The 72,089-nt window shown below is 35.8% G+C and overlaps 2 protein-coding genes and 1 non-coding gene across 7 annotated transcripts; 2 read left to right on the top strand and 1 right to left on the bottom strand.

The window, feature by feature from the left end:
* Positions 1-29,724: 29,724 nt before the first annotated feature.
* LOC142521305 (small nucleolar RNA R71) lies at positions 29,725-29,835 on the top strand. Its single transcript, XR_012814125.1, has one exon. It is a non-coding gene; the product is annotated as a small nucleolar RNA R71 (small nucleolar RNA).
* A 6,073-nt stretch (positions 29,836-35,908) lies between these two features.
* LOC142542933 (tubby-like F-box protein 8) lies at positions 35,909-40,605 on the top strand. Of its 5 annotated transcripts, none has more exons than XM_075649863.1 (6): positions 35,909-36,233; positions 36,566-36,616; positions 37,389-37,748; positions 38,345-38,432; positions 39,034-39,166; positions 39,665-40,605. In XM_075649863.1, exons 3-6 carry the CDS (start codon positions 37,401-37,403, stop codon positions 40,380-40,382), a joined length of 1,287 nt encoding a protein of 428 aa, XP_075505978.1. In that variant the 5' UTR covers positions 35,909-36,233; positions 36,566-36,616; positions 37,389-37,400; the 3' UTR covers positions 40,383-40,605. The 5 variants fall into 5 exon arrangements, with proteins under 5 accessions (XP_075505978.1, XP_075506003.1, XP_075505969.1 ...); XM_075649854.1 differs by having other exon boundaries at positions 35,910-36,233; positions 37,320-37,748; XM_075649888.1 differs by lacking the exon at positions 36,566-36,616.
* A 317-nt stretch (positions 40,606-40,922) lies between these two features.
* LOC142542926 (bZIP transcription factor 12-like) lies at positions 40,923-44,518 on the bottom strand. Its single transcript, XM_075649843.1, has 4 exons — positions 43,625-44,518; positions 43,448-43,519; positions 42,680-42,709; positions 40,923-41,349 (listed from the first exon to the last, which is right to left on the bottom strand). The coding sequence occupies exons 1-4, from the start codon at positions 44,270-44,272 to the stop codon at positions 41,269-41,271; spliced, it is 831 nt and encodes a 276-aa protein (XP_075505958.1). The 5' UTR covers positions 44,273-44,518; the 3' UTR covers positions 40,923-41,268.
* Positions 44,519-72,089: the final 27,571 nt, after the last annotated feature.

The raw sequence follows: 72,089 nt of genomic DNA, 5'->3' as shown, positions 1-72,089 counted from the left end.
AGATCGCTGGCGCATTGGTCAACCCGAATGGCATGACCATAAACTCATAGTGCCCATATCTCGTGCGAAACGCTGTCTTGTGAACGTCAGACTCTTTGACTTTCAACTGGTGGTATCCAGATCGCAGATCAATCTTAGAAAATATCGATGCTCCTTGCAACTGATCAAATAAATCTTCAATTCTTGGCAGTGGATACTTATTTTTGATACTGACCCGATTAAGCTCCCGTTAATCAATACAAAGACGCATGCTACCATCTTTCTTTTTCACAAACAAAACCGGTGCGCCCCACGGAGAGTAACTAGGGCGAATTAAGCCCTTGTCTAGCAATTCTTGAATTTGATCTTTTAGTTCTTTCATTTCAGCAGGTGCTAGACGATAAGGTGCTTTAGATATAGGAACAGTGCCCGGCATAAGGTCAATAGAGAACTCAACCTCACGATCGGGTGGGATGCCAGAAACGTCTTCGGGAAAGACGCTAGGAAAATCCCTCACAATATCAACATCTTCTAACTTCTGGCTGATGGATTCATGTGTAGTAGTGACACATGCTAAGTACGCCTGACATCCATGCTTAATAAGCTTCCTCGCACATAGACAAGAGATAATGTGCGGCATTTGCTGGTTTCTTGCCGCCTCGAAAACAAAAGATTTACCACTGGGTGGCCTAATAGATACTGATCGCTGACGGAAATCAATCGAAGCTCCATTTGCTGATAGCCAATCCATCCCAAGTATTATATCAAATTCGGGCATAGGAAGCACAATAAGATCTGCCCGAACAACATCTCTGAATAAACGAAGCTCCAGATTCTTAACAATCTTAGACGTGAGCATCTGATCACCGGATGGAATCGAAACTTTGAAACCCAAACCCATATCTTGAGGAATAATATTCAGTCTTTTGATGAAGGTTTCTGATATGAAAGAGTGTGTAGCTCCTGAATCTAGCAAAGCATAGGTAGCTACGCCTAGAATGATGATCCTCCCCGTGATGAGTGTAGTGTCTGCCTCTTCCTCAGCTTCCTCGGCATTCATAACATAAGCTCGGGCCGTAGTAGCTGCTTTCCTCTTTGGGCAATCAATAGCTTTGTGACCGGCCTCCTTGCAGTAGAAACATTTATATGATCCCAACTCGCATTTGCCAAGATGTAGACGGTTGCACTCCTTGCAAGGTTGCCTCTCAGCAGGCTTTGGTGCTCCCGGATTCTGTGGCTTTGGTGGCGCTGGCTTCTTGACTTGACCTTGGGGCTTTTGAGGCCCTTGAGGTCTAGGAGGACCCGTATTTGGCTTCTTGTTGGGTTGATTGTTATTCTGATAGTGCTGCCTCTTGCGCTGAATTTCAAAGTCAATGTCCTTTAAGGACTGCTCAGCCTGATATGCATAAGTAACTGCCATAGCATAATTCTCCGGACACATCATCATAACTTTATCCCGAATGGTAGGTCGTAGGCCATCCTTGAAATGCCTAGGTTTTTCTTCCGCGTCTCCAGCGATAAGGGGTACAAAGTGGCAACCCCTATCGAACTTCTTCACAAAATCAGCAACAGGTATGTCTCCCTGACGGAGAGTCATAAATTCCCTCTTTATCCGGCTTCTGACGTCAGCAGTAAAGTATTTCTCATAGAATTTCGTCTTGAACTGTGCCCAAGTGAGTGTAGCAAGGTCAACACCATGCTCGGCTCCTTCCCACCATAAAGAAGCGTCGTCCCTAAGCAGATAAGTAGTGCACCTCACACGGTCGGCGTCTCCCATGTTCAGATAGCGAAAATGTACCTCGAGTGATCGGATCCAACTCTCTGCAGCAAATGGATCGGTGGTGCCAGAAAATTCCTTCGGCCCTAGCCTCCGGAACTGCTCATAAATATCCTGCGGTGGCCTAGGTGGCTGCTGCTGCATCTGCTGTAACTGCAGCTGTAACTGCTGCTGCTGTAACTGCTGCTCGAAGAGGCGAGCCATGCCCTCTAATGCACGAGTAGCAGGATCCCCAGGTGGAGGAGGTGGTGGTGGTGGTGCATTTCTTTGACTATTCCCTCGGCGATTAACAATGTTCTGTGCCTGATTCTCGATAACGGGTACGCCTCTAGGAGGCATTTTATCTGAATGTTTTCCAAATTCTAACGTAACCAACATGCATTTAAATCTAAGTTATCTAATCATGTAACAAATCCTGACTTAATTAGCATTTTAAGCATGCAAGGCAATACTAAAAAAAAAAACTATTAAACAGGTATCATAAACATAATATCCATAACGTCATGCAGGTTAAATCATATAGAATCACATAAAGCAAGTAAATCTTACAACTTGAGGCTTGACGACTGATCTTCCCGGCGCTAATGGTGGCACAACCCTTTACAGGACCTTTTCTCTGATACCAACTGAAACGTCCTACTCTTTTTATTACTTTAAAAGTACTAGAAATTTTTTTTTTCCTTTCTCTAAAATTTTCGGCTTTCACTAAAATATTTTTATAAAATATTTTAACCCTTAAAATAAAATACCCACCATCTAGCATTTTAAAAATCAAGTGCAATGGTCATAAAATAAAATCGTCGCATGATTACCAAACCTAAAAAGCAATAAATTTGAAAAGTAAAGCCCATACTAAACCTCTCAAAATCTCTCAAAAGCATAAGTAAATAGTCTTAAAATCTTTAAATAAAATCATAAAGCATAATGCGGAAAATGTAGCGCTGGTCCTCGGGTTGTGTGCGCCTTCAGTCCAGTCAAATCACTCATCAAGTCCTCCCTCAATACCACCTGCATCCATCACACCTAGTGAGTCTAAAGACTCAACACACCATAATCTTTATAACGAGTAATACATAATACAGTCAACATATAACGGTGAAAAATATTTGTACTTAAAATATCGTTTTCATGAAGATGCATAAACTTGAACATAAACATTTTCATAAATATTTTCATGATGCATTTCATAAACCTTAACCTTTTTCCTTTTTCCTCAATATGACATGACATAAAACATTTTTCATGATCATAAACATTTTTTTTTCCTTTTCCTTTTCCTTTTCCTTTTTCCTTTTCCTTTTGTTGAATTCAGATCGTTAATTGTGACTTTTCTGATCATGCTCATGAGGGCCGATGGATCCATCTACATAAAACCACAGTACTGGGCGGCGGCGGACACCAGCAACACTCTCACCGGTCAACTAGGCCCTGGCCTATCATGATTCGAATAGAAATACGATCGTCTGGGCTCCCTTTGGGCCTTTTCCCATAAATGGGCTCCCTCTGGGGCCTTTTCCCCTCACGATATTCCCATTCTTCCATTACCACAAAACCGTTACCACATATTCGCAATGATGGAAACACGATCGTCGGGCTCCCACTGGGACCATAACCCTCACGACGTCGCCAACATTAACGAATTAGTCACAATTATTTCACATCCTTCAACATTTTTCATTCACATCACTTTAGAAAAAAAATCATGAATATCATTACGTTTTTCATTTTTGAAACCAAGCATGCAACATGTATTTTAAATGTCTTCTTAAATCATAAAAATCCCTTAGACATTTAACAATCATCATTTAATCATGAACAATTCATAAACATTTAAAAATAATCATATTTTCGTAAAAATAGCATTTAGGGCACTGCCATGACCTTTACTAATTTTCCGGTGTAAAAAGACCGTTTTACCCCTGGACTCGACATTTTACCTTTTCGACTTTTTTTCTTGATTTCATGACTCTAACATGTCCCAAATAATTATTTAAGCTTACGTGAGTTTTTCCATAATTTTATTTGGCATAAAACTTAGACTTTTTCAATTATCTTTTCTTAATTATTTTGACGGTGTTTTAATCCCGAAAAATCCCAAACTTTAATATAAAATTCCTAAATTCTAAATTTAGTCCTTTTATATTATTTTAGCCCTTGTGGACCACGACTCAACCCCCGTGAGCCGTTTTCCAATTTCTTCTTCTTTTAAATACCCTATTTGACACCTAAACTTCGACCCCGAGCCATCTTTTGATTTTCACGAGTTACTCCCGAGCCATGTCGAACCAAAACTTGCCCAACATGCCAAAGTACCCTACTGGACTCTAATTTAGTCAAAATATCCGCCCAAAATCGAAAACGAAGCAGCCTCAGGTGACACCTAATCTGGCCGAGAGTTTTAAATTGTGTGGACTCTTGTTTGTTGTGTTAGGGACCCTAGCCAATGACCCTAGCCCCGAACCCGTGTGTTGTGCACCTCCTTAGGACCCTAGTGAACCACCCTTGCCCAGCCCGTGCCCCATGCACCGAGTCCCTGGACCCCTGAAGCTGTGCGAAACATGCAGCAGCTTTGTGCCACTTTCTCGGGTAGAGTCCTTCCTACGATGGACTCTTCGCCGCCTCTCCTCTCGAGTCCTAGTATGGCTAGGACTCTTCCCTGGTCTCCCCCACGCCCCTGGCTAGCCCCTGGACAAGAGCCGCACCAAGCCCGGCCGTGAGGACCCCTAACCGAACCCATGTTCTTCCCATGACAGCAACTTACGTTTTATTTGGTGCTCTTCAAATTCCAGCGTGTATGGTGCGCTTACAGGACCCTAACTCACGTGTAAACCCTTGTAAATCATGGCCTAGATCATGGCAGTCCTTAAACAACAGTCAATCACGTTTTAAGAATCAAAAACCTTGCTTAACATATCATGCTATGATCCAAAACGAAAATTTAGAAAAGTGGCACTTGTTTTTCTTTCATGTTATTCATGCATTCAATAAATTTAAGCATTAATATGACATGATGGATGAGTAAAGGGAGATTAGGGTGTGCCTTTGCGTAATTTACGCTCGAATATACGTTGATGACGAAGAACGGGATGCGGCGATGGCTTGATCTTGCTAGGACTTTCGAAAATACCTCAAGAAATTCTCTCTAATATGCTTGTGTGTGCAGCCGTGTGTTTTGAGAGAGGGGGTGGGGAATTTTCAGAATAAAAAACTATGTGGTGGCCGATTGCTTTGTGTGCAAAGTAGACTAGGTTTTGCAACTTTTTACCCTTTAAATACTAATTAAATCCCTAAGTAGGCTTTAGGCCTATTAAGCCATAAAATTTAGCCCATTAGTTAAATTAGGATTTAAATAAAATAATACCAAAGTTTTTCTTTAATTAAATATGTGAATTTATTAGCCGGGTTGCCAAAAAACTCGTATTTTAGTTGAAAAACCAACACCGATAAAATTTACGCCCCGGCGTATAAAATCACCTCAAAACCTTAATTTCACAAAATACTAAAAAGCATCGACCATCTTTTAAATAATTAAAAATAATTATTTAATAAAAATATTTTACGTTTATTCAGCCCTCGGTCCCCGTTCCTCGATCGTCACTTGAATATTCCTAAAAATACATTTTTTTATGCATGATGACAAATAAATCTCATTTAGCATATAAACAAGTACGTCACATAATTAATTAGCAACTAAAATCAATTAATTACTCAATTTTTCATAATTTCCTAGATTCGCATGCAGTTGGATTACGTCGTCTTAATTTTGGACCTTACACCGTCGCTAGTTTTCCGCAAAAAAAAATCTATGTTTATGATTTAAGTTTACATTAAATATTTTGTTATTTTTATGCTTTTGAGGGATTTTGAGAGATTAGGACGTTTATGCTTTATTTTGAAAAATGTTAAATTTAGGTTTGGTTGACGATTTATGATTTCACGTTTTGAATGCTATCTTTTGGATTTTCAAATAATTAGTTAGTGAGTTTATTTTAAATAATGTCTATATATATATATATATATATATATATATATTTATATTTCGGGCGAGAGTTGTATGAAGAAAAAAATTCTAGTACATTTTAAAAAAAAATGAGTAGGGAACGTTTCATATAAACACTGTATGTTATGCTTATAACATATCGAAGATCAACAAAAACATGAAAATAAACTTTATCAGATCTGGAAAGGAAATCAACCAAAACTATCATACTTCAAGATATTTGGCTGTAAGTTTTTTATTCACAATAATAATAAAAATAATGTAACTGATTTTGATGTAAACTCATATGCTAGAATATTCTTATGATACTCATATGTTAGTAAATCTTATCTTGTATTCAATACAAGAACTTTATCTATTGAAGAATCGGTTCACATAATATTTGATAAATCATATGTTTTTCCTAATGCACACAATGGACATTTGAATTATATTTCCAATAAAAAGGAAAACACTTTAACTTCAATCTGAAAATGATGATGAGATTCAGATCAAAAGCATAGATAACATGAATTCTGAAACAAATATCCCCACGAGTCAAGCTGATGAAGACATTGAGCTAATACCCAAAGATCAAGGTGAACCAAAAACAGATCTAGTTAAAATTTTAAACTGATCTTGTTGAAGAACATGCTGATTTGGTCCAAGAATAAGATTTTCCTACTGAAAATTCAAATCATCTTGGACCATGCTATTAGTGAAATAGTAATTATCCACCTGAGCTGGTCATGGTAACCATTCTACCCCTTTAAGAACTAGGGAACAAATGATTGATGAATTTTTGCATACAAGATTTATTTCTCAAAATGAACATAAGAAAATTGACGAAGCTCTAATTGATTCTAATTGTATATATGCCATGAAATATGAATTAAGTCAATTTGATAGAAATAAAGTTCGTAATTTAGTTCCAAGACCATTAAATCAATTTGTTATAGGTACCAAATCGGTTTTTAGAAATAAACTTGATGAAAATGACAATGATTCTTAATAAAGCAAGATTAGTGGCACAAAGTTTTAAAGAAGAAGGAATAAATTTTGTTGAATCATTTGCACATGTAGCTAGATTAGAAGTTATTAGAATATTTCTTTCTTATGCTACATTTAAAGACTCTAAAGTCTATCAGATGAATACTAAAAGTTCATTCTTAAATGGAATATTACTAGGAAGATGTGTATGTTGAACAACCTCCTGGATTTTTGAATTATGTATTTCCTGATTCTGTGTTTAAATTAGATAAAACTTTGTATGTTTTGAATAAAGTTCCCAGAGCTTGGTATGACACATTATGCAAATTCTAAAGTTCCCAGAGCTTGGTATGACACCTTATGCAAATTCTAATTGATCATGATTTCACCATTGTTACAGTGATATAACATTGTTTAAATTCATTAAAGGAGATCATACTCTTTTAGTTATGTTGATTATATTATATTTGGGTAAACTAACTCCAAACTCTGTGAAAAATTCTCTAAGATGATGCAGAACAAGTTCTAAATGAGTATGATGGGTAAGTTAAAATTCTTCCTCAGATTCCCAGTTAACAGCTTGACAATGGAATTCTTAAAAATTCAACCTAAGTACACCAAAAACTTCTCAAGAAGTTTGGAATGGAGAATTTCTCAGCAGCATCAACACATATGAGCTCTTTTATCAATCAGGACAAGGATGAAAATGGACCATCAGTTGATGTATCACTTTTGAAAGGTTTAATTTGCTCGTTGTTGTACTAGCATACTTGATATCATGTTTGTTGTCTCTATGTGTGTGAGGCCCGGGGCTGAAGAGGGCGGGGGATGATTGCCGGTGCCATGAGGTTACACGGACAATGAGCGGTTCCTGGTAGGCTTTTAGGCGAAGGGAACGTGAATGAACCGATCTCACACCAGAAGGAGAGTGATTTCAAAAACTGTCAAGTATGGGACTGTACAATTGAAGAGGGCTTAAAAGATTTGATTGTTACTACTCATATCAAGAAGGTGAATCTTTCTTTCGGTAGCTCATCACATAAGAACTCCAAAGTTAGGCGTGCTTGACTTGGGAAAATTTTGAGATGGATGACCCGCTGAGAAGTTTCCCAAATTGCGTGTGAGTGAGGACTTAAGCACGCTGGAAAGACCCGTCTTAATACAGTGAGGACAGCCGTCGAATCGGAGGCATTACAATGTGTGTAGGTTCCACGCAAATCCTAGGCAATTCATTATATTTTTCCAAACTTATATTAAAATATTTTAAGGGAACTCAAAATGTTGGATGTTGTTATCCAAAATATTCCAGTTTCAATTTAATTGGTTATTGAGATGCAGAATATGCATGTTGCAAATTACATAGGAAAAGCAAAGTGGAACCAGTCAGTTTTTAGGTGACAGACTAATCTCATGGTTTAGGAAAAATCAAACCTCAATTGCTTCAACAACTAAAGCAGAATACCTAGCTGTCTGGAATTGTTTTGCTCAAATGTTGTGGATAAAAAAACAACTCAGAGATTATGGTATTGAAGCTCATGAGTGTCTAATCTTCTGTGACAACACAAGTGTTAGAAAAATTACATATATTCATGTGTTGCACTCAAGAACCAAGAATATTAATGTTAGACATCATTTAATAAGAGATCATGTCATGATGAAATACATCAGATGGTAATGTGTCTCGACAAATCAGCAAGTGACACCAAGCCATTGCCTGACACTAAGTTTTCTTACTTTAGAAATAATTTATGAGTTGTTACTTAAATTAAGAATGCATGTTCTTAGAGAGAATTTTCAAATTAAGTTGACAAGACAATAGTCGATGTGAGGACCCGGATTTTTCGAAGCAAAACACCTCAAAAGGCTCAGAAAGTAGCTCAAAAAAAAGCCGAAGCAATGCAAAACCTTGAGAATTGAGGGTACGTCACTTGGAAAAGAAACCCTCAACTCATAAGCTAAAACCATCAGCTCAAGGAAGCTCATTGATTGTCGGGAAGGAAATCCCTAGCTCATGAATTCAATATCCTAGCTCAAGGAAGCTCATCCTTTCTTGTCCTAAAAGAACCAAAATGGAGCTAGGAGAAGAGCTAAAGGATTAGACAAATTTAATGTGCAAGAAATGACATTTGAGTTAACCAAGAAGAGGAGCCAATGGTTTGGACAAACTTATTGTGCAAGAGATGACCATTGAGTTAACCAAGGAAGGAGCTAAATGAGCTAAAGGTTTGGACAAACTTATTATGCAAGAAATGACTATTGAGAAAACCAATGAAGGAGCTAAGAGGCTAGGACACATTTATGGTGCAGGAAATGACCTTTGGTGCTTGATATACCTTGACTACAATTACTCCCTTGCTTGGGAAACAAGGTGAACGACCAATTGGGTAGGGAAAGGTCACAAATTTCACTATAAACACACACAACATGTTAAAGAAAATGCACTCAAAAATTCAGCAAGAAAATCGGCTCCTTTCCCCTCCAAAACCACCTCTCGGCTGACGCTTGCAAGAAGAAAGAAGGAGGAGTTGTTCCGGCTTTTCAATGCTGTGATTTGCTGTCCACATTGTTGTGAAGATCCTCTCTAGGTTCGGTCATCACTTGGCCGCAATTCAACAAGTTTCGTTCGCCCAAGTTCTGCACATTTCGAACCGTAACTTCGAGAGCATGATAAGTGGGTTTTTGTTACGTATATTTTTGTATTTTAAAGTTTGCATATAAATAATATGACATGCTTGTATGTGTGTCCCCTTTTTCAAAAATTCAGTCCGTTCTGTTTTAAAATTTCGATCGATTATATGTTTTCTTCTATTCTTCGAAATTCTTTGATTCCGCTGTATCCGTCTGAAATTCTGATAAGTTCTGTCTGATAAAATATGAATTCTGAGTTGCACTGTTACAAATTGATTTGAAATGGGACGAGAATTGTAATTCTGTCTGGCCCCCATCGGTGAGTATAAAACCATGTTCTGTCTGGCCCCCATCGGTGGATATAAAACCGTGTTCTGGCCTCACCCCTTAGAGGACTAACGTATTGAGGACAATTTGAACATGGAAATGAGATGAGTAACAGTGTTGTGTCTGTCTTTGAATTGTTCTGAAATGATCTGATTTACTTCTGAATTATTCTGAATCATCTGGTAACTTCTGTCTTATATCCGATTCGTTTCTGTTATGATAAGTCAAGGGTAATAAGTTTTGAAAATCTGTTAAAAAGACGTTTTAAGGAAACTAAGTTCTATATGTATCATTGGAAATCGATCGACCCCCCACTTGCTGAGTGTTTCCCAAAACACTCACCCCTTACAAATTTCAGATAAAAACGAAGAGCAAATAAATGAGGAAGAGCAAGAAGCTTTCTGGGGTTGGTGAATCGATGATCGAGATCAAGACTCAAGATTTTACTTTCTTTTTTTTCCGCTTCTGAAACTCTGATGTAATTTTCATTTTATTGTCATTGTAAAAACAATATTTTTTTATGAAAAAGACTGGTTTGTTTTGATACGAGGCTTAATTGTTTTCAAGTAATTGTTAGACAATACCGAATGTCACCGACGTTTCGGACACGGGGCATGACATTTAAGTGGTATCAGAGCCGCCAGGTTCATAATCCCGCTGGATTTTGACAGACGAAATTTGAAGAAGTCAAATTTTGGCAAAAGCCTAGTACATTCTGAAACAAACTCTCATTCTTTCCAAAATTCTTTGAGAAATTCGAAATCTATTTCCTTCAATCGTTCTGCAAACTCCTAGTATCAAAAATTCCACGACAACATTGTTTGTGCCTTTCTATCCTTTATTCGATTCTGAAATTTTACCTCAACGGATGCCTTCGTGCTCGTGCTCAATCCGTCCTTTGCAAGCGTCAACATACCATTGAAAACCAAACACGAGAGATTGCAACCCTAAAGGATCAACTCGCTATAGAAAAAACAAGAGAACAAGAACTCGTAAAGATTAAGAACCTACTTCAAACTGATATACAACATCTCACCTATCGCCTTGATAGATCAAAGAGCCAGCTCGCCGTAACACTACGTAACCCATCTCACGTGATACGACCCCTAATCGAAAGTTGATAGTAAAGATTGAAACTGAGAAGGATCTTACTAACCGCTCTCTTTATCAACATGAAGACCTTTCTAGCAAGCAAGAACGTTACATCTCCAAGCTTCATGGTGATATGGATAGAATGCAAGAACAACATAACTATATGCACCTTGTCATGGAAAACATGGAAGAAGAAGAAGAAGCACCTATGGAAGTAGTGGAAAAAGAACAGTGATGATGAAGAGATGATAAGGTAGGCTGGACTGGTATTATGGTTAAATGATATGAAAGAAAGAAGTGTAACATTTCTTTGAGAATGTACAGAGATAAGTTGAATTATATTTTTGGGAACATACCTATCAGAGATAATTTGACTTATATTTTTGGGAATACAAATACTCTGATATAAGTTGACTTACATTTGGGAATTTACTTATCGAAGATAAGCTTCCGACTTAAGATGAAAGGTTTGATTCGGGGATAATAAATTATTTATGAAAATATGAGATAAAAATTATATAAGTTTTGATATTCAGATATAAAAGTTGATTTTTATGTCAATAATTAACGGTATGGACATTTAAATTTGGATATTAAGCGATAAATTTAAATATGTAAGATTTTGGAATATTTAATAAAGGTAAGAAACAATAACTTAAGTTAAGAAATTAAGGTCATTACCTTATGTAAACAAAGAGAGTTATGAGATATTGGTGGACATCGAGGGAAATGAAGCATGCACAATAGGTTCTGACTCTTCTTATAGTAAAAAAATAATGGAAAGATTTGTGGAGAAAGACATCCAACGAAACTTGTTTGTATTAAAGCATGTTAGGCTCATAGTTTTGATTAAAGACAGATTTAGTAAAAGAAGAATTGTTTGATGAATTAGTTTCTTCCGTACAAGGTTGAAAGAAATTTTAACTAGGTTATTGGGACTTAAGTCAATAGGCTGATAAGGAGTTATGTTCTAAGATTCTATATTGGTTTTAATTTTTGAGATATTAATCGTGATAATTTTAAGATAGAATAAAATAAGTATGTATACACATATATTCAGTGCCGATTTTATTTAGTGTACTATGGTAAATTTCAATGTCATTCTGATAATTGGTTGGTTGGACAAGAATCATGCAATGGTAGATGGTCGGGGTAAGAATGCCAAACTCCAATCCAAGAATAAATCATATTTTATGGCAAAGATAAGGAAAAGAAATCCTTCCTTTCTGCTTCTCAGATCTAGAAAGGCATGGAGTATGGCGAAGAAGTCTAACTAGCAATAATGAGAGAAGCAAAAGAATGAATTAAGCTCAAGATATAAAATATTTCTGTGGTAGCGAGCTTTGGAAAGGTTACTTTGAATTATCTTAGACTGTGAAGTAGAATTCGAAAGTAACTTGATAGCTCGTGCTACACTAAAATCTAAGGAACCCTAGCAAATGGCTTCAGTTGAACTCAAGAAGCTAAAAGATCAATTCCAAGATTTGTTAGTCAAAAACAAATCAGACTAAGTGCCTCTTCTTGGGGAGCTTCAGTCTTATTGACACAAAAGAATGGTGAAAACACAAGATAGTGTATCGATCTACAAAGAACTCAATAGGATCAAGAACAAATGTCATCTTTCAAGAATAGATGACCTTTTCTATCAGTTAAAAGGAGATAAGATCTTTTCGAAGCTCTATCTAAGGACAGACTATCACAATTGAAGGCCAAGGCAGAGAATATTCCTAAAACAGCCTTAAAAAGAAAAGGGTATGGACACTATGAGTTCACGATAATACCTTTTGGCCTGACCAATGCTCCAATAACATTCATAGAACTCATGAACAGAGTGTTTAAGAAAATTCCTTGAAAAGTTTGTGGTAGCATTTATTGATGACATTCTTGCATATTCAACAAGTGAGTAAGACCGCAAGGAAGATCTTCGTCTTGCTCTACCAATGCTCAGAGGAAAATAACTAAATACTAAATTTAAGAAATGTGAATTTTGATTAAAAAATGTCACATTCTTCGGTCATATAATCTCTGAAATGGGTATATCAGTGAATCACCAATAAGGTGGAGGCAATCATAGACTGGCCTTGATCGAATACTAGAATACAAATTTGAAGTTTTTGGGATTAGTTGGCTATTAAGAAAATGTGTTGAAGGATTTTCTTCCGCTCACCAAGCTCACTCAGAAGAACTCTAAATTCAATTAGAGTGAAGAATGTGAGAAGAGTTTTTAGATCTTGAAAAAGAAACTCGTTTCTACACTAGTATTAATACTTCCCGAAGAAGGCAAGAATTTCACAATTTACAATGATGCATCAAAAGAGGATTGTGATGTGTTCTCATTCAAGAGGGCAAGTAATTGTCTATGCATCGATGAAATTAAAACCATGTGAGCAAAATTATCCAACACATGATAGTGAATTAGCCACAATTATTTGAACCAAAGATCCAGAGAATCAATTTCTTTGGTGTCAAATGTGTGAAATTTATCGATCATCAAAGCCTCAAATAATGTTCACACAAAAGGAATTAAACATGAGGCAAATACGGTGGATCGAACTATTGAAGATATTTTAGGGCGTGTGCCATGGACCTTGGAGGAATTGAATAAACACCCCCTTGATTGAATTTGCCGATAACAATAATTATCATGGAAGTATTGAAATCAGAGAGAAAGCTATCATGGTACTTGTATTGTTGATAAAGAAGCTATTATCAAGGAAAAACGCAAGGCAGCTCATGATCGACAAAAGAGCTGAGCTGATTTAAAGTGAAAACCGTTGAATTTTGAAATCGGTGAAAAAGCTTACGATAAAGTTTCCCCTATGAAAAGAGTGGTTCGATTCAGCAAATTTATGAAGCTAACTCCAAGGTATGTCGGACCTTTCAAAATACTGGGAAAAGTGGGAAACCTAGATTATCGGCTGGCTTTACCACAAGGCATGTCAAGGATTGACAATGTCTTCCACGTCTCACAGCTAAGGAATTATGTCTCAGATCCAAGTCAGAATCTTAAAGTTGCATCGCTACTAAACGAAGGGAAGAAGTCCCTATTCGAATAGTGAACACCAAAGACCAAGTGCTGAGACGCTAAACAATTCCATATGTCAAGATACAATGGTCAAATCATATGGAATGAGAAGCAACTTGGGAATTTGAAGAAAGTATGTGCACTCGGCACCCTCATCACTTTAAAGATCTAGATAACTAAATTTTCGAGGACGAAACTTCCAATAAGGAAGGTGGGATATGAGAACCCAGATTTTTCGAAACAAAGCACCTCAAAAAGCTCGGAAAGTAGCTCAAAAAGAAGCCGAGGCAATGCAAAACCTTGGGAATTGATGGTACGTCACTTGGAAAGAAACCCTCAGATCTAAGCTAAACCCTCAGCTCAAGGAAGCTCATTGATTGTCGGGGAGGAAATCCCTAGCTCATGAATTCAATATCCTAGCTCAACGAAGCTCATCTTTTCTTGTCCTAAAAGAACCAAAACGGAGCTAGGAGCAGAGCTAAAGGATTGGACAAATTTAATGTGCAAGAAATGACCTTTGAGTTAACCAAGAAGAGGAGCTAAATGTTTGGACAAACTTATTGTGCAAGAGATGACCATTGAGTTAACCAAGGACGGAGCTAAATGAGCTAAACGTTTGGACAAACATATTATGCAAGAAATGACTATTGAGAAAACCAATGAAGGAGCTAAGAGGCTATGACACATTTATGGTGCAGGAAATGACCTTTGGTGCTTGATATACCTTGACTACAATTACTCCCTTGCTTGGGCAACAAGGTGAATGACCAATTGGGTAGGGAAAGGTCACAAATTTCACTATAAATACACACAAAATGTTAAAGAAAATGCACTCAAAAATTCAGCAAGAAAATCGGCTCCTTTCCCTCCAAAACCACCTCTCGGCTGTCGCTTGCAAGAAGAAAGAAGGAGGAGTTGTTTCGGCTTTTCAATGCTGTGATTTGCTGTCCACATTGTTGTGAAGATCCTTTCCAGGTTCGGTCATCACTTGGCCGCAATTTAACAAGTTTCGTTCGCCCAAGTTCTACACATTTCGAACCGTAACTTCGAGAGTACGGTAAGTGGGTTTTTGTTACGTATATTTTTGTATTTTAAATTTTGCATATAAATAATATGACATGCTTGTATGTGTGTCCCCTTTTTCAAAAATTCAGTCCGTTCTGTTTTAAAATTTCGATCGATTATATGTTTTCTTCTATTCTTCGAAATTCTTTGATTCCGCTATATCCGTCTGAAATTCTGATAAGTTCTGTCTGATAAAATCTGAATTCTGTGTTGCACTGTTACAAATTGATTTGAAATCGGACGAGAATTGTAATTCTGTCTGGCCCCCATCGGTGGGTATAAAACCATGTTCTGTCTGGCCCCCATCGGTGGGTATAAAACCGTGTTCTGGCCTCACCCCTTAGAGGACTAACATATTGGGGACAATTTGACCATGGAAATGAGATGAGTAACAGTGTTGTGTCTGTCTTTGAATTGTTCTGAAATGATCTGATTTACTTCTGAATTATTCTGAATCATCTGGTAACTTCTGTCTTATATCCTATTCGTTTCTGTTATGATAAGTTAAGGGTAATAAGTTTTGAAAATCTGTTAAAAAGACGTTTTAAGGAAACTAAGTTCTATATGTATCATTGGAAATCGATCGACCCCCCACTTGCTGAGTGTTTCCCAAAACACTCACCCCTTACAAATTTCAGATAAAAACGAAGAGCAAATAAATGAGGAAGAGCAAGAAGCTTTCTGGGGTTGGTGAATCGATGATCGAGATCAAGACTCAAGATTTTACTTTCCTTTTGTTTCCGCTTCTGAAACTCTGATGTAATTTTCATTTCATTGTCGTTGTAAAGATAATACTTTTTATGAAAAAGACTGGTTTGTTTTGATACGAGGCTTAATTGTTTTCAAATAATTTTTAAACAATGCCGAATGTCACCGACGCTTCGGACACGGGGCGTTACAGTCGAAGTCATAAGCTCAAACTGGCTGACAACTCAATTTTATGATCAGTTCGATCTTATCACATAGTTCTCATCCGTTGATATTTGCACAAAAGCAATCTGACAAGAACAACAGTTATCTATTTTATTATTTTATTTAATTTTATAAGACTCATTTATTTACCGCTTTAATTGTATGAGGTATGATAGTTTAAATTATTTTTCTAAATTTCAAAGTTATCCACAAATATGATGACACGTGGAATGATATATTTGTCTCCAAAAATGTAAACTTTGAGAACTTTAAGGGCCAAATTACAAAGTCCGAAATTTTGAGAATTAAATACGAACTTTTGAGTAACACTTGGGATTTTAAGTATTTATAGGAATGTAAGGCGGGTTATGGAAATTAATTTTGGGTTAAATAAACTTAAGGCTATTGAACCTTATGATACGGGGAAACCTATAAAATGAAATTGGGAACGCCGAGGACCTATGATTTTTCCGCACTTTTTAAACGGTATCATCTTTTCCAGAGCTTCTAAACTTACATCATTTTGTGCTTTCAGATTTTTTCTACTAACTCTAAAAAATGTCTTCCTTCGCCCACAATGCTCTTCTGGTTGACTTCGATTTGGTTTATCATCTGTTAGATGAAGGCATGGTAGTTTTGTTTAAGACTCTGGAAGCCACTAGACTCAAGGGGTTCTTCAGATGCGCAAGTTACATCTTCGAAGAATGACTGTCACAATTTTTTGCATCTGCATGGTAGCTGTGTTTAAGACTCTGGAAGCCACTAGACTCAAGGGGTTCCTCAGATGCGCAAGCTACATCTTCGAAGAAGGACTGTCACAATTTTTTGCATATGCAAAAAGTTGATAATGAAGCAATGACCTATACAACCGTTGATCAAACCATATCCATTACTCAACAAATATTCATTGACACATTCGGTCTTCCGACAGAGGAATCACGAAATTGAACAAGTTTCCCTCTGCAACCATTGAATAAATGAATATCAAATTCTCACTTTCCGGTGCCCCTCTAAAATTCTTTAGGAGGAAAATGGACATGAAGATTGAATATCGGTTGCTAAACGACATTGTGGCCAAACCGCTGACAGTGAAAGCATGCTCTTTTGATGTTTTAATTGTGGAACGTCTAGAAATGATGACAACAATTACTGTCGGCATCATGATCAACTAGTCCGTTGTCCTCTACAACATTTTGTTGTCTGTGATATCTCATCAAGATAAACAACACCAAGTCTTTTTCATTCCAGTCAATCGAATGTTGGAACAATATATACCTGAGATGGAAACATTTCCTACTCCACAGTCTCCCAAAGTGCTCAATCAAAAGTCCATTGACATTTACAGATCAAATATTATTATCAAAAAGGATGATCTATTTAAAGTAAAGATGGAATTTGTCGAAGATAAGAATAGAAATCTCCAAAGAAGGCATATGTTAAGTGCAAACTGGTGGTTGAATTATTTGAATCAGAATGGAGTGATTCTGATTACGAGAAGCTCCTGTCAGCAATAATTGTTGTAGGGACCACATGCTTTTCTGCCTTCTTTGAAGAGAAAAAAAATGTGGGTTGGCTATTTCGGAGGAAGTTTCGTGAAAAGATGAAATACGCGTCTTCACACGGTCAAGGAGCTCTATAAATAGAGCTCCCTCATTCATTCTGAAATCATCCCTTCTTCGAGTTTTCTCTTATCTTATAAGCATTTGAGTGTTTAGTTCTATAATATTTGTGTGGTGTTTTGTTCTCCTGTATTAAGAGAGTGTGCGTTCTCTTTGGAAACACAGTGAGTGAGTTGTACACCACAAAATATTATAGTGGAATTCTTTTCATCTTGCCCGTGGTTTTTACCTCAATAATTTTTAGGGGTTTTTCACGTAAATCTTGGTGCCCAGTTTATTCTTTATTTTCGGGTTTTATTATCTCAAATTCCGCACGTGGGACCAACAAGTGGTATCAGAGCCTTGGTATAAAATTTCTTAAAATTCTTAGTATACTCTGTGGTTGCAGCCTAGACTGATCTTCCACATCAGAAAAGATTTTTTGAGATTTTTTATTTAAGGCAGGATTATCTTGTCCAGTCTATTAAAATTGTTGTAGACATAATGGTGGGAATGTACGAGATAGCAAAGTTCAATGGAAGCAATTTTATGTTGTGGAAAATAAAGATACAAGCAGTTTTAAGGAAGGAGAATTGCTTGGCAGCTATTGGAGATAGACCGGTGGAAATTACGGATGATGAAAAGTGGAATGAGATGAATGATAATGTTGTTGCCAATTTACACTTGGCTATAGCAGACGAAGTTTTGTCAAGTATCTCTGAGATAAAAACAGCCAAAGTTATCTGGGATACTCTGACAAAGATGTACGAGGTCAAGTCGCTACACAACATGATTTTCCTAAAGAGAAGGCTTTATACTCTTCGGATGGCAGAATCCTCATCGATGACCGACCATATCAACACACTAAATACTCTATTTGCCCAACTCACTTCCATGGGGCATAAAATAGGGGAAAATGAACGTGCGGAGCTTCTACTTCAAAGTCTACCAGATTCATATGATCAACTTATCATCAACATAACCAACAATATTCTTATGGGCGTTCTAAGATTCGTTGATGTCTTAACTGCGGTTCTCAGAGAAGAAAGCCGGCGCAAGAATAAGAAAGATAGGTTGGTAACATCGAAGCAAGCAGAGGCTTTGCCGATGATAAGAGGAAGATTTATGGACCGTGACTCCAGTGGGAGCCAAAAACGAGGTAGATCAAAGTCCAGAAGTAAGAAGAAAAATATTTACTGCTTCAAATGTGGCGGTAAAGGGCACTTCAGGAAAGAGTGTACGAGTATCGAGAAGAGTTCTCAAGGAAACGTGGCTAGTACTTCAGGCAGTGGTGAAATATTATTCAGCGAAGCAGCAACTATTGCAGAAGGCATGCACAAATTTGTGACACATGGATTATGGATTCAGGAGCGACGTGGCACATGACATCTCGAAGAGAATGGTTTGATCATTATGAACCAGTCTCAGGAGGATCTGTATTCATGGGAAATGATCATGCCTTAGAAATCGCTGGGGTCGGTACTATCAAAATTAAAATGTTTGATGACACCATTCGCACTATACAGGAGGTACGACATGTGAAAGGACTGACGAAAAATATTTTGTCCTTGGGGCAATTGGATGACACCGGGTGCAAAACCCGTATCGAGAATGGGATCATGAAAATTGTGAAAGACGTGCTTGTGGTTATGAAGGCGGAAAAGGTTGCTGCAAATCTGTATGTACTATTGGGAGAAACACATAAAGAGGCAGAACTAGCTGTTGCATCAATTGTTTCAGGAGAAGAATTAACGGTGTTATGGCATAGAAAGCTCGGGCATATGTCAGAACGAGGCTTGAAAATTCTCTCAGAACGGAAGCTGCTGCCGGGACTTACAAAAGTGTCATTACTCTTTTGTAAGCATTGTGTTACAAGTAAACAACAGAGATTAAAGTTTGGCACTTCTACTGCCAGGAGCAAAAGTATATTGGAGCTGATTCATTCAGATGTTTGGCAAGCACCGGTTGTATCCCTAGGAGGAGCGAGATACTTTGTCTCGTTCATTGATGATTTTTCTAGGAGATGTTGGGTATATCCAATCAAGAGGAAATCAGACGCTTTCCAGATCTTCAAAGATTTCAAAGCGCGGGTTGAACTTGATTCAGAGAAGAAAATCAAGTGTCTGAGGACTGACAATGGAGAAGAATATATCTGTGATGAATTTGATGCATATTGTCAACATGAGGGCATCAAAAGACAGTTTACAACGACTTACACACCTCAACAGAATGGAATGGCGGAGCGGATGAACAGAACCTTGTTGGACAGAACAAGAGCTATGTTGAGAACTACAAGTCTAGAAAAGTCATTTTGGCCAGAAGCAGTCAAAATTGCTTGTTATATTATCAATCGTTCTCCTTCAGTGGCGATTGATCTGAAGACTCCGATGGAGATGTGGACCGAGAAGCCGACAGATTATTCTCATTTGCATACATTTGGAAGTCATGTGTATGTTCTGTACAATGAGCAAGAAATATCGAAGTTGGATTCGAAATCCAGAAAATGTATCTTCTTGGGTTATGCTGATGGAGTAAAGGCGTTTCGCTTGTGGGATCCTACTGTTCACAAGCTTGTCATCAGCAGGGATGTTATCTTCGAGGAAGATAAAGTAAAGGGAGACAAAGGCACATTGAATTCAGAAACTACTATATTTCAGGTGGAAAATAAGACGGACGAAGGTCAAGTTTCTTGTGAAGCAGTACCAGAGCACGAAGAACAAGAACATGTTGAGTCTAAGGTTTCCAATGTGAGTCAGTCAACTAGAGACAGAAGACCACTAGTTTGACTTTCAGATTATGTCACTGAAAGCAATATTGCATATTGTCTATTATCAGAGGATGGTGAGTGATACTACTTAAATAATAATTCACCCAAGTGTAGGTTGTCTGCAAGTAATATATTTCGTAAGTACGAGATCGATCCTCAGAGAGGTTATTTTGAGTTTAAATTTATTAATTTATAGATTACCAAATGCAAGAATGAAGTTTACAAATTATAAATTTTGTCAAGGCTTGAGGATTTATTCTTGGTTTATGTAATGTTGTTTAACTAAAAGTAAAACAAAAGAAACCACCATAAATAATGGTTCCAAGAAAATTAAACACACACATAATATAATATAGTTCCCACTATAGAAAATACCGAATTAACCGATATTTTATATATGGTACCTATGATTATAATTATAACTATATAAATAAATAATTGCATAAAGTAAATGTTAAATTAAATCATTATATTTCATTTAGAACAACCGGCAGAGCCACGCTATTGCCTAAATTAAAATATATTGATTTAATAAGTTAGTTGCGGTAAAGTAAAAGTTAGTTGCGATAAAGTAAATGTTAGTTGCGGAAAAGTAAAAGCTAGTTGCGAGAAAGTAAAAGTTAGATGCGAAAAATAAAAGTTAGTTGCGATAAAGTAATTGTTAGATTGTTAGATGTTAGTATTAAATCATAATATTTCATTTAGAACAACCGGCAGAGCCACGCTATCGTCTAAATGAAATATTATGTTATTATTATATAAATATATATATATATATATATATCTATATATATAATAATAAGTGATGAAATATTTATTGTATCAAAATTAAACAACAAATCAAGATAACCACTTTAATGGTATCAAGCATTTGATGTAAATTGATAACAACAAATAATTCATTTTTATACCTACAATAAAAATAAGTTAGCTAAATGAAAAGACATAAAGAAAGAATATACAAAATATAAACAATCTTACTTCACCAAGAATGCATCCTCTTCACCTTGACATAATAGATTTAGCTTGCCATAAGCTTACTTTTGATCAACACTAAAATATCACTCATAGTTGAGAACATGAAAGAAAATATATTGGAACTTAGAACTTTGATACACACTCACACTATATTTTACAATGAGATAGAATGATTCTCAAGCTAGCACAAGGCCTCTATTTATAGGCCAAATGAGAGAAAATGTCAAAATTTTTATTAATGACATGTAGTTGCAATAGTATTCTTTGTCTCCTCCAAGTTCAATTCCATGTCCCTTCTTTCAATGCTTTGGTCCACAACCTTAGTCACCGAATTTGACTCTGCTAAAAACGGCAAACATGTGGGGAATTGTCTGTAGATGAATTTGGCCACTTGGTTCACCTCATTTGGTTAAATATTGAAATAGTTATGATTTTTTTACTATATGCTGGTCATAGTAAAAGTAAATTTGTCCTCCTTTTGATATTTGCACAATTTGATCATCTTAATGAACTTTTTAGGCAATTATGTCTTCTGCAAAGTTGTAGATAATTTCTCAAGGATTCCAAACATGTTTGAGTCACCTCCATTTGAATTTTCTAGCTTGAGTTATCATTATTTTACCAACACGTAGAAAACCTGAAAATAAAACATATTTAGTAAGACAATTAAATATAAACAAACAATACTAAAATAACATAATTTTATAATTTTAATGAAACTTAAATTTTAAAATACAGGTTTTAACATATAATAAAATATTAATTTTAAGTTTAATCACACCCCCACACTATCTTATTACTAGTCCCTTAGTAATAAACTTTATCGGAAAATCACAACCTAGATTCTTTATTCATTTTATATATTCAAATACAAACATATTTATTAAAAACAAAATCATATACCGATTTATATATATATATATATATTTTCGTATAATATAATAATATATAATTAAATGTGTTTTTATTATTATTCTTATTTTCACATAATATATAAAGTAATAATATATAAATAATTTTTTTTTAAAATTTCTAAATTTTTTATAATAATATAGTCAAAAAGATAATTCACACCACCCACCATAACATGTATAATATCAAGAATATTATTGTAAAAGCCTCAACTCCATATATTCTTTCAGGTCAAAATGTTTAAGGAATAGCTAGTTTTCACTCATGGAGTTGGAATGAATATTAACTCTCATTGAAAAAGGCTAAGTATTAAAGCAGACAATTAATTAAACTAATATTGAAAACAAAATAGGAAAATTTACAAAGAATAAAATCCCCATTTTTTTTATTGTTTTTTTTAAATAACGTGACTGCAAAATTTTACAATAACATAAAATTTTTTATCCAAACATTCTACCATAAATATATATATATATATGTATATATATAAACATTTATATAACGGATACATCCGACTACCTTTGAAACTTATCTATCACAAACAAATCTTTTTGTTTGTTTGTTTTTTTTTTTTTTTTTTTTGAACACAATATTGATGTTTTTAGAACACATTGATAGTACATCAATCAAATCTAAAAAAAATTACAATGAATAAATTATTTTGCAGTCCATTATATATTTACTTCTTTTTTTTTCTTTTTTCAATAAATATTTTTTTTAGGGGAATTATATTCTTGTAATTAACCATTTTTTAATAATCAATAAAAGTTTATTAATTGTTTTCTCATTTCTCACCACTCACTCACAAAAGATGTGTGAGTATATATTATACTTTTACAAAAGAATTTTTTCAATTATACATGTTAACAACCATACAAACCATATCTTTTAACTATATTCTCATAAAAATTTTAGAAATTATTTTATTTGAAAACACATACAATTATATATATATATATATATATATATATGAACACATCTATTATATATTTTATATTAATTGATCAAAATATATATATAAATCGGTACATATGAAAAACTAATTTTTCTTTTAGTCTGTATTTTGAATATAATGAATATTAAAATCTAGTGTATTGTGATTTTCCAATAATTATTAACTAATGCGTCTCAGGTGCATTTTACTGACACCTTACTCGACATTGAACTAAAAATTATTATTATTATTACTATATATAAGTATATATTTTAATTTTTATATAAAAAAACTAAGAGGAGAAGAAGAAGAAATTATTTATACCTTAAAGAAAAACATTAAAACATACCGTTAAATCACAAGTTTAGCATCACATGAATTTTCTTTTCTTACTTTTGGATGTTGGCCAATTAAGTTGAGATAAGGATGGATCTGGTTCATGACTAAATCCTTGCCGTAAATCAATAAGTTCACCTTCACTTGTAGCAGAAACTAACATCATTCACGAAGCTAATGAAATAAATCCCTGTTCCACAACATCATCAAGAAACGATAACAGTTTATCATAATAATTGTTAACATTTAACAAACCAATTGGCTTATTGTGGATATTAATTGTGCCCAACAAACATTATGAAATATTTCTTCCAAAGTACCGAAACCTCCTGGAAAAGCAATGAAAGCATCTGAATGTTCAATCATTTGAGTAATTCGTTCATACATGTTGTCCACTTTCATTTCTTCTCCTATTGTTGGTCCTGTAAGATTGGCTAAGGTAATCGGAATAATGCCTAAAACTTCACTTCCACCTGCATGCGCAGCTTTTGCAACTTTTCCCATGAGGCCAACTTCACCACCACCATATACCAAATGAATCTTTTTTTTAGCAAGTGTTATTCTAAGATTTTCTGCTACTTCTTCATAAATTGAATCTTTTCCTGCACTAGATCCACAAAATACACAAATATTTTTGATTTTACTTACCGTGGACGTTGACATGTTGAGAAATATGTTTTTTGTAATTGTTAGATCACAACATATGAATTTATAAGCGTAACATGCCAAAAGTCAATATTTGAACAGGAAATTATTATTATTAAAAGAAAATAAAAATGACAAAATTAAAACAAATATATACATCGTAGTTGTGATTGTGGCTCACATCTTCCTCTGATTTTACGTTCAGTAACGGCTTCAACGCCTTCTATGAGTCAAGGATATGCTTCACATCCAATTTTCTTATAAATTGGCGAACATGGTCTTTTAACGTCAGATTCCCAAGACGAAATTGTGTATATATATTTACTTATCTAAATAGATATGCGTTACTACAGTAGGATCTTTGTAAGGCTGATTCCACCGTCCATATTGATATTCCTCCTGTTGAAATTGACACCATAGTTTAAGAAGTTCATTATGCACGTACCCACTAGAATGCGTATCAAGAACCTCTAGAAAATTATCCAAAGGTTCTTTACTCAGACCATTCTTAATGAATAAAATTTTATCTTCTCTATTCATTGATGTCATTCCAACATTTTTGCATTTTCCCTTACAAGTCCACCTTGCACATTTATGACATCCACCTATACGTTTAGCTCTTCGTTTTTTGGCATATGTTCTTTTACCAAATCCTGGCTTATGTCTTATTATTAATTCACTTGCTTCCCCAACCAATCGGACTTTTGCTTCAATTATCAAATGGACATCATTCGGTATGCCATATGACATCATCAACCTTAGCCGCTCACATCTAGCTTTATAAATTCTTTTCAACGCATTATCAGGTAAACAAGCAAAATATTTACGAAGATTCATAATACACGCATCCATATTATTATTATTATATATATTTCAATTATTTTGGGAAAACTGAAGAAACCGACTTAAACAGTCACGGAGTACCGTTATCCGCCACTTAACCGGGAAATGAACTAGAATCCGCAAAACAAAATGAAAATATCAAACAACTATTGTGGATCATATAAAGGCATAAACTCATTATTAAGAATTTCATTTTCTATAAAAGGCTTAAGTCTTTGCCCATTAACTTTAAACACGTCATTATTTTTAGGATTTTCAATATCAACAGCACCATGAGAATAAACAAATTTGACTATAAATGGTCCTGACCACCTCGATCTTAGTTTACCTGAAAATAAATGCAAACGAGAATTATAAAGCAAAACTTTTTGTCCAATTTCAAATGACTTTCTCATAATATTTTTATCATGAAAGGCTTTAGTTTTATCTTTATAAATCTTTGAATTTTCATATGCATCATTTCTTAATTCTTCAAGTTCATTTATTTGCAATTTTCTTAATTTAGATGCATCATCTAAATTAATATTAAATGCTTTAATTGCCCAATAAGCTTTATGTTCAAGTTCAACCGGTAAATGACAATGCTTACCAAAAACTAACCTATATGGTGACATCCCTAATGATGTTTTAAATGCAGTTCTATACGCCCATAATGCATCAGTTAATCTTAAAGATCAATCTTTTCGATTTGGATTAACTGTTTTTTCTAAAATTTGTTTTATTTCTCTATTTGCAAGTTCAACTTGATCATTACTTTGAGGATGATATGTGGTAGAAACTTTATGTGTAATGCCATATTTTCTTAACAAAGAAGAAAATGATTTATTTATAAAATGACTTCCCCCATCACTAATTATTGCTCTAGGTATTCCAAATCGGCTAAAAATATTTTCTTTTAAAAATTTTATAACAACTTTATGATCATTAGTTCTACATGCAATTGCTTCAACCCATTTTGAAACATAATCAACAGCGACTAAAATGTACGTATATCCAAAAGATAATGAAAATGGACCCATAAAATCTATCCCCCAACTATCAAATATTTCAATAATTATGATTGGATTTAAAGGCATCATGTTTCGTTTTGAAATTGATTCCATCTTCTGACAGTTTTCACAAGATTTGCAAAATAAATGCGTATCTTTGAATAAAGACGGCCAATAAAATCCACATTGTAAGATTTTTGTAGCTGTTTTATTGGATGAAAAATGACCTCCACATGCTTCAGAATGACAAAATTTAATAACATTACTTACTTCATTGTCGGGTATGCATCGTCGAAAAATTTGGTCAGGACAATACTTAAACAAGTAAGGATCATCCCAATAAAATTTTTTAACTTCTATCAAGAATTTATTCTTATCCTGTGAATTCTAATGAGAAGGCATTTTATTTGTCACAAGAAAATTTACAATGTTAGCAAACCAGGGCATAATAGTAGCATAAAACAACTGATCATCTGGAAAATTTTCATTTATTGGTATTTCATTATGAGATGATTCAGTCATTATTCTAGATAAATGATCGGCTACAACATTTTCTTTTCCTTTTTCATCTTTAATTATAATATCAAATTCTTGTAACAATAAAATCCACCGTATTAATCTTGGCTTAGCATCTTGTTTATTTGATAAATATTTTATGGCAGAATGATCGGTGTAAACAATAGTAGTAGAACCAATTAAATAAGATCGAAACTTATCTAATGCAAATACTACTGAAAGTAATTCTTTTTCAGTAGTTGAATAATTTATTTGGGCACTATTTAAGGTTCTACTAGCATAATAGATTGCATAAGGTTTTCCTTCTTTTCTTTGTCCTAACACAGCTCCTATAGCATAATCACTTGCATCACACATTAATTCAAATGATAAAGACCAATCTGGAGGTTGTAAAACAGGTGATGTAACTAAAAGATTAATAATTTTTTTAAAAGCATTTTCACATTTCTGAGTCCATTCAAATTGTGTATCTTTTGTTAAAAGATTTGAAATTGGTTTAGATATTATGCTGAAATTTTTTATAAACCTTCTATAAAATCCTGCATGACCCAAGAATGATCGAACCTCTTTGACCGTTTTTGGTGATGTTAAATTAGCAATAACATCAACTTTGGCTTTATCAACTTCAATTTCTTTTTCAGATATCACATGTCCTAAAACAATCCCAGATTTAACCATATAATGACATTTTTCCCAATTTAAAACAAGATTTTTTTCTTCACATCTTTTTAATACTTCTTCTAGATTTTTAAGACAATTTTCAAATGAGTTTCCAAAAACAGTTATATCATCCATAAAAACTTCTACATATTCTTCAATCATATCACTGAAAATACTTAACATGCATCTTTGAAAAGTAGCCGGAGCATTACATAAACCAAATGGCATTCTTTTAAATGCAAAAGTTCCGAAAAGACAAGTAAAAGTAGTTTTTTCTTGATCTTCTAATGATATAGGTATTTGATAATACCCCGAATACCTATCAAGAAAACAGTTATAAGAATTTCCTGCTACTTTTTCTAGAATTTGATCTAAAAATGGTAGTGGAAAATGATCTTTTCTAGTTGCACATTTAATTTTCTATAATCAATACACATACGCCAACTAGATGGAATCCTAGCTTGTAATAACTCTCCCTTTACATTTTTTATAACAGTGATGCCGGACTTTTTAGGTACTACTTGTGTTGGACTTACCCATTTACTATCTGAAATTGGATAGATAATTCCAGCGTCTAATAGTTTTAATACTTCATTCTTAACAACTTCCTTCATATGTGGATTTAACCTTCTTTGTGGTTGTTGATATGTTTTAGCATTTTCTTCCAAGTGAATTTTATGTGTACAAATTAAAGGATTCATACCTTTTATATCTTTCAAAGTCCATCCAATTGCATTTTTATATTTTTTAAGTAATTTAATCAAATCTTCTTCTTGATTTGGCAAAAGAGTGGAAGAAATTACAACAAGAGATGTTTTATTTTCACCAAGAAATACATATTTCAATTCTAATGGTAAAACTTTTAATTCAAGTTTTGTATTATCATCTTCTTTAAAATTATTTTTAGACTCAAAACTTTCTATTGAAAAAACTTCAGATTGTTGATTTAAGTTTTCTTCATGTATATTTTCTTCCACAATTGTTTCAATTTCATTATCATATTCATTTTCATTAATACTTGGTTGTGAAAAAACTTCAGATTGTTGATTTAAGTTTTCTTCCTGTATATTTTCTTCCACAATTGTTTCAATTTCATTATCATATTCATTTTCATTAATACTTGGTTGTTTACATAAATTGAACACATTAAGTTCTAGAGTCATATTTCCAAAAGACAATTTCATTATTCCATTTCGACAATTAATTAAAGCATTTGAAGTTGCTAGAAATGGTCGTCCCAATATTACTGAAATTTCATTATGTACTTCTATTGGTTGTGTATCCAAAACAATAAAATCTACAGGATATATGAATTTATCAACTTGAACCAACACATCTTCTACAATACATCTAGGTATTTTGATTGACCTATCCGCCAGTAAGAGAGTAACAAAAGTGGGTTTTAATTCTCCTAAATTAAGTTTTTCATAAACTGAATAAGGAAGTAAATTCACACTTGCTCCCAAATCCAACAAAGCTTTTTTAATTTTATTTTCTCCAATAATACATGAAATTGTTAGACAACCAGGATCTTTATATTTTAAACTAGAATTATTTTGAAGAATAGAACTTACTTGTTCAGCCAAGAATGCTTTTTTCTTCACATGCAATTTTCTCTTTACAGTACATAAGTCTTTTAAAAATTTTGCATAAGAAGGTACTTGTTTAATAGCATCTAATAAAGGAATATTTATCTTCACTTGTTTAAAAACTTCATAGATATCAGAATCACTTTTTTGTTTTTTATGATTTGTTAATGCATGAGGAAATGGTGGAGGTTTATTTGACTTTTTTACTATTTCAGATGATTTATCATTCACCATATTATTCTTAAAATTTAAGGTATCATCATTCTCAAAAGTATCAGGATTATCATCCTTACTCTTTGATTTTAAATGATCCTTGTTTTCATTACTATATGGATCATTAACTATTTTACCACTTCTAAGGGTGATAACAGATTTTATTTGATCAATTTTTTCATTTTTTAATTCTTGATTTTGATTTTTAGGATTATGTTGAGGTTGAGATGGAAATTTTCCTTTTTCATGAATATTAAGTGCAGATGCAAATTTTGCAAGAGTTTCTTTCAAATCACTCATAGATTGACTGTTTTGAATATTGATAGACTCTTGCTTTTGGATAAATGCATGAATTACATCTTCAAAGTTTTTTCTTGGAGGTGTAACATAAGGAATATAACCTTGATGATTTTGGTTATTTTGAAAATATTGTTGTGACGGTTGTGCATTATTATTATTCCTCCAACTAAAATTAGGATGATTTTTCCATCCAGGATTATATGATGGTGAAAAAGGATCTAGTATTGGTTTTTTATAATTGTTAACATAATTTGCTTGTTCATGGAGACATTCTTTAAATGAAGGTAATGTTGGACAATCTTTTGTAGCATGATCATGTGTATCACATATATGACAAACAATTTCTTGAATACTTTTTAATTGACCACTCTTTTTCATTTCTAATGACTCAATTTTTCTTGCTAAAGATGCAAGTTTAGCTTGAATATCTATATCATCTTTAAGATTATAGATAACACCCCCATTTGTTGAATTATTGTTTTTAGTTGTTGGTGGTTCTATTGTGCCTATATTATCCCAATTTTGAGCATTTTCTGCTAATGAATCTAAATATTCCATAGCTTCATTTGGGTTTTTATCTTCAAAATTTTCATTACACATGAATTCTATCATTTGCCTATCTTTAGGTATTAGACCTTCATAAAAGTGAGAAACTATTCTTCATGTTTCAAAACCATGATGTGGGCATGTATTAAGTAATTCTTTATATCTATCCCAACATTGATAAAACGTTTCTCCTTGTTTTTGAGAAAAAATTGTAATTTGTCTTTTAAAAGAGTTTGTTCTATGGGAAGGGAAAAACTTTTTGAGAAATTGTTGTTGCATTTCTTCCCATGATCTTATTGAACTTGATCTTAAATTTTGTAGCCATGTTTTAGCTTTATCTTTTAAAAAAAAAGGGAAAAGCTTTAATCGAACTATATCCATGCTACAATTTTGATCATTATAAGTGTTACAAACTTTCTCAAATTCTCTTAGATGCAAATATGGATTTTCATAATCTAAGCCATGAAAATTTGGTAAAAGTTGAATAATTTGAGGTTTGAAGTTGAAATTAGATGCATCAGGAGGAAAAACTAAACAAGATGGGGCACTAGTTCTAATATGGTTCATATAGTGCCTAAGTGTTCTTAATTGATCATGTTCTTGATTATTATTATTATTATTATTATTATTATCTTGATTATTTGAATTATCATCCATGTTTAAATTATTTTCAGATACTCGAATAAGTCTACCACTTTTTTTTCGACTCCAAATACTCATACAAAAAAAAAACAACACAATACTTATAAATAAAACATAATTAACAAATATAAACTTAATTTATACCTCCTCGGCAACGGCGCCAAAAACTTGCTACTACTTAAATAATAATTCACCCAAGTGTAGGTTGTCTGCAAGTAATATATTTCGTAAGTACGAGATCGATCCTCAGAGAGGTTATTTTGAGTTTAAGTTTATTAATTTATAGATTACCAAATACAAGAATGAAGTTTACAAATTATAAATTTTGTCAAGGCTTGAAGATTTATTCTTGGTTTATGTAATATTGTTTAACTAAAAGTAAAACAAAAGAAACCACCATAAATAATGGTTCCAAGAAAATTAAACACACACATAATATAATCTAGTTCCCACTATAGAAAATACCGAATTAACCGATATTTTATATATGGTACCTATGATTATAATTATAACTATATAAATAAATAATTGCATAAAGTAAATGTTAAATTAAATCATTATATTTCATTTAGAACAATCGGCAGAGCCACGCTATTGCCTAAATGAAATATATTGATTTAATAAGTTAGTTGCGGTAAAGTAAAAGTTAGTTGCGAGAAAGTAAAAGTTAGATGCGAAAAATAAAAGTTAGTTGCGATAAAGTAAATGTTAGATTGTTAGATAACCACTTTAATGGTATCAAGTATTTGATGTAAATTGATAACAACAAATAATTCATTTTTATACCTACAATAAAAATAAGTTAGCTAAATGAAAAGAAATAAAGAAAGAATATACAAAATATAAACAATCTTACTTCACCAAGAATGCATCCTCTTCACCTTGACATAATAGATTTAGCTTGCCATAAGCTTACTTTTGATCAACACTAAAATATCACTCATAGTTGAGAACATGAAAGAAAATATATTGGAACTTAGAACTTTGATACAGACTCACACTATATTTTACAATGAGATAGAATGATTCTCAAGCTAGCACAAGGCCTCTATTTATAGGCCAAATGAGAGAAAGGGTCAAAATTTTTATTAATGCCATGTTGTTGCAATAATATTCTTTGTCTCCTCCAAGTTCAATTCCATGTCCCTTCTTTCAATACTTTGTTCCACAACTTTAGTCACCGAATTTGACTCTGCTCAAAACGGCAAACATGTGGGGAATTGTCTGTAGATGAATTTGGCCACTTGGTTCACCTCATTTGGTTAAATATTGAAATAGTTATGATTTTTTTACTATATGCTGGTCATAGTAAAAGTAAATTTGTCCTCCTTTTTATATTTGCACAATTTGATCATCTTAATGAACTTTTTAGGCAATCATGTCTTCTGCAAAGTTGTAGATAATTTCTCAAGGATTCCAAACATATTTGAGTTACCTCCATTTGAATTTTCTAGCTTTAATTATCATTATTTTATCAACACGTAGAAAACCTGAAAATAAAACATATTTAGTAAGACAATTAAATATAAACAAACAATACTAAAATAACATAATTTTATAATTTTAATGAAACTTAAATTTTAAAATACAGGTTTTAACATATAATAAATTATTAATTTTAAGTTTGATCAGTGAGTCATCGAGTTTCCACGAGGCTACTCATAGCTCGGATGTATCCCTGTGGATGATAGCAATGCAAGAAGAGTTGGAGGCATTAGACAGGAATAAAACTTGGGATCTTGTTACACTACCACGAGGGAGGAAAGCCATTGAAAACAGATGGATATATAAGATCAAGCGTGATGGCAATAACCAAGTGGAGCGGTATCGTGCTAGGTTGGTGGGAAAAGGAAATGCTCAGAAAGAAGGCATTGACTTCAATGAAATATTTTCATCTGTGGTTCGGCTTACAACAGTCAGAGTAGTATTGGCATGGTGTGCAGTGTTTGACCTACATCTAGAACAGCTAGATGTAAAAACAGCATTTCTTCATGGAGATCTTGAAGAAGAAATCTATATGCTCAAGCCAGAAGGTTTTACGGAAAAAGGCAAAGAGAACTTGGTTTGCAGGTTGAACAAATCTATGTACGGTCTCAAACAGGTGCCGAGGTGTTGGTACAAGAGATTTGATTCATATATCATGAGCCTTAGATACAACAGACTGAGTGCAGACCCTTGTACGTATTTCAAGAGGTCTGGTGATGATTATATCATTTTGTTGTTGTATGTGGACGACATGTTGGTAGCAGGCCACAACAAAGATCAGGTCCAAAGATTGAAGGCACAGTTGGCTAGGGAATTTGATATGAAGGATTTGGGACCAGCAAACAAGATTCTAAGGATGCAAGTTCACCGAGACAGAAGTAACAGAAAGATTTGGCTTTATCAGAAAAATTATTTGAAGAAAGTCTTGCAACGCTTCAACATGCAAGACAGCAAGCCAATATCGACCCCTCTTCCTGTTAACTTCAAGTTATCCTCCAAGATGTGTCCTAGCAGTGAAGCAGAGAGGATGGAGATGTCTCGAGAACCATATGCATCAGCAGTGGGAAGTTTGATGTTCGCAATGATCTGTACAAGACCGAGTATTGCTCAAGCAGTGGGAGCAGTTAGTCGGTATATGGTGAATCCTGGACGAGAGCATTGGAGCACTGTTAAGAGGATCCTTAGATACATTAAGGGTACCTCAAATGCTGCATTATGTTATGGACAATCAGATTTTACACTCAGGAGCTATGTCGATTCAGATTATGCAGGTGATCATGATAAGAGGAAATCTACTACTGGTTATGTGTTTACACTTGCAGGGGAAGCAGTAAGCTGAGTTTCAAAACTGCAGACAGTTGTAGCGTTATCTACAACAGAGGCAGAATACATGGCAGCTACTCAAGGTTGTAAGGAGGCAATATGGATTAAAAGGTTATTGGAGGAGATCGGGCATCAACAAGAAAATATTTTTTTGTTTTGTGACAATCAGAGTGACTTGCACATCGCAAGTAATCCAGCCTTTTATTCCAGGACGAAACACATTGGAGTCCAATTTCACTTTGTGAGGGAAGTAGTAGAAGAAGGAAGTGCGGATATGCAGAAGATTCATACAAAAGATAACATAGCTGATTTTCTGACAAAGCCAGTGAACACTGATAAGTTTAAGTGGTGTAGATCCTCAAGTGGTCTAGCAGAAACGTAAGTAGCAGGAAATGGCAAGATTGAAAAGATGTGTGGAGATGTGTTTGATTCTCAATCAAATCTCCAAGTGGGAGAAATGTCGGTAATAATTGTTGTAGGGACCAAATGTTTTGCTGCCTTCTTTGAAGAGAAAAAAAACGTGGGTTGGCTATTTCGGAGGAAGTTTTGTGAAAAGATGGAAGACACATTGTATACGCGTCTTCACACGGTCAAGGGGCTCTATAAATAGAGCTCCCTCCTTCATTCTGAAATCATCACTTCTTCGAGTTTTCTCTCATCTTATTAAGCATTTGAGTGTTTAGTTCTATAATATTTGTGAGGTGTTTTGTTCTCCTGTATTAAGAGAGTGTTTGTTCTCTTTGGAAATACAGTGAGTGAGTTGTACACCACAAAATATTATAGTTGAATTCTTTTCATCTTGCCCGTGGTTTTTACCCTAATAATTTTTAGGGATTTTCCACATAAATATCGGTGTCCAGTTTATTCTTTATTTTCGGGTTTTATTATCTCAAATTCCGCACGTGAGACCAACAGCTCCCACTCATCAAAGTCTTCTCCCTAACTCCTGAGAAGTAGAATAGAATTAAAGAACCAAGCTAATGAAACACCTCAACAAACCCATCAGACCAGCTCTCATCCCAGCTGTTCCGATCTCAAAAATTGTTACCTGGTATGAAGATATTTGAGATCAACTTTAAATCTCATCAGTCAGTACTTTCCCAGCTCAATCCGTCAGACAAATGAAAAATAATTCTAGTGGAGCCATCCAAGACATTATCAACAGTTCAACCAGGCATCCATTTGATAATGCAAGAAGTTGAAAACAGATTGCAGAGTCAAAAGAAGAAATTTGACAAATGGGTGCACATCAAAACGTTCAGACACTACTTCAAAATCATAACACTTGAAATGTTGTAGCAGATGAATAAATTTGGTAAATGCGTTCACCTCAAAATATTCGGACGCTACTTCAAAATCAAAACACTTGAAATGTTGCAGAGGATAACAGAACAAGAAAACAGATTTTGAAATGGACTGAGAAGAATTTTCAACCGAAAGAATGCAAGGTCACATATTGGTAATGACCAAGAAGAAACAGACCCCAGCTCTTCAATAATGATAGGTGCTATATTAATGTCAGGTAAGGTAGCTATTACATTGACAGACACACAGAGCTACTAATTCTTTTATGTCTGAAAATTTTCTACCGGCACTAGGAGTCACTGTAACGTCCAAAAGTCAACCTACGTAAATCGCATCCATGCAAATAATTTAAATTGCTTATTTATTTTATTTAATTGATTTTAAATGCTTAAATAATACATAGTATATGGTTGAGGACTAATTGCATGGTTTTGTGAAAAACTGAAGATTTATCCTAATATTCGATAATATGCTGGGGAAAGGAAACTGAGGACAACCAAGATAAAATACTTTTCGATAAATATTTTTAGGCTTAATAATATGATTAAATATTATTTAAAAAATTAAAAATGCTGTAGCTCAAATTATTTTACGAGGCGAGCTTGATTTTATACAGGAAGTCGGTTGTGATCAAACGAAAGACTTTTAAAAGCCCATAAATTATTATTTTTGAAAACAAATTTTGTAAACTTTTACTTTACAATTAAATAGGTCTTAATGAGCCTAATTTACCTAAGATTAGTGGATATAATTATTCCTAAACGAAGTAGCATTTGAGGCAACCAACACATGATTATATGTAAGCTTTAAATTTTTAAAAATGTGTATTTTTAAAAAATTTCAATTATATGCACTTTAATTTTGTGTTTAGATATCCATATATTTAATGAAACAAAAATTTAATAATTCAAAATAAAAATCAATATTTCAACATCATCTCTGTAAAATCATCATAACCTCGCATAACTATGAGATGAAGTTATCATCCTTGACATCAACATGTAATGAAGTTACCGACTTCATCACACCAGTATCCGCACGTCATTGAACATTCTCTAATAGTCAATAGATAAATTTGTATTTTAGACACACATTGTGTATCCCTGAATCCTAGTATATAAGAAAGAAAAGCTCTTTAAAGCCTCACTATTTTTTTCGGAAACACTATCATCAAATCACTAGATTTCCATGAAACCAACAACAATAATATTATGAACATAAAACTAAAACTAATCATGTTTTTAAAAAAATCAAGGACATAAGAACCATTCAAATAATTTTTTCAAATAGAAAAAAATATTTCATTTTATATAAATAAATGAATATTTAGACAAGGCATGCTCCTAGCATAAAGTAAACGAAAAGTCAAGAAAATCCTTGCTTCATAGTCTGCCTTCGGTGACGTAGCTGCCAAATAGATAAACTACAGTAAACCACACCATTCAGACCATAAACCAAACCAAAAACTAAACAATATTAAACCATTCAAAGACTTTTTCTCTTACTGTTTCTCACACACACACATATATGATGTAATATAATACGATTATTTATATATATTTTATATTTTGATTCTCAAACCCCATTTCCAATTCTTTTCTTCATTCTTCCTGCTGCTTTGCACTTGGATTGAATACCATCTCACGGATCCTCTTTCTATCTTTCTTTCTCGCTCTCTTTTTTCCTGTGTGTGAAGAAGAGGCTGATATGTAGTAAATATTTGTGTAATTATGTGTCTTTAATGAGTCTGACCCAACTTTTCGTTTTCTTGATCTACTTCTTTCTGTGTTTGAAAATTTGGTTGAATGATATATAGATACATGTGCTTGTATATATCTCCCGTGGACTTCGGCTTTTGAGGCTTCTTGGAGCTTTGAGGTACAGATCTTTGATTTCATAAGCTTCTACTTTGATATTTTTTTGGCGAAGGTAGGTGCTTTTGTCTCTGAAGTCAAAGTGGTCCATTTAACTTTGGCAAATTTAAAATTTTCTCTTAATAAACTTGTTTGGCATAGAGATAGTTGAAATCTTGGTTTTGGGTTCGGATTTTGCTTCTTGGGTTTAATTTTTTCTTCCTGGGTCTTTCGTTTTCTTTTAATTTCTATGCGGGCTGTTTTTTCAAGACTTGAGTTTTGTGTATTTGTTTTCTGTCCGAGGTTTAACTTGTGAAATTTTTGTTAGGAAGGTCGTGTGTTTTGTTGTTCTTGCAGATCTCTCTGTAAGATATTGAAACTTTTGTGCTTCCTACCCCCTTTCAGCAGGTTTGTGACATCATTGCCGTCAAACCTTTCATGTCTTTTTCAATTGTCCATTTGGTTAAGATCTCTGCAAAATTGTATTACTGATAGACTGTAATTTGAGTTTAATTGTTTTAAGTTCAGTTCCAGCTTATCATCCTGAAAGATCCAAATAGTGTGCTTGTGTTTCTTTCAATTGGCCTGTGTTCATTGTTCCTTCATAAATTTTTATGCATCATACCACTAATTTGGGTGGTTTAAGTTTTGTATTGGGCAATGCTTGATAAAATTTCTTATTCAAATTCTACAAGTTTTGGCCTTTCTGGATAATTTTTTGGCTTTTGTGTGGAGGTATTTGATTGGAGATTATGGCTAACCAGCAGAAGTATGTGTTGTTTTACTGGTTGATTCTTTGTTTGTCCTCTTCAAATGGAAGTATGGAAACTAGCTTTATTTTAAATCTAGGAAAAGCTGTGTACTATTTTGATTTGCTTGTATTCATGGTCCATGTGAAGCAGTCCTTTTCTACTTCATCTTCGTCTTTTTTTTCTTATTTCATTTATTTGTTTGTTTAGTTTCTGTACTTATTTTCTCTCCATGATTAAACTTTTCATTTATTTTTGCCCTTTTGTTCTTTGCCATGTATTTTTGTCTTTGATAAATATTTCTTAATGCTCATTTATGGCCGAACAAATGAGTGGAGGGGCCTATACCTATAATTTTTCAGGATAAGATTTATGTTATAAAGGATCAAGTGACCAAGTGGTACTGTTTGCAATCTGGTCTTTCTCACCAGTTTAGGGAATCAATGTCATTCCGAAGTATAGCTCGAGACATAAGAGACAGTTTTGGGAGCTTATCTCGGAGGAGTTTTGATGTGAGATTGTCTGGTCATCATCGTGATAAGTCGCACGGTTCGTTCCATGACTTGGATGATCAGCATTTGGTAATCCAAAATAGCCGCTGGGCTAATCTGCCTCCCGAGCTACTATTTGATGTGATTAAAAGGTTGGAAGAGAGTGAGAGTGCATGGCCTGCTAGGAAGCATGTGGTTGCGTGTGCTTCTGTTTGCCGATCATGGAGGATCACGTGCAAAGAAATTGTCCGAAATCCTGAATTCTGTGGGAAGCTTACTTTTCCAGTTTCATTGAAGCAGGTGACATTAGTCATTCTGTTGTGCCAATGTCTTGTATGAGATTAATGTAACATGTTCGTCCTCAAGATAGGGGTGAAAATGAGTTAAAGCCAACTATACAAAGTCTCAAGCTTCATATGAAAAAGCTCAAGTTGGACTTGTGAGTTGGGTTTTTGTGAGCTCATGTCACTGGATTTGCTCGAGAGTGTGAGCTCATGTTTAAAACTAATAATAAATTTTTATAGAATAATATATGTGTGTGTGTGTACGCAACCATTGATTTTTTATTTGTATTATTAAGATTTAAAATATCTAGAAACTTGCAAGCCAGCTCACAAGCTTATGAACAATTAAAGTAAAGCTCAAGATCATCAGAAAGAGCTTGAGTTAAGCTCAGTTATCTTGAGATGGGACTGCTCTACTCCCCCAGTCCCCATAAACCCTAATCCTTCTACAACTATGTTTTTTCACACATCAACTAACCTTATAACCTAGTATTTGTACACTTGTCGATTTTCTTAAATATTTGTCAATACATCTGCAGTTCTGATATTATAAATAACTCGTACTTACCTTTACCTTAAGAGATGCTGAATCTGTGTTTTTCCCATTGATAGCCTGGGCATCGTGATGGAACTATCCAATGCTTCATAAAGAGGGACAAATCTAATTTAACATATCATCTTTTCCTGTGTCTCAGTCCTGGTGAGTGTCCTCTTGACGAGTGTCCTCTTGACGTTTATTCAGCTTTCTTTGCACTTTCTGGGCTTTTTTAATGGTTTTCAGTTCCTTCATTGCCAATTTTTGTTGGTTCAAACACTTATTTACCCTCATTAGTAGGGGTGCTTAATGTTCCATAATTTACAAATCTACTCTCTCTGCTAATGACTTGAAGAATGGTGTATTATTTGCTTTCTGGGTCCAGATTAAAAAGGCCATCCAAAATCTACTCTACGTTGGTTTATAATCCGGACATTTTGTCTACAATTTCTGACTTTTTAAATGCATTAGAAAGTATATGTTATCCTTATTTTCTTTTCGCTTTTAAAGCTATTGAATTGCAGTTTCTTCGAAATTATGAAACTTGTGTATATATATACACACACAAACGAACACACATATATGTCTCTCCGCATGTCTGTATTGTTTCAATACTCATGGTCCTTTTATAATTTTCAATGACCATGGAAAAGATGCTTTAACAACAAAATTCTAAGCAGTGATGTTACTAGTTGAATCTGCTTTTATGATTAATGTAGTTCTGCAGCATGTGGTGAGCTCAGAAATTTTCTGCATCAATTTTCAGCTTTGCTTGTCGAAAATGGAAAGTTCCTTCTCTCTGCAAAAAGAACTCGCAGAACAACATGTACAGAATATGTTATCTCAATGGATGCGGACAACATTTCTAGATCAAGTAGCACATATATCGGAAAACTTAGGTACACTTGCCATGCCTTAACTCGGAATCTTATATATACAATTGATTGTGTGTCTTTCTTTATATAGTTGCTATACTAGCAGTTTTCTCGTGAATACCACATTCATTTTTCCACTCATGTTTTAGGTGGATATGTCGGCCTTTGGAGGAAATCCTTAAACATGATTTTTGTTCTTTCCTGTAAAGGCTCTATTAGGTGTCATCAAGTCTCGATATTTAATTTCATGTGTAGATTCTCCATTTTTTGTGTACAACAAAATTCTTGATTGATGGCAATTTTAGAGATAAGAACTTCGGCTCTTGTTCTTGAAATTTTTCTTTGAACTAAATCCATGAATTTGTAAAATACCTTGTTTTTGCCTACGAGTCTTGACTTCTATTGTACTTTGAGTATTTTTTTTAATCAGCTTCTTGTACTTCTGTTGTGTGTTGCTTTTGTGTTGCATTTTGAACTATAAGTTTGTTGTTATATATGGCTTAACTCTACTTTCTGGCGCAGATCAAATTTTCTCGGCACAAAGTTTATTGTTTACGATACACAGCCTCCAGATGTGTATTCACACATCCCTCCGCCCGGGAGAACCAGCCGCAGATTCTATACCAAGAAAGTATCTCCAAAAGTCCCGACGGGAAATTACATCATCGCCCAAATCACATACGAGCTAAACGTGCTTGGGACACGTGGCCCACGTAGGATGAACTGCGTTATGCACTCAATACCCATGTCATCCCTCGAACCAGGTGGAGTCGTCCCTGGACAACCAGAACTCCCTCGAAGACCCCTCGAGGACTCTTTTCGGAGCATCACCTTCTCGAAATCTCTGGACCACTCCACTGAATTCAGCAGCTCCCGGTTCTCTGAGATTGCAGGGCTGTCGAATGAAGATGACGACGACAATAAATTGAGACCCTTGGTTCTGAAGAACAAGTCCCCCCGATGGCACGAACAGTTACAATGCTGGTGCCTCAATTTCCGAGGGCGCGTGACTGTCGCATCGGTGAAAAACTTTCAGTTGATTCCCGCCACACAACCCGCAGCAACGGCACCCCCACCGACTACCTCTCAGCCGGCTCAATCCGATCACGACAAAATCATCCTCCAGTTCGGTAAGGTAGGAAAAGACATGTTTACCATGGATTATCGATACCCGTTGTCGGCTTTTCAGGCTTTCGCGATCTGTTTGAGCAGCTTTGACACTAAATTGGCTTGTGAATAAGAGAGGAGACAGATTTCATGGCTTGCTGTCAATTGAACTGCGTAATAACAGTGCCTGTAACCTTTCTTTTCTTCGTTAGAGGTGATTGATGTAATTTGTTTCTTACCATTTTCTGTCTTGTCAAAGGATTCTGTACAATCGTAATTATATGGTTGGAGCTGTCTACGGAAGACGAGACCACCGACCCAACAGGATATTGAATCTTGGTTTTCTTCATTTTCAATTTATATCTGTTCAATGCCAGTTGCTTGAGGTGAAATGCCTCCCTATTATTCAAAATTTGAACCAAACCCGAACCAAACCGATTTTTTTTTTTTAATCCATCTCTGTTTGAGTTGCATTTAAAATAAAAAAAAATGGGTTTGGATCAAGCTAACATGAAAAAATATTTTACTAAAAATATGAACTGAACTATCAAGGACTTGGGTCAGTTGAATTTTGGTTCAAGTTGATAGAGAATGATATTAACTTAAAATTTCTGAAAAATATCTAAATCTCTTAAATTCTGTCTCTTGCTCCTTGAAAGCTTCTTCAACTAAATAAATAAACAAAATATTATCGAGAAAAAAAGTATATCTAAACTAAAAGCGAAATCATAAATCATCAGAATATGGGATTAATATCATCAAACTATGCCCCAGCTTCATCTTACCTACAAAGCCTACCCATGCAAATTAAATAATTACATAAATTTATGCTTATGATCTCAACGGCAATAAAAACATAAATATAATCAACCTATAGTTTTAGTTTAACTAGAAGATAAATATAAAGAGACCAGCTCATGCTCGAACGTCTACTCGCGACATTACTAAAGTTCCACGAACTCGTTACTTTCATCCATCTTCATCAATCATCATTGACCATAAGCTTTGAATATGATCGTTTACCAGTTCATCGAATGAATTCTACGCAAAACTCTTGGAGGCCTTCTTTTCTCGGTAACTGGAATTAGGTTCTCCATGAGCTGGTAAATTTTGAAATAAGAACCAGTACAGTACGTACGGTAAGTTGGCAGTAAAGCTTTGAATGGAAGCATGGTTATCAAACACAAAGACAACTAGAACGTATATAAACAATGAGAATGAGTGATGAAACCATAAAGTCGTGAAAGAGAACTACAATCAAGCTCGAAAACTTTACTGGGAACCAAGATGGGGTAAGGATTGTATAGTTTAAGGTGAGACAATTGCACTGACGAAGAAGTTTGTTTCAAAAAATCCCAAAACAGAACAAGGGCTATAGGAAATATAAAGAACTGAAGAGGTGATTAGTTTTATTAGAGGAGAACTAAAGATGCCATCAATTCACACTGAAGAATCGTTTTGCATATCCTATCATACAAACTTTACACAATATTTCAGTATCACGGGTAAAATAAAACTAAGAGATGTGGCAAACACGTATATATGCCTAATTATGAAAGATAAAAGTTAGTACAGACAGGCAATACTTCACTGAAGCACGTTTTTACAAATTCTATACTATTCAAGAACCGAAATTAGAAGCATAAATCTAGTCTTCCGTTAGTTGAAATGGATAAAAGTTATAATTCCTCATACACAACCATGCAGAATGTTTCTAAATCGGTCTTGCACAAAAAGGCAGATCTCATCAAAGTTCCTTTCCCTTAAGAAGTATATTCTTTCACACGGTATCAATAATCTAACTTAAAACAAGAACACTTTTTTATGGTAGTCCAAAATAGTCTGTTGGAAGCAACATTACAATTACTTCCTAGACCACAGTACGTTTTCAAAAACTTGAAGTGCATTGTTATATTGTAGCATTTTGGCACAAAAGAAGACTTGCTTTGTCTCAACTCTTACATAGCCCAATTATTATGCCTAGTCAATCAATCGTGTTTAGAGCTACAATATTCAACTCTAAGTCCTAGTTCAGTATAGAGGTAAAAGATATTCAAGATTAATAGAAATGGACGTATTGGAGTTCACTAGCATAAGATAATGTTCATCTAAATGCATTATGGATAACAGTATAAAATTACCATTACTCAACCTATATTACCAGATGACGGGAAATTCCATTAATTCTAGTTTCCTAGACAAATATGTTTGCTGAAATAAACGACCAACTGTTAATTAGTAGTAAAACATCCAAGTGCCAAGGAAGAAGATGAAACAGAAACCAAAAGGCAAAGCAATTTCATGTGATCGGGATCCCTAAATTACAGCAAAAATCTAGAGGAAACAAATGGGCAAAAAAAAAATTATGCGGAACAAAGATACAGAAGCCCGTAACTGTCACACAATTTAGTAGCATTAGTAAAACTGTACCTGTTTATATCGCTGCCTCTTCAATTCAACCTGCAAAATGGATGCCATTTATTTACAAAATTACTCAAAATGATTAAAAAAGGACAGATATTAACGACAACATGGTAAGAGTAGAAACAAGTATCCATAGCCAAATAACACGATCTGCAAATTTAAGAGTACAGTGTGTTTCATAGCCAGATAGTTGATTACTGAATGACTTATGAGAAATAAAGAAAGAATAACAAATATGTGATTCCGGCGTCCACGAGGAGATGCAAAACCAGTGCCATCCAACAGTGTTTGAAGTTTGAACCAGATGATCAAATGATAAGTCAACACAATTGATTTCAAAATGAATACATAATAAAGAAAAATAGAAATGGTTCACAACATAATACTAACTGCATATCTTAACAGTAAATAGTACTCGGGGGTGACTAGAAAACAGGCACACAATAATTTAGTCTAGCTAAGGTTGAATAATTTATATCCTAGTCCTAGTAATTAAATATCAATCCATGTGGAAACGACTGGGACTCAGGTCCGATTATACTCTAGATTGACCTAGTGCAGTTGCTACTTCCCTAGTCATAATCGCTTCAAGTCCATCACATACCGATATTTCAACTATTGCTTCTTAACATATTACAAGAATCAACCATTCTCCTGTTTTTCAAATAATTTCACACCCACAATTATCACAAAAGTACGTAATAATTTAATCCAACAGAATTCAAATGGAAATGGCTGAAATCTGATTCAAAATCAATCTATAAAAAATCATACCTCTTCTATCAAAAGCTCCGAGTTTTCATCCTCTAGTTTTGTCACCTGTGACTCCAACTCCACAGTATAAGCCTAGCATCAAATTCAATCATAGGATAAAAAAATTAATCTTTTACCGAAATCAAGAAGAAATTAGACGATCAAAATTTAAAAATACAGAAAGAGATATAAAGAAACCTGTTTTCTCTCCCTGGACCTAGCGGCCGATTCCCTATTCTTGATCATTCTCCTCTGCTTCTGCTGAGTGGCCTTGTCCAGCGGCGCCTCCTCCACCGTCGCCCTCCTCTTCCCTTTGCCTCCGCCTCCGCCTCCGCCCACAGCAGCCACACCATTCCCGAACTCCATTCCAAACCCTCCCGCACCCATGCCATTCTGCACGCACACAACCGGGGCAAACTGAACCGCCGGGACCCCTGTTGCAGAACTCATCATATCCATCTGCGGTTGCGGCGGCGGAGCCGGAGCCATCTTCACCGCCTCCGAGACCCCAACATCCTCCTCATTCACCACCCCGGCCTTCGCCAGAAAAACCTCCAGCGTCATCGCCGGTTCCCCAGCCCCGGCGCCTCCGCTCACAATATCCCTCCACACCTCGTCCACCGTCTTACTCCCATTCTTCATACCCTCACCGGAGTTGTTCTCCGGCGCGAAAGAATCAGAATCTGAGTAGATATTATTGAGTATATCCTCCATGTTCATGGACCCGAATCCCCGACTGTAATCCGATTGAAGATTTGCAGCAGAATGTAAAGCGGGAGACGAGGTCTGAGCTGGCAGATCCGGATTGGGCGGTGAACTCGAAGCCATCACCTTTGAATACGCCATTTATGTACGGCTTTACCAACCTGCCGATTAAGCCGGAATTCCAATCAGATATCTCTCCAGAAATTTATATCTCCGATTAAAAATTACGACCCTTTTCGATCATTTACATGAAGAAAAAGAGAGAAATCGAAATCAACAGCGTTGGCGTCCGGTTGAGTTTGAATTTAATGCTTACAAGTTATGGGTTCAGTTGGCCAAGAAAACCCGAAAAGGATATAAAAAGAAATGAAGACAAAAGCAGTGGGGTGAATCGGCTGCTACTGCCTCTTATATCAAGACTTTTTCAGCTCTTGCTCTGTCATTAAAAGATTCCATTTTTTAATTAATTTCAAATTATAATTATATTTTCTAAATAAATGGAATAATTATTCACTCATTTATATGTTTATTATTATTTATTAAAAGCTCAAATATTTTGTATATATTTATGTACCTCTGAAGGTGTGGCGTGTTTGTACCGTTGAAATAATGATTAAATTATGATAATGATGTAACCAAAAATTTCACCTTATATTGGGTCCAATGAGCTCTATCTTGCGATCTCCTTGGTTTGGGTCTGTAGCTAAAGACTGGTGCAGGTCCACACAGACGAACAATAGTTAAGGATGCCAAAGATGTTTTCAATATAGCATCTCTGATACATAAGTCAGTTCTCGAACAAAACTTAATGGTGCGGGAGAGTAGTTCTAATTGAGAATAATGAGTGAATTATTCAAACAATAATGCATACATATGTACTCATAGGACTCGGGTGGAGTTAGTTATCTTATTGAGCAAAGACCCTAGGGAAGTTTCTCTACGAGGATAAGTTGTTATCCGATCTGCGTTGATCCGTATAATATCTTCGCAGATTTAGGTGTATACCGAGATCCTTGGGATTTTTCCTGATTTAGAGGGATTTATAAGCGCATTCCGTATCATGTGAGCTCATTTCATAATGCACTGAGACTTGTTGTTCTGGTTCGGGTGAAGTCCGAACAGAGGGGTAAAGAACATAATCTAGTCATCTTATTTGTGCCAGGCACAAGACAATGCTTGACCTCCAGGTTGGGATTTGCAACATACTTTTCCATACCCCTTTCTTAAGTGTCTTCGAACCCTAAATTTGAGTGAGCTTGATTTCAAGCTACTAAGGGTTTGAGAATGATAAGCTATGGTTTGAGACGGTGGGCTAGGGTTCAAGGATTATGAGGGCTCAGGATGACCAAGACTCTATTTTGGGAATCAATAGTACCTCGCCATTTTGGTATAAAAAAAGTAATGATGTTTAGACCAGATAGTAGGCATGGTCGAGATCTGAGCCCTAATTTTTGTGTGGCTGTGAGATGATCTAAATCGTTCTTCATGGACGGTCAAAATTTTAATCCATGTGATCTACCTTGGCAACCATTTCTAATAAATTGGATGGCCGAGATTGTGACGGTTTGGTTCTTGAGGTGTCTGTTCGGCTTCCCAATGTGATCTGAGCCTTTCATTATCAATTAATATGATGGTCCTCCTTCTCACCGAAGAATTTCAAGAGTGGCCTAGATAAGGACCTCTTATACAAGATTTCATCTCAGGCCAAAAACCAGAGTGCTCTTCTCTTGATTTATTGAGCTCTCTTTTGTTCGTCCGGAAGATTTCCATGATGTAAATAGTGATAAATATCATATTCCCAATGTCCTTCCAATGTATATGCCACCACTACATCGAAATGATCAATTTGTGAGATTTTCTCATGTCCAACTAGTTCTTGCCCTAAGGGTCGGCCGAGGGAACTGGCCGTATTAGTTTTTGGCTTTTCGAAATACTTTGAAGAACGAGAAACTCTCATTAGCAGATCTAGATATGAATCACGTTAGGACGACAATCCTCACCATAAATATTTGTACTACATGAATATTGAGAGGAGAATTCATAGAAGATGGAGCATGTACTTTCTCTGGGTTAGCTTCATTTCCTCTCTGAATCAACATACACACCCCATAAATTTTCATGTCGTAACCTTGGACATGCACTTGTTAGGGTTCATTTGCAACTTGTATTCTCGCAGAGTCTGAGAACTTTTATTATTAATTAGAAATGAATTGGTCATACAAATTGGACATATCATAATATAATCCATATATTTTCCACATTCCTTCTTATATGTTTCTTAAAGACTTTGTCCATAAGCTTATGGTAAGTGGCTCCTGAATTCTCAAGCCCAATGGGCATTACCACATAGAAAAAAGTCCCTTCGAGAGTAATAAAGCTAACCTCATCCCTATTTTCCTTTGTCAGTGGAATTTGAGTGGCGACAATCATAGGTGGTGTGGCCATAGTCCTTGTGAAAATCACAATATTTATCTGACTTGGGATTCTGAGGTCCTTTATCACTACTACGAGGCATCTGCACAAGCTGTCGCTCATGACATATTTCCAGGGCTAGGGCTTTGCTAACTTTTAAGGGTGTGCAAACAAAAAATTGTCCGAGCTGTGTAGGCAGATCGGATCATCCTACCCTAGGTATGGGGTTGAGTAGTTGTGCCTCTCTTATATTCCTAGCTGGAACCTTATGTTAACCCCTCTAGCTTATCTCCACCTATTCCACATTCACATAATTCTCTGCACTAGTCAGTAATTCATCAAAATAGAAGGAGGCTTCTTTACCATGAACTTAAAAAAATTACCTCCCATCAACCCTTGAGTAAGAGCACTTATGAGTAGATCTGGTGTGGCTGAAGAACATTGATGACCATCTTGTTAAATCTTTTAATGTACTCCCGCAAAATTTCATATTCTAGTTTTTTTATATTGAATAGTCTTGATGTCAATGGCGTTTCAAACTGATGGAGGAAATCTCTATTGAAGTCATTGAAGGTTCTAATATCCCTTCGTCAGAGCAGGTTGAACCACTGCTATGTTAATTGAGCTAAGTGTTATTTTGTAAGACCCTACACTTGACCGGGTCAGAGTACAGGTGTACCAATACGGCATTTTCAAACCGAGGTAAGTGTCATTTTGAATCTTCCATGCCATCATATTTTGATTTAAGTTATTTGTGTCATAAAATATTGAAAGGTTTGTGTTGTTCTCCAGGAAAAATTAAGATAATGCACAATTTATGTATGAGCAATATGTATTGATTAATATGATTGTGAGTTAAACTCTCTTATGCAAGATGGAGCCTACAAGAAATGCAGTCTCAACCGCATAGATAATCATCTGAATTCTTGAATTATTTAAGTGACACTTATCATCTGATAAACCTAACCATGAAATGGACATTTACTTTTTCTTTCTAGTTAGACGGACGAGGTTTAGCTAAAGGCATCCTAAGTTAAGCGGTTGAAGATTTTTAGAGTTACATTTAGGTGTGAGAATTTGTTTACTCCTCTATGCTAAAAAAGAAGAAGAAGAAAAATTTGTTTAACCTTCTGTAAACATAATTTATTAAAGTGTATTTTTTAAAAACTTGATGCATGTTTTGTGTACGTGCTTTAAAATCAAAATACGATGGTTTAGTGAAGGATGCACTTTTTTGCAGAAGACTGTGAGATATAGCCCAAGGTTGGGATGAAATTGAAAAATGAGAATGAAGTTTTTGAATTTTACAAAAGATATGCATATCATGTTTGTTTTCCAATTAGAAAAGAACTTCACTGAATAAAAATAAAAGGGTTGTTACGTACATTACATTTACATGTAACTGAGAAGGTATCAAAGGTAGTAATACAAGCACTACATAGAAGCCCCAACCAACTAGTCTGACAGATTGGGGAGTGACTGTAGGATAGACGAAGATCTCTTCACCAGGGAGGGGTTGATTCAAGGCGAGAAGCTCAATCAATTAAGACTTTAGTTCTTGTAGTGCATGTTCACTATGGTCATATTATTTAAAGTTTTTAGCTTTTCGGAGCACCTTGAAAAACGAGAAACTCTGATAAGTGGATCTAGAGATGAATCGTTCAAAGACGAAAATCCTAACCATCGATATATTTACTTGTTGAATATGGAGAGGAGAATTCGTAGAAGATAGAGCATGTACTTTCTCTGGGTTAGCTTCAGCGCCTCTCCGAGTCACCATGTATCCCATAAATTTTCCTGTCCTAACCCTGAACATGAATTTGTTATGGTTTATCTTCAACCTATATTTTTGTAGAGTCTGAAAAGCTTCTTCTAAATCCGAGATGAATTTTTCATCCGACTAGGATTTGATCAGAATATCATCCACATATACTTCCACATTCGTCTCGACAGAAAAACTGGCGCTCGAGCAGTAAGATATTACCGCCCGAGCGCGGGGCCAGCTGGAGGGAGGTTTGGTTTTCATTTAGCTTTAGGTTCCAATAGTTAGTCCATATCTTTTATTGTTTGGGAAATGTTCACATGTCATTTTTGAGCTTGTTTTGGGGTTTGATGTCATGGTTAGTATGATTAAACGAGGTCAAATCCCGAATGTTCTAGAATATCATAAGCCACTTATTTACTTCGGGGTTGAGTACGAGTAGTACGTCTAAGTATGAAAGCTAAGCACTTGATAATGTGCTAGTATGTGCAGCAGTGGCCCCAAACGAGATCCAACGAATTCCTCAACACCAAGTAAGTATGTTCGACGTGCAAAGAAAATACTTTTAAGTTTTTGAGGTATGCTAAATGTCTTGTGACCAAATTATGTATTGAATTGGAAAGCAGTAAAGTATGATCAGGGACCAATCCACCCCGTTAAATTATGAACGAGTTTAGATCAGGATTGGAAAGCGGTAAAGTATGACCAGGGACCAATCCACCCGTTAAATTATGAACGGAGATCTCATGTATGTGGCAGTGGATCTTCCCTGTCAGCCCAGTACTGTGGTTTACTCTGATCAGGCGTATTTATGTATGAGTCACTTGCTTTGAAACATGCCTCTACGCAAAATGATGAAGTTTATGTATGTTCAAATATGTACGAAGTAAGCATGTTTAATAAAAGTTTTATGTTGATGGCACGTCTAGGTATGTATGTATGTATGCTCAATCTTATTTATGCAAGTTCAAGTTCCGGTATGTACATTCTATTTTAAAGCTGCATGTGATTTTATTATGTAGTACTCGTTACTTCAAGTTTACGCATGTTGAGTCTTTAGACTCGCTAGACTTGATCGATGCAGGTGATGATGAGTTTGAAGATATGAGAGGTGGGGACCAGTGAGCTGGCTTGGACTGAGCGGGAGTGTGGGGCCCCGGATCTGATATCTAAATTTAAAGGTCTCAAATTTTTTTAAATATGTTTCAGCATGCCAAAATAAAGTAGTGAACCAAAGTAATCCAAACATCATCAAATAGCTCCTAAGACCCGAAAATCCCACTCTAACTCGTATCTCCTCGCCTGAGCTGGACTTTGGCATCCCAAGCCTCGCCTTACCTACCGTCAAACACATGAAAACAAGAGGTAGCCGACGTGCCGGTGAGTATAAACCCAGTATGATACAATCAATAACATATGAAAATTTAATTTCACATAATTCATATAAACTCATAAAGATGTAATATAATGCAATGTATGGTCAGAAGCTGTGGGCTGTCAATAAACCTCAAGATCAAGTGAATCATCTGGTCATAGGGTACCCAAGAAAAGAGAATCCCCCAGCAACATCCACCGACTCATCCGCTTGGGGTGGATTGCTGTGTTCTACAATCCCAGGACTATGGTACGCCTATAGAGAGTGTTCAGGCCATAGCAGCGACCTCCGCATACACTATGCCAACTCAACTATAGCCCCATACGTCCAACAAATCAATAAATCAAGGCGACCTTCGCCATATAATATTTGAATCGACAAGTGGCTCAATATGCAATGCAATGATGAATTTCAATCTCATCAAGTCAATATCATAATAAGCTCATCTCAAAAGATCAGTCATCAACAAATCACAAGTAATTCATCAAGCCATCGAATTTTCCATTTAAAATAAAAATTATACTTTTACCTCGTATGTTACCGATCGTAACATACCTTTCACATATTATCAACAAGAGATCAAAATATATGGTTGAGAAGTCTTGAACCTCTGAATTCTACTATAACTCAAGAACTTTGATCATTTATCAAAACAAAGTAGTTTCTGTTCAAAATTCATAATTAATTCAATAATACTTCAAATCAAGATCCGCAAATTAGATATTCAAGAAAACTCAAATCCAAACAATTGTGTAAAGAATGAATCCGTATCATTTCTTAATCGTAATATGCCATAAAAACATTCATTGAATCATTTTATCAAACACGTGGCGTGCGTGCTAAAGAGTTAGCTCCTTTACTTTGCCCTTGTCTTCAATTCCATTTTTTTTTAAAATATCGAAACATACAATATACATAATCAATAATTTAAAGGAACTAAAATCATTTGAATCTTCATTTATCATATACATAGCTCATGAGATGCATTCCAAGGAAGAATCTATTTACAACAAAATAGAGATACACTAGTCTTGGCACTTTGTGATGATTCTACAAGATCAAACCATAATAGAATCCATTAATATCGTTTTCTTAAGATTTCAATCCCCCGTAAGTCGAAAACTTACCAATACAAACTTACAACTCAAGGAATCCAAGAACAAGACAAAGTAATAACTTACCTTGATCTTTCTATTAGCGTAGAAAGATACCAATTTGGATTGAAGAAATAAATAAAGAGATGATAGGAGGGAAAGAAGAAAAATGGAAGAACCCTAGCTTCAAAACCGATGGAGAGAAATGAGGATGAGAAGAAATGATACAAAAATCATTCCCCAATCTGATATATACCATTCACACCTCAAAACACGTTTTTTTACATGTGTTGGGCGCCATGGCGCGTGTTTTGGCGCAGCCGTGCGCCCCTTGCTGCCCAATCACCAAAAATTTCAGCAACCGGCGCGCCAGGGCGCCGGATCCTGCGCGATGGCGCGCGGAATTCTGCCAAAAACGCATTTTTAACTTCCGAATTTGAAAAAGTGGTCGACATGAAAGTTGTAGCCCTATGTCTTGACTTGCATCTCCAATTAGCCTCATGTCATTTGGAGGTCTGAGTATAGAGTTATGCTCAATCTCCCAATATGTGTCAGTGCAGGAATGACGATACACACGGCACACTTCGGGCCACTTTTGTCTCGTCTTTCCTAATGATTTGACCAAAACTCAAAACATGAAAGTTATAGCCTTATGTCTTATCTTTCTAATGAAAGTAGCCTCAAATCATTTGGATCAATATACAAAATATTATGCTAAAAACCACAACTACTGCCATATTTTTCATACCGTTTTTGAACTTTCATTACCTATTTAGCTCAAATTCAACCTTTGATTCTATCCATCCATTATCTATTCTATTCTATAACATTCATTACCATTCATACCATAACGTAAAGCCATAAACCATTACAACTACTGTAACGCCCCAGATTCGACGACTGTACTCACTGTATCAAAACGTGTCTTTCCAGCGTGCTTATGTCCTCACTCACACGCACCCTAGAAAACTTCCCAGGAGGTCACCCATCTCAAAATTGCCCTAAGTCAAGCACGCTTAACTTTATAGTTCTTATGTGATAAGCTACCGAAAAGAAGATGCACCTTTGTGAAATGAGTAGTACAAATCAAATCTTTTAAGCCCTCTTCAACTGTACAATCCATTATATTGAACAGTATCGGAATCCCTCTCATTCCGGTGTGGGATCGGTTCATTTATGTTCCCTCCAACTAGAAGCCTGCCAGGAGCCACTCATTGTCCGCGCAACATCATGGCACCGGCGATCACCCCCCGCCCTCTTCGGCCCCGGGCCTCACATGCCCACCAGCTTCCGCTTGGTCCGTCCCCGAACCACATCGTACTAAGAGAGGTCGGCTCTGATAACAACTGTAACGCCCCAGATTCGACGACTGTTCTCACTGTATCAAGACGTGTCTTTCCAGCGTGCTTATATCCTCACTCACACGCACCCTAGGAAACTTCCCAGGAGGTCATTCATCCCAAAATTACCCCAAGTCAAGCACGCTTAACTTTGGAATTTTTATGTGATAAGCTATCGAAAAGAAGATGCACCTTCGTGATATGAGTAGTACCAATCAAATCTTTTAAGCCCTCTTCAACTGTACAGTCTATTACATTGAACAGTCTCGGAATCCCTCTCATTCCGGTGTGGGATCGGTTCATTCATGTTCCCTTCACCTAGAAGCTTGCCAGGAGCCGCTCATTGTCCGCGCAACCTCGTGGCACCGGCGATCACCCTCCGCCCTCTTCGGCCCCGGGCCTCACATGCCCACTAGCTTCCGCTTGGTTCGTCCCCGAACCACACCGTACCCAGAGAGGTCGGCTCTGATACCAACTGTAACGCCCCAGATTCGACAACTGTCCTCACTGTATCAAGACGTGTCTTTCCAACGTGCTTATGTCCTCACTCGCACCCACCCTGGGAAACTTCCCATGAAACGTCTGCTTATTCGTTTTCTTAAAAAGTAATAGAATTTTTTTTAACCTTCCTTAGCATCGGTCGAATTGCATACACAATCATAAAATATTTTGGAATCATTTTAAAATAAATCAACCAACTAACATTTGAAAAATATATAGCCCATACTATAACCTTTCAAAAACCACTCATAAATAAAACGTCGTAAAAATATCTTTAACATAACTTAAAATCATAAATCATAACTAGTGCGGAAAACTAGCGTCGGTCCTCGGGTTATGTGCACCTTCAGTCCAGTCAGATCAACCATCAAGACCTCCCTAAACATTATTATTATAATCACCTGCATCAATCACACCTAGTGAATCTAAAGACTCAACACATCATATCCTCGATAACAAATAATACGTAATACAGTTAACATACAACAGTGAAAAATACTTATACTTAAAATATCGTTTTCATGAAGATGCATAAACTTAAAATATAACATTTTCGTAAACATTTTCATGATGCATAAAATTTTAAATAAAAACGTTTTCATAATCTTATGCATAAACATTTTCATATAAACATAAACATATTCATATTCATATCAACATATTCATGTCCTCATATTCATATTCATATTCATGTTCGTGTTTGTTGAATTCAGATCGTTGATTGTGACTTTCATATACGTGTTGGGCGATAGATCGATCTACAAGTAACCACAGTACTGGGCGTTGGGGGACACCAGCAACACTCTCACCGGTCAACTGGGCCCTGACCTTACGTATTAACATATCATCATATACATATACATATCTGTATCCAAGGAAATACGATCGTCGGGCTCCCACTGGGACCTTCACCCTCACGATATCTCCAACATATCATCGTGTTAGTCACAATCCCTTCACGTCCTTCAACATGTTATCACCACTTTTAAAAATCATGTCTATACGTATTATTTTGATTTTCGAAACTAAGCATGCAACATGTCTTTTAATTTCCATATTAAATCATAAAAATCCATAATCATTTAAAAATCATACTTTAACATATAAACTCCATAAACATTTAAAATAAACATTTTAACATTTTAAATCATAAAAATCCATAAACGTTTAAAATCAACATTTTAACCTATTAAATCGTAAACATTTAAAATAAACATTTTGACATAAAAATCCATAAACATATAAAATAAACGTTGTAGCACATTAAAAATTCATAAACATTTAAAATAGATATTTTAGCATATTAAGTCATAAAAACATCCGTAAACATTTAACATAATCATATTAGCATATAAAACAGCATTCAAGACACTGCCATGACTTTTACTAATTTCTAGGTGTAAAAAGATCGTTTTACCCCTGAACGAAAAATTTCACGTTTTTTACGTTTTCTTAATTTCTTTGACTCTAACATGTCCCACATAATTATTTAAGCTTACATGAATTTTCTCATATTTTTATTTAGCATAAATCGAGAACTTATAAATTAAACTTTATATAAGACATATTAACGCGTTTTAATAACGAATTAAACTAAAACTTAATATAAAATTCCCAAATTAAAAACTTACACTTTTTATAATTATTTAAGCTTAAATACAATTTTTCCATAATTTTATAAAGCATAAAACTAGGTGTTTCAATAACTCGTTAATTAGCGTTTCGTGATGCGATTAAATACCGGATAAATCCAAAACTCGTTGTTTTGATCCCAAACTTTAAACATAATACTTTTAGTATTTATTCTTCCCTTAGGAACCATGAACCACACCCGTGGACCGTGGTTCTATTTTTTGTTCTAAAATTCGAAATATTGACGCCAAATCGAAATCACCGAGCCATCTCCTAATTTACTCGAGCCACACCCGAGCCACCTTGAGCCAAAACCTAGCCAACCCAACTAGGGACCCTACTGACCAAGCCCAGCCCGTAAAACCATTCCTTGCCCGCTCAATTTCCTCCTGAAACTTAGACCCAAACCTGCACATTCCTAAAACTCACGCTAGAAGACTCCTAGCCAACTAGGACACCTCCAGCCCTTAGCCACTTGACCCCTCATGACCCTAACAATCCCTGGACCACGGCCAGACTCGACCCAGACCAGCCCAAGCACTGGACACCAAGCCCAAAGCTTCTGAATCTGTAACACAACTTGCGCGCTAGCTGCTCTCTCAGGCTCCCTCTCGGTTCCATCTTCTCCTCGAGCAAGCAGAAATCCATGCCTCTCCAGCCCCTGCCCCAACCCTTGACCATCTCCCTTAGACCCAATCGGACCCACCTGGCTTGCCCCCAGGCCAGCCGCAAGCCCCTAACTTTCCCGACCAAAATATGCGCGTGACTTGTGGGAGAGTCCCACTTCACGTGGGCTCTACCCCAGCCCATGGCTCGACCCCTAGCCCTCGTAGGACTCTCCCTAGGACCTAACCATGATCCCTAGGACCCAACCACAAGACCTGGTCGAGCCACCTGCACCCATGCAACACAAACAAGCCTTGAACATTGAACAAGCCAACCAAGACTTTCTGAAATTCCTCCTATGGTTCCAGATTGTTTCCTATCATGAATTCAGCGTTTTGTGTGTGTTATTAGGACCCTAAAACTTGTGAAAAACGTCCTTGATCAGTACCCTAGTCATGGCAGCCCTTTTAACAACATAATAATCATGTTATTGGATGAAAAATCATGAGTTCAAAACATGGTATGCATAGTTGCGAAAATATTATGATGTGTGGCTTGTTTTTCATGCAAAACGATTTTAAATAATTACTATAGTGTGAATGATGAGAAAAAGGAGAATATGACGTGCCTTTGCGTATTAAACGCACGAATATACGTTGACGACGAAGAACGGTGACGACAACCTTGGCTTAAATTCCTCTTTGAAACTCACGAAATTTTCTACCAAATTGTGGAGTGTGTGTGCCGTGTTTTTGGAGAGATTTTGGAGTGTAAAATTCTGAAAAGTGGCGTGTGAAAAGTGTAGGGTTATGGGGTCTAATTTACATATTAAATAGTTAATTAAGTACTAACCAAGCTTAGGTCCATTAAGCATACAATTTAGGCCCATTTGTGCTTAATTAAAGATTAAAACTATTTTGTTTAATAAAGTTTGTGAATTTTCTAGCCGGGTTGCCAAAACGTTTGCATTTTTGTTGAAAAACCAATACCGATAAAATTTACGTCCCGACGTATAAAATCACCTCAAAACCCTATATTTTTTAAAATAAGAAAAAACATCACCCTTAATTTAAATAATTAAAAATAATTGTTTAATAAAAACATTTTCTATTTTTCAGCCCTCAATTTCCGTTCCTCGATCGCAACACGAATAACCTTTTAAAATTACATTTTAATGCAACAATGTAGAAAATATAATTTTAAATATGTCAACATGCACAACATAATTAATTTATGCAATTAAAACAATTAATTAAAATACAAGAGAATTTATTAATTGCATGCATATGGTTCGCGTGGACCTTTACATTTTCGGGGCGTTACAATCTTCCTCCCTTAAATTGAATTTCGTCCTCGAAATTCGCTTATCCTTGATAACCCAAAGTTTAGGGTTAGTTCTAGTATCCCAAAAATCCACTCTTCCGCTGCGTTACTCTGATAAAACTTAAACTCTAGAATGTCCTTACGTCTCCTTGATCCCAATTAAATTTTACCTTCTAAATCCTTATTTTCAAATCGCAACTTAAAAAGACCCATAATAACTTAATGCTATTACTACTATAACCTCGAATTTCAATTTTTCTTACAATTCCCAATATCAAAAGATGGATGACCATACTTGTCGTATATTATTTTCCTTATTTTATACCCAAAATGTTCATCAACCTATCCAATTTCAATCTTAAAATCCCAAACACATCCGCTAACGCTTAGATTTTTCAAGCCTAACATCGATTCATCCTTAAAAACCCTTGATTCAAATTCCTTATAACACTAAAACCATGATATCCCAAGGTTCTAAATATTCTTAAAAGTCTAAATCATCGAAAACTCTTATCAATTAACCCATTCAATCCTCACTTATTAATAAACTAGTCCTCCCATTCCGTAATAATTTCAAAACAAATTCTTAATTTCCTCAAAATTTATCCTAATTGGTCCTTAATTTAAAAATCCTACGACTAACCCATAAGTTCTTAACATTCTTAATTTTCTTCTACAGTTTCCCACGACATAATTTTGATAATTTAAACTTATACCCAAAAATCAATTCCTATAACCAATATTACATTTTATCAAACTTAAAATCCCAATTTATACATTTCTATAGTCCTAAATATCATTGCAGTCTTCGAATCATTATTCCTTACGTCTAATTCCCAAAAATTAATTCAACTAATAACCACGAATCATAAATATTTTCTTAGAAAATCTACGTGTCCCAAAAGCATTCATAATATTCACGATTAACTTACAGCCCAAAAAAATAGAACGTCAATACTAAAACCCAAAAATCAACATAATCCAATTCCACCATAAAACCGACATGCGTTGAAATCAAATAATTTCTTATTTCATATCGTATCACGTATAAAAATTCTAATGCATATAAAACATATTTCCTCATAATGCTATTAAACATGTGACGTGAACATATAATTATGCAGGTATCATCGTAAAATCATATCAAGCATGTAAACTTATAAGTTGAGGCTTGACGACTGATCTTCCCGGCGCTGATGGTGGCACAACCCTTCAGAGAACCATTGCTCTGATACCAACTGAATCGTCTGCTTATTCGTTTTCTTAAAAAGTCATAGAAATTTTTTTTTAACCTCCCTTAGCATCGGCCGAATTGCATACACAATCATAAAATATTTTGGAACCATTTTAAAATAAATCAACCAACTAAAATTTGAAAAATATATAGCCCATACTATAACCTTTCAAAAACCACTCATAAATAAAACGTCGTAAAAATATCTTTAACATAACTTAAAATCATAAATCATAACTAGTGCGGAAAACTAGCGTCGGTCCTCGGGTTATGTGCACCTTCAGTCCAGTCAGATCAACCATCAAGACCCCCCTAAACATTATTATCATAATCACCTGCATCAATCACACCTAGTGAGTCTAAAGACTCAACACATCATATCCTTGATAACAAATAATACGTAATACAGTTAACATACAACAATGAAAAATACTTATACTTAAAATATCGTTTTCATGAAGATGCATAAACTTAAAACATAACATTTTCGTAAACATTTTCATGATGCATAAAACTTTAAATAAAAACGTTTTCATAATCTTATGCATAAACATTTTCATATAAACATAAACATATTCATATTCATATCAACATATTCATATTCATATTCATATTCATATTCATGTTCGTGTTTGTAGAATTCAGATCGTTGATTGTGACTTTCATATACGTGTTGGGCGATGGATCCATCTACATGTAACCACAGTACTGGGCGGCGGGGGACACCAGCAACACTCTCACCAGTCAACTGGGCCCTGCCTTACGTATTAACATATCATCATATACATATACATATTCGTATCCAAGGAAATACGATCGTCGGGCTCCCACTGGGACCTTCACCCTCACGATATCTCCAACATATCATCGTGTTAGTCACAATCCCTTCACGTCCTTCAACATGTTATCACCACTTTTAAAAATCATATCTATACGTATTATTTTGATTTTCGAAACCAAGCATGCAACAAGCTTTTTAATTTCCATATTAAATCATAAAAATCCATAATCATTTAAAAATCATACTTTAACATATAAACTCCATAAAAATTTAAAATAAATATTTTAACATTTTAAATCATAAAAATCCATAAACGTTTAAAATAAAAATTTTAACCTATTAAATCGTAAACATTTAAAATAAACATTTTGACATAAAAATCCATAAACATATAAATAAACGTTTTAGCATATTAAAAATTCATAAACATTTAAAATATATATTTTAGCATATTAAGTCATAAAAACATCCGTAAACATTTAACATAATCTTATTAGCATATAAAACAGCATTCAGGACACTGTCATGACGTTTACTAATTTCTAGGTATAAAAAGATCGTTTTACCCCTGAACGAAAAATTTCTCGTTTTTGACGTTTTCTTAATTTCTTTGACTCTAACATGTCACACATAATTATTTAAGCTTACATGAATTTTCTCATATTTTTATGTAGCATAAATCGAGAACTTTTAAATTAATCTTTATATAAGACATATTAACGCGTTTTAATCTCGAATTAAACTAAAACTTAATATAAAATTCCCAAATTAAAAACTTACACTTTTAATAATTATTTAAGCTTAAATAAAATTTTTCCATAATTTTATAAAGCATAAAACTAGGCGTTTCAATAACTCGTTAATTAACGTTTCGTGATGCGATTAAATCCCGGATAAATCCAAAACTCATTGTTTTGATCCCAAACTTTAAACATAATACTTTTAGTATTTATTCTACCCTTAGGAACCATGAACCGCACCCGTGGACCCATGGTTCTATTTTTTGTTCTAAAATTCGAAATATTGACGCCTAATCGAAATCACCGAGCCATCTCCTAATTTACTCGAGCCACACCCGAGCCACCTTGAGCCAAAACCTAGCCAACCCAACTAGGGACCCTACTGACCAAGCCCAGCCCGTAAAACCAGCCCTTGCCCGCTCAATTTCCTACTGAAACTTTGACCCAAACCTGCACATTCCTAAAACTCACGCTAGAAGACTCCTAGCCAACTAGGACACCTCCAGCCCTTAGCCACTTGACCCCTCATGACCCTAACCATCCCTGAACCACGCCCAGACTCGACCCAGACCAGCCCAAGCCCTGGACCCCAAGCCCGAAGCTTCTGAATCTGTAACACAACCTGCGCGCTAGCTGCTCTCTCACGGCTCCCTCTCGGTTCCATCTTCTCCTCAAGCCAGCAGCGACCCATGCCTCTCCAGCCCCTGCCTCAACCCTTGACCATCTCCCTTAGACCCTATCGGACACACCTGGCTCTCCCCCAGGCCAGCCGCAAGCCCCTAACTTTCCCGACCAAAATCTGCGCGTGACTTGGGGGAGAGTCCCACTTCACGTGGGCTCATCCCCAGCCCATGGCTCGACCCCTAGCCCTCGTAGGACTCTCCCTAGAACCTAATCATGACCCCTAGGACCCAACCACAAGACCTGGTCGAGCCACCTGCCCCCATGCAACACAAACAAGCCTTGAACATTGAACAATACAACCGAGATTCTCTGAAATTCCTGCTATGGTTCCAGATTGTTTCCTATCATGAATTTAGCTTTTGTGTGTGTTATTAGGACCCTAAAACTTGTGAAAAACGTCCTTGATCAGTACCCTTGTCATGGCAGCCCTTTTAACAACATAATAATCATGTTATTGGATGAAAAATCATGAGTTCAAAACATGGTATGCATAGTTGCGAAAATATTATGATGTGTGGCTTGTTTTTCATGCAAAACGATTTTAAATAATTACTATGGTGCGAATGATGAGAAAAAGGAGAATATGGTGTACCTTTGTGTAACGTACCGTACTTTTAAACTACTTGAAATTTTCGAAAAAATAAAAATTTTGTTAAATACAAAATAATCTTTCAAATTTGCATTAAAATAAATTTCTCGTCTAAAACATTTGAAATAAAAACAACCACAACCAAATTTACCAAAAGAAATAATCGTTTAAACACCATAAACACTTCATAAAAATCATAGTATTTGAAACAACATGCATAAAAGTATTCATAAAAACATGGGCGGTCCTCGGGTTTAGCCTCCCGCTCAGTCCAAGCCAGCTCACTGGTCCTCACCCCTCGTCTCCTCAAATGCATCCTCACCTGCATCGATCAAATCTAGTGAGTCTAAAGACTCAACATGTATAAACTGGGAGTAACGAGTAATATATAATAAAATCACATGAAACCTTAAAATAGAGCGTACGTACTTGAAACTTGAACTTGCATACTTAAAAGCCTGAACGTAACATACTTGAAACTTGTGCATACATACATAAACATAGACGTGCCATCATCATAAGACTTTTCTTAAACATGCTTGCATACTTGTACATACTTGAACATTCATAAACTTCATCATTTTGTGTAGAGGCATGTTTTAAAGCAAGTGACCCATACATAAATTCGCCTGATCAGACATAACCACAGTACTGGGCTGACAGGATAGATCCACTGCTACATACATGAGATCCCCGTTCATGCTTTAACGGGTGGATTGGTCCCCGTTCATGCTTTAACGCTTCTCAATCCTGATCTAAACCCGTTCATGCTTTAACGGGGTGGAGAGGTCCTCGGCCACGTTCACCGACTTCCAAACCCATTCATAATTTGATCACGAGACATTTAGCTTACATCAAAAACTTAAAATATTTTCTTTTGCACGTCGAACATACTTACTTGACGTTGAGCGATTCGTTGGATCTCGCTTGGGCCCGCTGCTGCAATATACTAACATGAGTTCAAACACTTATCTTTCATAGCTTAGACGTAGGTACTCGTGCTCACCACCGAAGTAAATAAATAGCTTATGACATTCTAAATCTCTCGGGACTTGACCTCGTGTAGTAATAATCTTACTAAGCCATGATATAGAACCTAAAACAAAATCTTATATTTTTACATAAATAAATTTTAACCATCGTACTAAACCAAGATATAGAACCCCGAAGCAAATAAAAAAAAATTTATTTTTTTATTTTTTTTAGAGGGGGGTACAAGGACCCCGTGTAGGGGTCCGGGTAGGCACGAAAATTTCGTATTTTTGAAGGAAAAATGACACGGACTCCGTGTCGAGGTCCGGGAAGGGGTTCGTGTAGCCTTTGGACGTGAAATTTACTAGCTTAATGATTCATTCTTCCTACCCAAGCCTAAGGACCATGAACCAACACCTCAAGACTCATCCTAGAATGCTATTACATTGATTCAAACCCGTACAAACACCCCAAACATCCCCAAACATCGACAAGAAACTTCAATACAACAATAACCCGTAATTCGACATCGTTTCGCTTCCTACAACTTCTATTACATCCCAAGCCAATTCCGACTCAAACGAACCACCAAATAACACCTAAACACATCCCATAACATACCTAAATGCAGTAGCACAAGCCCGGCGATACCCAACAAAGCCTGCAACAAATAACTTCAAGAACATGATGAACATCATTTTCATAATATCAAAGGTTTGAGCTGTCACACGAAAATAACCATAACTCACTCGTTTCTTGTCTGAAAATTACGAAGTTTATATCAAATCAAAGGTATCAAAAAGTTCTACGTTTTATATGTTGACAATATTTTCAGAAAACGAACCAAAATTACACAGGAACCTAGATGACAGCCAAACGTCTTTTTGAGATCTAAAATACTTCAGAAATCGATTCAATGCATAATCGCTCAAACTTTGCTCATAATAATTAAACTTTTACGCATAACATACATAAAAATATCTACTATGACAAGATCAATGCATAAAACGAAAGATTATACATGCCTTTGGTCTTGAAACGTAGGAAATCTCGCAAATCTCGACGATCCGGACACGAGGAAGAAATTTGGAGCTTCTTGCTATTCTTTAATGGTAGAATAGATGGAAATGGAGCTCAAGAACACTTGAGGAGAGAAGGGAAATAAATGAGGGAAAATGGAGGAGAATTGATGGGAATGAATTTTCTTCCGGAGAAGACTTGGACAAAGTTGTGCAATTGGAGGCAAGTGGAATGGATTTAGGGTAAATATAGGAATAATTTAAATATATTGATTAGGTTTAAACTAATTAATCAATATATGGTGTAGTCCAAATAAAATTTAGACTACTCGAGGCTTGAAAACAAATGCATAAAATATTCCTAAATTTACAAAAGTTGCACCACTATTAAGGGAAAATAAAATATTAATTGTCATAGAATAAAATACTCCATAATTTAAAAATTCCTTTTAAACTTAAATAAATATTTTTTAAAAAATTTAAATAAATGCACGTATTTTACGTGTACTGATTTTGGGCTCTACAGTTTCTCCCCCACTTAAATAAATTTCTTCCTCGAAATTAAATCTTACCAAACAGTTCCGAATAACGACTTTACAAATCTGCTTCGGTCTCCCAAGTGGCCTCCTCCACTGATTGATTCAGCCACCGGATTTTAACCAATTTGGTCATTTTGTTCCGAAGTCTCCGCTCCTGTCTGTCTAGAATTTGGACAGGTCTTTCCTCATACGACATATCTGGAGCCAACTGCAACGGCTCAAAACTCAAAACATGCGAAGAGTTTGCTATTGTGGGACCCGGACGCTAATCATACTCTTAATCATCATTATGAAAATTTAATCAATTATAATAAACATGGTCTAAAATATTTTTTTTAAATGCGGAATGTAACGGGATTCAATCTAATATACATATCAGTATTAAAGTACAAGTCTTGTACTATATATACAATCATTCAACTAAGGTTTAACAACTAAATGTTAAGTGTCCAAACCCTATCTCTAATCCTAGTCCGTAGTCTCCACTCTAATCACGATCTATCTTCATCTCCTTGACCCTGAACCTGTCCCACCTATTGTCATGCACACATACAAACACGACATCAGCCGGATAACTCCGGTGAGAATAAAATCCCAGTATAAATCAATGAAACATGCAATCATATAAACAATGTAAAAGCATGTAACAAATATCAGTGACATGCATCAAATCTGAAGCATAATCAATATGAAATCGTAAATCATACTCGTGTCTCCATGGCTCAGACTAGACTCAATCCTAGTCTAGGGATCCCGGTTTCCAGATGTTGGCATTCCTATATCGATCATCAGTAATAGAAGAAACTCCAATTCTATCCACTTCGATATAACCAAACATCCGGTGTCTTGACCTATCCGTCACAGACTGTGGCACTATCGCCAATTCACTACCTTATGACAACGTGCAATCTGCAAGTGACGATTCCATCACTATCGGCACTTATGTCACAAGATCACTCATCTAATACTCGTTTAATACATGCTTCTATAAATCAATAGAACAAGCATATCAATTCAAATCAATGTAAATAATAACAAGAAGTATGTGATTTAGGGAAACTCAAGTATATCCTACTTGAGTCGATCTCCCAATACCACATTGACTTATACATTTGTCTTCTCGATCTGACGAAGTCGAAGTCTCGAAGTCAAATCTGTCCATATCAAATCTGGAATGACAATATCGAATAGATTGTGTCAATGTACAACTCAATTCAAGACCTGTTATGATCAATACGCAAATCAAGACATAATCTGATCAATGTCAACGATATCCTGATACAATCTCAATCAATACTAAATCAGATCAAAATCCATCTACTGATGTTCCGACGGCATAACAATACAATCTCAACAACCCCGTTAATCTCAACATCACAGATATAATACCACAACTCATAATCAATATCAATACGAATCATAATCTTCAATAATAACAAGTCATAACATCAAATCTGCGCAATCTCAATCATATCACTTCCGAAAATCATAACAATTACATAAACAGTCCGTTCTTTGATCTGACTTCAATTATATACTGATCAGTATACCCAGAACACAATATATCGGTCAAATCACAATTCCCCCAATATCATAATTTCAAATGATACCAGAATTCAATAAAACTTATGTCCTGTTGTAGCTGTCGTCGTTAGGAACTCGGTACTGAAGTTAGATTACAAATCAGACGGACGGATTCCACAAAATCCTAACTTGAAACCCAAGGTGATGTTTGAAGGGATTTTCAGAGGATTTCCTTCGATTTTTCCGTGTGAAATGCTGAGTAATAGCCATATATATATATCCCAATGCATGACAAGAAAACGTGGCTCAATATTCATGCTGCACGTCTCGCCGTGGGTGCGCTAGCCCTTGGACTGCGGGTGCGCTGAGCGTGCTGTACTACTTCCACAATTCCAGAAGAACAACCGCGGGTGCACTAACCTTACTGCCCCAACACTGCGGGTGCGGTAGCAATTCTGGCGCGGGTGCGGTGTCTCTTTGCCACTAAACTCAAATTGCAACGTCGCTTCTCCATGTCTGTTCTTCCATTCCCTTATTCATAATACATGATAACTCAAAAGTATTAAGCTAAAATCTCGGGCATTACATTTCTCCCCCCCTAAGATACGATTTCGTCCCCGAAACACAGGCAATCAACTCGTATATCACAGATAATCATATCAGACACCAAATCTGATAAAAGAAAGAGATATATATACAGAAGCTAAAAGAAAACTTACTCCACTGAAACAATTCTAGAATCTTTATTTCATTCCAGATTCTGTCTTCTAAATAGCTTCCTAGATGTCCTAACCATTCCTTTGAACTTTCAACATCGGAGTAGTCTTCGTTCCGAACTATCTTTATTCTATTGATTCTGATTCCATTCTGGAGTAATACTTCAAGAGATATAACTCGAAGTAATTCTGATAAAATCAATCTCAAAATACTGGCTATACAACATCTGTATATACCAACTAACAGCTCATAACAAATCAACATCGTCATCTGTTATCAAGTCTGTTCAGGCTAAATCAATTCAATATTCAATATCCTATATCACATACCATTGGTCGTCGTCTGACGTTGGCATATTAGGTCTATCTATTCAGAGCTGTCGTCATTCTTTTCTGAATCAGCTTCACTTCCTCAGTAATATCTCTGATCATATCAAGTCCAATCTCCAGTATTTCAGAGATATCATTACAATAACAAGGGGATCTACACTTCTTGTCGTACAACGCTTCAAACGGTATTTTCTTCATACTCGTCTGTTAGCTGTTTTTGTACGAAAACTCACGACATGACAACAACTCCTGCCAATTAGTGCTAAAATCAAGCACTACAACTCTAAGCATATTCTCCAAAATCTGGATAATCCACTCTGACTGTCCGTCAGTCGGTGAACGATATGTTGTATTTAGATATAATCTTGTACCCAATTCTTGCTGTACACTTTGCCAAACGTGCAAAGTCAACCAAAATCATGGTCTGATATAATCAACTCCCGATACTCTGTGCAGTTTGACCACGTTTCTGACAGGAATCTCAGTAATATAATCATATCTTTACATCTTCATGTACGAGTTAGTACTCGCAGACTGGATCAGTCTTGAACTCCTAACTCAATCAATGCTCAATTCCTAGATAAATGTGGTAGCTTCATCACGATATCCCTGGAAATGTAATCCTATTTCCATTCAGGAATCGACAAGCTATATAACCAATCTCCTGGTTTCTTTCTTTATGTCTTCATATATCAGCAGTTCAGACATTTCAATACAAATTCTGCCACAACTTGTTTCATCTGTTTCCCTAAATCTGTCTTTTCAATTATCGTACATTTTTCTATCATCAGAATAAATGTTGAATCAAAAATTGTACATTTCTGATAATACTTGTCGTTTCACATCCGAAAAAAAATCTGACACAACAATTCAGTTATTCATATGCAGTACAGTATCACATACCTGATATCTGATTGATACTCTGCTCTGACTATCGATATCAAGTTCTGCCCATTCTGATCAACTTTCTGAACTGTTTTAACTCTCAAAATCAGCTCTAGTTCGGCGTGAACGGTATCGAATCTCAACTGTATACGATCTGTATCAAATACTGCTTCAGAAAATAACAATTCTCAATCAGATGTAAAGAACAGTCAGATATAATAGCCTGCTAAACTCATGTAACTATAAGTTTCTGACACTGATATCAATCTCAGCCAACTGATCGCGGTCTCAATGGTGCTAGAATCACTCGGTATACTATCTTCGAATATCAACTACCCTGAATACAATTTGTCTCAGTCAAGATTCATAATTCAACAGTTTCGGTATACAACTTTCCAGTTCTCAGAATATTTAACAAAATCAGTCATATTTTTCGAATATACTAGAAGATCATAGATCAACAAATAAGATAATCATCAAAATATTCTGAACACAGAGTTTATCAACTCATAAACATAACTGAAGCATCCCTAACGAGAAACACTCAATCAGATGTAACTCGCAGGCAGAAATCTTCTAACTGGTCTTTCACTTCTTCCAATTCAATCAATATCATTCTGTACGAAGTTCTAGAAATAATAACAGTACCTGATATTAAGTCAAGACTAAAATCAATCTTCCTGATTAAAGGCAAATCCGGAAGTTCATCTGAGACGACTTTAGCAACGCTCCTGTCACTGGCAAATCAGTCAATGATACACTCCATCTTAGTAAATCAACTGAATACATAAGGAACCACTCCGTTCCTTTCAATAATCATCGAGTCATGAACATCACATATATCAAAGGTATTCCAAATCCAGAATCCTTACCGTACAATATTCATTCTTCGGCCATTTCAGGTCCGAATCTCACCATTTCCTGGAACTCGCCTGCGATAGCTCTGTACTTGGCCAACACATCAATATCAAAAATGTAGTCACAATCAGACAATACAAGTACACACCAGCTAACCCAATCTCATTCTCATCTCACTGCAGTATACAATATTTTACAGAATTCACTGATATCAAAACTCTTCCCAAAAGGTAATGAGACAAATATTACAGCAGATACGGAATCAATAGATAAAGCATATATCAATGCAATTCATTCAAAAATCATATACAGGATGTACTAATATTTATCAATATATATATACACGCAGAATAATCATAAAAGATCAATTACCTTCCACCATATCCTCAAATGCATCCTGGATCCATTCCTCGGTTACTACCACTACTCTGGCTTCCTGCTGACCCTGGTTGAGATTGAGTAGAGGATGGTTAGAAAGAACGAACAACAGAAGATGATCTATCGATCTGAGTCACTGATCCAGATGACTCTGCTCCCTGGAATCTTCGGGAACCTCTCTGTGGACAAACTCTAGCGAAGTGTCCTTGCTGTTTGCAAATATTGCAACTACCATACACTCCTTGGCATTGCTCTATGAGATGTCTTCCTCCACAGGTTCTACAATAGACCCCGGTATAACTCGGGCTAGAACTACTGGAGCTAGATGAATCGCTCCCTAACTTCTTAAACTGCTTCTTTCGAGCTTTCAACTGTTCCTTTTTCCCAATACTACTACTACCAATCTCCAATTTCAAAGGGGATTGCAGGAATTGGACTGGAGATTGTTGCTGTTTCTTAGATTGTATTACATACAGCCTTTCTTGTTGTCGAATCAAACTTGCCTCAGCTCTCTTTGCTCTATTCAAGGCGTCAGAAAAAGTATAGGGCCACTCCACGTTTACCAATGCAAATATTCCAGGATTCATTCCATTAATAAACCGATCAGTTACAACTTCATCATTTCCAGCCACATGAGGTGGTTTAGCAACATATTCTTCAATATTTAGCTGACCCTGTTTCAAATTTTCAAACTCTGCCCTCTTGTCCTCTCGATACAAACCCGAGAAAAACCTTTTATAGAATTCCACTTTAAAGATTTTCCACGTAATCACTGTACCATTCTGTTCTAGGGCTTCTTTGGTTGCAATCCACCAACTCTTTGCGACTTCCCGTAACTGGTGCCCAATCAGTTTAACTCTCCGTTCGTCAAGCCAACTCTCACAATCACTCGTCGTCTCAATACCCCTCAGAATCGGCAGTTGAAATGACTGAAACCTCGTCAATTGTGTTTCCATCAGAGTTTCTGAAACATCCATCTGATCAGTCACCCTACTTTCTCATTCTGGAATTCTTCGAGGAGGAATATCTGATGATCACAAGAGTCAGCTATCATATGGGACAAATCGGCCTCAGTCCCTTTCTGATCAGCTTACCTCTGATCAAAATCGATTCTGATTCATTCTCAAATAATACACATTACCAAATCAACTCAGATATTCAGGTAACATGTATCTTCAGAAATAGTAAACACATACTGTAATATTAGCATATACAATGTAATTTAACAATATAGTAAATCACATGCTAGCAATCACATGCAAGGAAAGAAAACTCATTTTACCCCGCTCACTAGCTTCTATCTCAATCTCAAGAACCTACAGTTCTAGACCTATTGCTATGATACCACCTGTTGTGGGGACCCGGACGCTAATCATATTCTTAATCATCATTAGGACAATTTAATCAATTATAATAAACATGGTCTAATTTTTTTTTTAAATGCGGAATGTAATGGGATTCAATCTAATATACATATCAATATTAAAGTACAAGTCTTGTACTATATATACAATCATTCAACTAAGGTTTAACAACTAAATGTTAAGTGTCCAAACTCTATCTCTAATCCAAGTCCGTAGTCTCCACTCTAATCACGATCTATCTTCATCTCCTCGATCCTGAGCCTGTCCCACCTGTTGACATGCACACATACAAACACGACAACAGCCGGATAACTCCGGTGAGAATAAAATCCCAGTATAAATCAATGAAAAATGAAATCATATAAACAATGTAAAAGCATGTAACAAATATCAGTGACATGTATCCAATCTGAAGCATAATCAATATGAAATCGTAAATCATGCTCGTGCCTCCACGGCTTAGACTAGACTCAATCCTAGTCTAGGGATCCCGATTTTCAGATGTTGGCATTCCTATATCGAACATCAGTAATAGAAGAAACTCCAATTCTATCCACTTTGATATAACCAAACATCCGGTGTCTTGATCTATCCGTCAGAGACTGTGGCACTATCGACAATTCACTATCTTATGACAACGTTCAATGTGCCAGTGACGATTCCATCACTATCGGCACTTATGTCACAAGATCACTCGTCTAATACTCGTCTAATACATGCTTCTATAAATCAATACAACAAGCATATCAATTCAAATCAATGTAAATAATAACAAGAAGTATGTGATTTAGGAAAACTCAAGTATATCCTACTTGAGTCGATCTCCCAATACCACATTGACTTATACATTTGTCTTCTCGATCTGACGAAGTCGAAGTCTCGAAGTCAAATATGTCCATATCAAATCTGAAATGACAATATCGAATAGACTGTGTCAATGTACAACTCAATTCAAAACATGTTCTGATAAATATGCAAATCAAGAAATAATCTGATCAATGTCAACGATATCCTGATACAATCTCAATCAATACTAAATCTGATCAAAATCCATCTACTGATGTTCCGACGGCATAACAATACAATCTCAACAACCCCGTCAATCTCAACATCACAGATATAATACCACAACTCATAATCGATATCAATACGAATCATAATCTTCAATAATAACAAGTCATAACATCAAATTTGCGCAATCACAATCATATCACTTCCGAAAATCATAACAATTACATAAACAGTCCGTTCTTTGATCTGACTTCAATTATATACTGACCAAGATACCCAGAACACAATATATCGGTCAAATCACAATTCCCCCAATATCATAATTTCAAATGATACCAGAATTCAATAAAACTTATGTCCTGTTGTAGCTGTCGTCGTTAGGAACTCGGTACTGAAGTTAGATTACAAATCAGACGGACGGATTCCACAAAATCCTAACTTGAAACCCAAGGTGATGTTTGAAGGGATTTTCAGAGGATTTCCTTCGATTTTTCCGTGTGAAATGCTGAGTAATAGCCATATATATCCCAATGCATGACAAGAAAACGTGGCTCAATATTCATGCTGCACGTCTCACCGCGGGTGCGCTAGCCCTTGGACCACGGGTGCGCTGAGCGTGCTGTACTACTTCCACAATTCCAGAAGAACAACCGCGGGTGCACTAACCTTACTGCCCCAACACTGCGGGTCCGATAGCAATTCTGGCGTGGGTGTGGCGTCTGTTTGCCACTAAAATCAAATTGCAACGTCGCTTCTCCATGTCTGTTCTTCCAATCCCTTATTCATAATACATGATAAAAGTATTAAGCTAAAATCTCAGGCATTACAGCTATATACTTCCTCCGCATCGAGACGTGGAACATATTGTGCACTCCAGCCAGATTCGGCTGTAGGGCTACACGATAAGCTAACGTCCCAACTCTGTCAAGAATTTCAAACGGTCCAATATATCTTGGACTCAGCTTGCCTCTCTTCCCAAACCTCATAACACCTTTCATAGGTGCTATTTTTACGAAAACGGGATCACCTACGAAAAACTCTAGATCCCTTCTCCTCTTATCAGCATAACTCTTTTGACGACTCAAGGCAGTCTTCATTCTGTCTCGTATCTTGACCACCACATCTGCAGTCTGCTGAACAATCTCTGGACCAAGTTCTGATCTCTGATCGACTTCATCCCAATGAATCAGCGATCTGCACTTCCTCCCATACAATGCCTCGTAAGGAGCCATACCTATTGATGATTGAAAACTGTTGTTGCAGGTAAACTCCACTAGAGGTAGCTTCGATTCCCAATTCCAATGGAAATCTATCACACAGGCTCGCAACAGATCTTCCAATATCTGAATCACTCGCTCAGACTGACCATCTGTCTGAGGGTGGAATGCAGTACTGAATAACAACTTTGTCCCCATGACTGCATGTAAACTCTTCCAGAAGGACGATGTGAACCTCGGGTCCCTGCCAGACTCAATAGTAACTGGGATCCCGTGCAAACGAACTATCTCCCTGATATAGAGCTCCGCATACTGCGTCATGGAGAAAGTCATCTTCACAGGCAAGAAGTGTGCCGACTTAGTAAGTCGATCCACTATAACCCAAATGGCATTGGATCCTCTCAATGATCTCGGCAAACCAACAATAAAATCCATGGTGATATTTTCCCATTTCCACTCGGGAATAGGGAGCGGCTTAAGCATTCCTGCTGGCCTCTGATGCTCTGCTTTCACTTGCTGGCAAGTGAGACATTCAGTTACAAATTGGCGGATGTCGCGCTTCATACCTGGCCACCAATACAGCATCTGCAGATCATCTTGGTACCTCCTGGATGGATGGATTACGGAGATAAATGTGCCTCTGACAAGATATTTTCTCTGATCGAATCAAAACTAGGCACCGACATCCTCCCTCTGTATCTCATAATACCATCGAACACTGTGTAAAGTACATTGCCTTTGGCTTCATCTTTCAGTTTCCATTTCTGTAACTTCTCATCTGAAGATTGTCCTTTACGGATTCGTTCTAGCAAAGAAGACTTGACTGTCAGATTAGACATCTTGGGAGCTCTGCCCTTAGGATAAACTTCTAAGCCAAACCTCTGAATCTCTGACTGAAGAGGTCTCTGCACTGACAGCTGTGCTACAATTGCTACCTTACTGATCAAAGCATCTGCCACAACATTAGATTTCCCTGGATGGTAGCTAATTTCACAATCGTAGACTTTTACCAACTCCAACCACCGTCTTTGTCTCATGTTAAGCTCTTTCTGTGTGAAGAAATACTTGAGAC

Source organism: Primulina tabacum, chromosome 1 (assembly GCF_025594145.1).
Source record: "Primulina tabacum isolate GXHZ01 chromosome 1, ASM2559414v2, whole genome shotgun sequence".
NCBI lineage: Eukaryota > Viridiplantae > Streptophyta > Magnoliopsida > Lamiales > Gesneriaceae > Primulina > Primulina tabacum.
Note: the sequence above shows the minus strand (reverse complement) of the source record. Positions and strands in the feature narration are given on the sequence as shown.

Excerpts from the sequence above, each read along its gene's own strand:
- LOC142542926 (XM_075649843.1), bottom strand. The coding sequence starts at position 44,272 with ATGGCGTATTCAAAGGTGATGGCTTCGAGTTCACCGCCCAATCCGGAT. Across the intron at positions 43,520-43,624 it reads GGTCCAGGGAGAGAAAACAG|GCTTATACTGTGGAGTTGGA; the intron begins GTTTCTTTATAT and ends ATTTGATGCTAG. Across the intron at positions 41,350-42,679 it reads AGAGGCAGCGATATAAACAG|CTCATGGAGAACCTAATTCC; the intron begins GTACAGTTTTAC and ends AAAATTTACCAG.
- LOC142542933 (XM_075649888.1), top strand. The coding sequence starts at position 37,401 with ATGTCATTCCGAAGTATAGCTCGAGACATAAGAGACAGTTTTGGGAGC. Across the intron at positions 37,749-38,344 it reads TTCCAGTTTCATTGAAGCAG|CCTGGGCATCGTGATGGAAC; the intron begins GTGACATTAGTC and ends TCCCATTGATAG. Across the intron at positions 39,167-39,664 it reads ACATATATCGGAAAACTTAG|ATCAAATTTTCTCGGCACAA; the intron begins GTACACTTGCCA and ends TTTCTGGCGCAG.